The sequence below is a fragment of the Salvelinus alpinus genome, chromosome 11 (genome assembly GCF_045679555.1).
Source record: "Salvelinus alpinus chromosome 11, SLU_Salpinus.1, whole genome shotgun sequence".
In the NCBI taxonomy this organism is placed as follows: Eukaryota; Metazoa; Chordata; class Actinopteri; order Salmoniformes; family Salmonidae; genus Salvelinus; species Salvelinus alpinus.
The window spans coordinates 151504-223592 of NC_092096.1; positions in this window are offsets into that span (position 1 = coordinate 151504).

A 72089-nucleotide genomic window follows, 5' to 3' on the forward strand; every position below is an offset into this window, starting at 1 on the left:
AACTGTGAGAATATTACTCAACTGAGAGATTATTACTAAACTGTGAGAATATTACTCAACTGAGAGAGTATTACTAAACTGAGAGAGTATTACTAAACTGAGAGAGTGTTACTAAACTGAGAGATTATTACTCAACTGAGAGAGTATTACGAAACTGAGAGAGTATTACTAGACTGAGATAGTATTACTCAACTGAAAGAGTGTTACTAAACTGAGAGAATATTACTCAACGGAGAGATTATTACTCAACTGAGAGAGTGTTACTAAACTAAGAGAGTATTACTAAACTGAGAGAGTATTACTAAACTGAGAGAGTATTACTAAACTGAGAGAGTGTTGCTAAACTGAGATAGTATTACTAAACTGAGAGAGTATTACTAAACTGAGAGAGTATTACTAAACTGTGAGAATATTACTCAACTGAGAGAGTATTACTAAACTGAGAGAGTGTTGCTAGACTGAGATAGTATTACTAAACTGAGAGAGTATTACAAAACTGAGAGAGTATTACTAAACTGAGAGAGTATTACTAAACTGAGAGATTATTACTCTATGGAGAGATTATTTCTCAACTGAGAGAGTATTACTAAACTGAGAGATTGTTACTAAACTGAGAGAATATTACTCAACTGAGAGAGTATTACTAAACTGAGAGAGTATTACTAAACTGAGAGAGTGTTACTAGACTGAGATAGTATTACTCAACTGAGAGAGTATTACTAAACTGAGAGAGTATTACTCAACTGAGAGAGTATTACTCAACTGAGAGAGTATTACTAAACTGATAGAATATTACTCAACGGAGAGAGTGTTACTAGACTGAGAGAATATTACTCAACTGAGAGAGGGTTACTAAACTGAGAGAGTATTACTAAACTGAGAGAGCTGAGAGAGTATCACCAAACTGAGAGAATATTACTAAACTGAGAGAATATTACTAAACTGAGAGAATATTACTAAACTGAGAGAGCTGAGAGAATATTACTAAACTGAGAGAGTATTACTAAACTGAGAGAATATTACTAAACTGAGAGAGTATTACTAAACTGAGAGAGTATTACTAAACTGAGAGAATATTACTAAACTGAGAGAGTATTACTAAACTGAGAGAGTATTACTAAACTGAGATAATATTACTAAACTGAGAGAGTATTACTAAACTGAGAGAGCTGAGAGAATATTACTAAACTGAGCGAATATTAATAAACCGAGAGATTATTACTAAACTGAGAAAATATTACTAAACTGAGAGAGTATTACTAAACTGAGAGAGATGAGAGAATATTACTAAACTGAGAGAATATTACTAAACTGAGAGAGTGTTACTAAACTGGGGGAGTATTACCAAACCGAGAGAGTATTACTAACCTGAGAGAGTATTACTAAACTGAGAGAATATTACTAAACTGAGAGAGTGTTACTAGACTGAGATAGTATTACTCAACTGAGAGAGTATTACTAAACTGAGAGAGTGTTACTAGACTGAGAGAGTATTACTAAACTGAGAGAATATTACTAAACTGTGAGAATATTACTAAACTGAGAGAGTATTACTAAACTGAGAGAGTATTACTAAACTGAGAGAGTGTTACTAAACTGAGAGAATATTACTCAACTGAGAGAGTATTACTAAACTGAGAGAGTATTACTAAACTGAGAGAGTATTACTAAACTGAGGGAGTATTACTAAACCGAGAGAGTATTACTAACCTGAGAGAGTATTACTAAACTGAGAGAATATTATTAAACTGATAGAGTAATACTAAACTGAGGGAGTATTACTAAACCGAGAGAGTATTACTAACCTGAGAGAGTATTACACAACTGAGAGAGTATTACCAAACTGAGAGAGTGTTGCTAGACTGAGATAGTATTACTAAACTGAGAGAGTATTACTAAACTGAGAGAGTGTTACTATACTGAGAGAATATTACTCAACTGAGAGAGTATTACTAAACTGAGAGAGTATTACTAGACTGAGATAGTATTACTCAACTGAAAGAGTGTTACTAAACTGAGAGAATATTACTCAACGGAGAGATTATTACTCAACTGAGAGAGTGTTACTAAACTAAGAGAGTATTACTAAACTGAGAGAGTATTACTAAACTGAGAGAGTATTACTAAACTGAGAGAGTGTTGCTAGACTGAGATAGTATTACTAAACTGAGAGAGTATTACTAAACTGAGAGAGTATTACTAAACTGTGAGAATATTACTCAACTGAGAGATTATTACTAAACTGTGAGAATATTACTCAACTGAGAGAGTATTACTAAACTGAGAGAGTATTACTAAACTGAGAGAGTGTTACTAAACTGAGAGAATATTACTCAACTGAGAGAGTATTACTAAACTGAGAGAGTATTACAAGACTGAGATAGTATTACTCAACTGAAAGAGTGTTACTAAACTGAGAGAATATTACTCAACGGAGAGATTATTACTAAACTGAGAGAGTATTACTAAACTGAGAGAGCTGAGAGAGTATCACCAAACTGAGAGAGTATTACTAAACTGAGAGAATATTACTAAACTGAGAGAGTATTACTAAACTGAGAGAGTATTACTAAACTGAGATAATATTACTAAACTGAGAGAGTATTACTAAACTGAGAGAGCTGAGAGAATATTACTAAACTGAGCGAATATTACTAAACTGAGAGAGTATTACAAAACTGAGAGAGCTGAGAGAATATTACTAAACTGAGAGAATATTACTAAACTGAGAGAGTGTTACTAAACTGGGGGAGTATTACCAAACCGAGAGAGTATTACTAACCTGAGAGAGTATTACTAAACTGAGAGAATATTACTAAACTGAGAGAGTGTTACTAGAACGAGATAGTATTACTCAACTGAGAGAGTATTACTAAACTGAGAGAGTGTTACTAGACTGAGAGAGTATTACTAAACTGAGAGAATATTACTAAACTGTGAGAATATTACTAAACTGAGAGAGTATTACTAAACTGAGAGAGTATTACTAAACTGAGAGATTGTTACTAAACTGAGAGAATATTACTCAACTGAGAGAGTATTACTAAACTGAGAGAGTATTACTAAACTGAGAGAGTATTACTAAACTGAGGGAGTATTACTAAACCGAGAGAGTATTACTAACCTGAGAGAGTATTAATAAACTGAGAGAATATTATTAAACTGATAGAGTAATACTAAACTGAGGGAGTATTAAGAAACCGAGAGAGTATTACTAACCTGAGAGAGTATTACACAACTGAGAGAGTATTACTAAACTGAGAGAGTATTACTAAACTGAGATAATATTACTAAACTGAGAGAGTATTACTAAACTGAGAGAGCTGAGAGAATATTACTAAACTGAGCGAATATTACTAAACTGAGAGAGTATTACTAAACTGAGAGAGCTGAGAGAATATTACTAAACTGAGCGAATATTACTAAACCGAGAGATTATTACTAAACTGAGAAAATATTACTAAACTGAGAGAGTATTACTAAACTGAGAGAGCTGAGAGAATATTACTAAACTGAGAGAATATTACTAAACTGAGAGAGTGTTACTAAACTGGGGGAGTATTACCAAACCGAGAGAGTATTACTAACCTGAGAGAGTATTACTAAACTGAGAGAGTATTACTAAACTGAGAGAGTGTTACTAGACTGAGAGAGTATTACTAAACTGAGAGAATATTACTAAACTGTGAGAATATTACTAAACTGAGAGAGTATTACTAAACTGAGAGAGTATTACTAAACTGAGAGAGTGTTACTAAACTGAGAGAATATTACTAAACTGAGAGAGTATTACTAAACTGAGAGAGTATTACTAAACTGAGAGAGTATTACTAAACTGAGGGAGTATTACTAAACCGAGAGAGTATTACTAACCTGAGAGAGTATTACTAAACTGAGAGAATATTATTAAACTGATAGAGTAATACTAAACTGAGGGAGTATTACTAAACCGAGAGAGTATTACTAACCTGAGAGAGTATTACACAACTGAGAGAGTATTACCAAACTGAGAGAGTGTTGCTAGACTGAGATAGTATTACTAAACTGAGAGATTATTACTAAACTGAGAGAGTGTTACTATACTGAGAGAATATTACTCAACTGAGAGAGTATTACTAAACTGAGAGAGTATTACTAGACTGAGATAGTATTACTCAACTGAAAGAGTGTTACTAAACTGAGAGAATATTACTCAACGGAGAGATTATTACTCAACTGAGAGAGTGTTACTAAACTAAGAGAGTATTACTAAACTGAGAGAGTATTACTAAACTGAGAGAGTATTACTAAACTGAGAGAGTGTTGCTAGACTGAGATAGTATTACTAAACTGAGAGAGTATTACTAAACTGAGAGAGTATTACTAAACTGTGAGAATATTACTCAACTGAGAGATTATTACTAAACTGTGAGAATATTACTCAACTGAGAGAGTATTACTAAACTGAGAGACTATTACTAAACTGAGAGAGTGTTACTAAACTGAGAGAATATTACTCAACTGAGAGAGTATTACTAAACTGAGAGAGTATTACAAGACTGAGATAGTATTACTCAACTGAAAGAGTGTTACTAAACTGAGAGAATATTACTCAACGGAGAGATTATTACTAAACTGAGAGAGTATTACTAAACTGAGAGAGCTGAGAGAGTATCACCAAACTGAGAGAGTATTACTAAACTGAGAGAATATTACTAAACTGAGAGAGTATTACTAAACTGAGAGAGTATTACTAAACTGAGATAATATTACTAAACTGAGAGAGTATTACTAAACTGAGAGAGCTGAGAGAATATTACTAAACTGAGAGAATATTACTAAACTGAGAGAGTGTTACTAAACTGGGGGAGTATTACCAAACCGAGAGAGTATTACTAACCTGAGAGAGTATTACTAAACTGAGAGAATATTACTAAACTGAGAGAGTGTTACTAGACTGAGATAGTATTACTCAACTGAGAGAGTATTACTAAACTGAGAGAGTGTTACTAGACTGAGAGAGTATTACTAAACTGAGAGAGCTGAGAGAATATTACTAAACTGAGAGAATATTACTAAACTGAGAGAGTGTTACTAAACTGGGGGAGTATTACCAAACCGAGAGAGTATTACTAACCTGAGAGAGTATTACTAAACTGAGAGAATATTACTAAACTGAGAGAGTGTTACTAAACTGAGATAGTATTACTCAACTGAGAGAGTATTACTAAACTGAGAGAGTGTTACTAGACTGAGAGAGTATTACTAAACTGAGAGAATATTACTAAACTGTGAGAATATTACTAAACTGAGAGAGTATTACTAAACTGAGAGAGTATTACTAAACTGAGAGAGTGTTACTAAACTGAGAGAATATTACTCAATTGAGAGAGTATTACTAAACTGAGAGAGTATTACTAAACTGAGAGAGTATTACTAAACTGAGGGAGTATTACTAAACCGAGAGAGTATTACTAACCTGAGAGAGTATTACTAAACTGAGAGAATATTATTAAACTGATAGAGTAATACTAAACTGAGGGAGTATTACTAAACCGAGAGAGTATTACTAACCTGAGAGAGTATTACACAACTGAGAGAGTATTACCAAACTGAGAGAGTGTTGCTAGACTGAGATAGTATTACTAAACTGAGAGAGTATTACTAAACTGAGAGAGTGTTACTATACTGAGAGAATATTACTCAACTGAGAGAGTATTACTAAACTGAGAGAGTATTACTAGACTGAGATAGTATTACTCAACTGAAAGAGTGTTACTAAACTGAGAGAATATTACTCAACGGAGAGATTATTACTCAACTGAGAGAGTGTTACTAAACTAAGAGAGTATTACTAAACTGAGAGAGTATTACTAAACTGAGAGAGTATTACTAAACTGAGAGAGTGTTGCTAGACTGAGATAGTATTACTAAACTGAGAGAGTATTACTAAACTGAGAGAGTATTACTAAACTGTGAGAATATTACTCAACTGAGAGATTATTACTAAACTGTGAGAAAATTACTCAACTGAGAGAGTATTACTAAACTGAGAGAGTATTACTAAACTGAGAGAGTGTTACTAAACTGAGAGAATATTACTCAACTGAGAGAGTATTACTAAACTGAGAGAGTATTACAAGACTGAGATAGTATTACTCAACTGAAAGAGTGTTACTAAACTGAGAGAATATTACTCAACGGAGAGATTATTACTAAACTGAGAGAGTATTACTAAACTGAGAGAGCTGAGAAAGTATCACCAAACTGAGAGAGTATTACTAAACTGAGAGAATATTACTAAACTGAGAGAGTATTACTAAACTGAGAGAGTATTACTAAACTGAGATAATATTACTAAACTGAGAGAGTATTACTAAACTGAGAGAGCTGAGAGAATATTACTAAACTGAGCGAATATTACTAAACTGAGAGAGTATTACAAAACTGAGAGAGCTGAGAGAATATTACTAAACTGAGAGAATATTACTAAACTGAGAGAGTGTTACTAAACTGGGGGAGTATTACCAAACCGAGAGAGTATTACTAACCTGAGAGAGTATTACTAAACTGAGAGAATATTACTAAACTGAGAGAGTGTTACTAGAATGAGATAGTATTACTCAACTGAGAGAGTATTACTAAACTGAGAGAGTGTTACTAGACTGAGAGAGTATTACTAAACTGAGAGAATATTACTAAACTGTGAGAATATTACTAAACTGAGAGAGTATTACTAAACTGAGAGAGTATTACTAAACTGAGAGATTGTTACTAAACTGAGAGAATATTACTCAACTGAGAGAGTATTACTAAACTGAGAGAGTATTACTAAACTGAGAGAGTATTACTAAACTGAGGGAGTATTACTAAACCGAGAGAGTATTACTAACCTGAGAGAGTATTAATAAACTGAGAGAATATTATTAAACTGATAGAGTAATACTAAACTGAGGGAGTATTAAGAAACCGAGAGAGTATTACTAACCTGAGAGAGTATTACACAACTGAGAGAGTATTACCAAACTGAGAGAGTGTTGCTAGACTGAGAAAGTATTACTAAACTGAGAGAGTATTACTAAACTGAGAGAGTGTTACTAAACTGAGAGAATATTACTCAACTGAGAGAGTATTACTAAACTGAGAGAGTATTACTAGACTGAGATAGTATTACTCAACTGAAAGAGTGTTACTAAACTGAGAGAATATTACTCAACGGAGAGATTATTACTCAACTGAGAGAGTGTTACTAAACTAAGAGAGTATTACTAAACTGAGAGAGTATTACTAAACTGAGAGAGTATTAGTAAACTGAGAGAGTGTTGCTAGACTGAGATAGTATTACTAAACTGAGAGAGTATTACTAAACTGAGAGAGTATTACTAAACTGTGAGAATATTACTCAACTGAGAGATTATTACTAAACTGTGAGAATATTACTCAACTGAGAGAGTATTACTAAACTGAGAGAGTATTACTAAACTGAGAGAGTGTTACTAAACTGAGAGAATATTACTCAACTGAGAGAGTATTACTAAACTGAGAGAGTATTACTAGACTGAGATAGTATTACTCAACTGAAAGAGTGTTACTAAACTGAGAGAATATTACTCAACGGAGAGATTATTACTCAACTGAGAGAGTGTTACTAAACTAAGAGAGTATTACTAAACTGAGAGAGTATTACTAAACTGAGAGAGTATTACTAAACTGAGAGAGTGTTGCTAGACTGAGATAGTATTACTAAACTGAGAGAGTATTACTAAACTGTGAGAATATTACTCAACTGAGAGATTATTACTCTATGGAGAGATTATTTCTCAACTGAGAGAGTATTACTAAACTGAGAGATTGTTACTAAACTGAGAGAATATTACTCAACTGAGAGAGTATTACTGAACTGAGAGAGTATTACTAAACTGAGAGAGTGTTGCTAGACTGAGATAGTATTACTAAACTGAGAGAGTATTACTAAACTGAGAGAGTATTACTAAACTGTGAGAATATTACTCAACTGAGAGATTATTACTAAACTGTGAGAATATTACTCAACTGAGAGAGTATTACTAAACTGAGAGAGTATTACTAAACTGAGAGAGTGTTACTAAACTGAGAGATTATTACTCAACTGAGAGAGTATTACGAAACTGAGAGAGTATTACTAGACTGAGATAGTATTACTCAACTGAAAGAGTGTTACTAAACTGAGAGAATATTACTCAACGGAGAGATTATTACTCAACTGAGAGAGTGTTACTAAACTAAGAGAGTATTACTAAACTGAGAGAGTATTACTAAACTGAGAGAGTATTACTAAACTGAGAGAGTGTTGCTAAACTGAGATAGTATTACTAAACTGAGAGAGTATTACTAAACTGAGAGAGTATTACTAAACTGTGAGAATATTACTCAACTGAGAGAGTATTACTAAACTGAGAGAGTGTTGCTAGACTGAGATAGTATTACTAAACTGAGAGAGTATTACAAAACTGAGAGAGTATTACTAAACTGAGAGAGTATTACTAAACTGAGAGATTATTACTCTATGGAGAGATTATTTCTCAACTGAGAGAGTATTACTAAACTGAGAGATTGTTACTAAACTGAGAGAATATTACTCAACTGAGAGAGTATTACTAAACTGAGAGAGTATTACTAAACTGAGAGAGTGTTACTAGACTGAGATAGTATTACTCAACTGAGAGAGTATTACTAAACTGAGAGAGTATTACTCAACTGAGAGAGTATTACTCAACTGAGAGAGTATTACTAAACTGATAGAATATTACTCAACGGAGAGAGTGTTACTAGACTGAGAGAATATTACTCAACTGAGAGAGGGTTACTAAACTGAGAGAGTATTACTAAACTGAGAGAGCTGAGAGAGTATCACCAAACTGAGAGAATATTACTAAACTGTGAGAATATTACTCAACTGAGAGATTATTACTAAACTGGAGAGATTATTTCTCAACTGAGAGAGTATTACTAAACTGAGAGATTGTTACTAAACTGAGAGAATATTACTCAACTGAGAGAGTATTACTAAACTGAGAGAGTATTACTAAACTGAGAGAGTGTTACTAGACTGAGATAGTATTACTCAACTGAGAGAGTATTACTAAACTGAGAGAGTGTTACTAAACTGAGAGAGTATTACTAAACTGAGAGAATATTACTAAACTGTGAGAATATTACTAAACTGAGAGAGTATTACTAAACTGAGAGAGTATTACTAAACTGAGAGAGTGTTACTAAACTGAGAGAATATTACTCAACTGAGAGAGTATTACTAAACTGAGAGAGTATTACTAAACTGAGAGAGTATTACTAAACTGAGGGAGTATTACTAAACCGAGAGAGTATTACTAACCTGAGAGAGTATTACTAAACTGAGAGAATATTATTAAACTGATAGAGTAATACTAAACTGAGGGAGTATTACTAAACCGAGAGAGTATTACTAACCTGAGAGAGTATTACACAACTGAGCGAGTATTACCAAACTGAGAGAGTGTTGCTAGACTGAGATAGTATTACTAAACTGAGAGAGTATTACTAAACTGAGAGAGTATTACTAAACTGTGAGAATATTACTCAACTGAGAGATTATTACTAAACTGTGAGAATATTACTCAACTGAGAGAGTATTACTAAACTGAGAGAGTATTACTAAACTGAGAGAGTGTTACTAAACTGAGAGAATATTACGCAACTGAGAGAGTATTACTAACCTGAGAGAGTATTACTAGACTGAGATAGTATTACTCAACTGAAAGAGTGTTACTAAACTGAGAGAATATTACTCAACGAAGAGATTATTACTAAACTGAGAGAGTATTACTAAACTGAGAGAGTGTTGCTAGACTGAGATAGTATTACTAAACTGAAAGAGTATTACTAAACTGAGAGAGTATTACTAAACTGAGAGAATATTACTCAACTGAGAGAGTATTACTAAACTGAGAGAGTATTACTCAACTGAGAGAGTATTACTAAACTGAGAGAATATTACTAAACTGAGAGAATATTATTAAACTGAGAGAGTAATACTAAACTGAGGGAGTATTACTAAACCGAGAGAGTATTACTAACCTGAGAGAGTATTACACAACTGAGAGAGTATTACCAAACTGAGAGAGTGTTGCTAGACTGAGATAGTATTACTAAACTGAGAGAGTATTACTAAACTGAGAGAGTATTACTAAACTGAGAGAGTGTTACTAGAATGAGATAGTATTACTCAACTGAGAGAGTATTACTAAACTGAGAGAGTGTTACTAGACTGAGAGAGTATTACTAAACTGAGAGAATATTACTAAACTGTGAGAATATTACTAAACTGAGAGAGTATTACTAAACTGAGAGAGTATTACTAAACTGAGAGATTGTTACTAAACTGAGAGAATATTACTCAACTGAGAGAGTATTACTAAACTGAGAGAGTATTACTAAACTGAGAGAGTATTACTAAACTGAGGGAGTATTACTAAACCGAGAGAGTATTACTAACCTGAGAGAGTATTAATAAACTGAGAGAATATTATTAAACTGATAGAGTAATACTAAACTGAGGGAGTATTAAGAAACCGAGAGAGTATTACTAACCTGAGAGAGTATTACACAACTGAGAGAGTATTACCAAACTGAGAGAGTGTTGCTAGACTGAGAAAGTATTACTAAACTGAGAGAGTATTACTAAACTGAGAGAGTGTTACTAAACTGAGAGAATATTACTCAACTGAGAGAGTATTACTAAACTGAGAGAGTATTACTAGACTGAGATAGTATTACTCAACTGAAAGAGTGTTACTAAACTGAGAGAATATTACTCAACGGAGAGATTATTACTCAACTGAGAGAGTGTTACTAAACTAAGAGAGTATTACTAAACTGAGAGAGTATTACTAAACTGAGAGAGTATTAGTAAACTGAGAGAGTGTTGCTAGACTGAGATAGTATTACTAAACTGAGAGAGTATTACTAAACTGAGAGAGTATTACTAAACTGTGAGAATATTACTCAACTGAGAGATTATTACTAAACTGTGAGAATATTACTCAACTGAGAGAGTATTACTAAACTGAGAGAGTGTTACTAAACTGAGAGAATATTACTCAACTGAGAGAGTATTACTAAACTGAGAGAGTATTACTAGACTGAGATAGTATTACTCAACTGAAAGAGTGTTACTAAACTGAGAGAATAATACTCAACGGAGAGATTATTACTCAACTGAGAGAGTGTTACTAAACTAAGAGAGTATTACTAAACTGAGAGAGTATTACTAAACTGAGAGAGTATTACTAAACTGAGAGAGTGTTGCTAGACTGAGATAGTATTACTAAACTGAGAGAGTATTACTAAACTGTGAGAATATTACTCAACTGAGAGATTATTACTCTATGGAGAGATTATTTCTCAACTGAGAGAGTATTACTAAACTGAGAGATTGTTACTAAACTGAGAGAATATTACTCAACTGAGAGAGTATTACTAAACTGAGAGAGTATTACTAAACTGAGAGAGTGTTGCTAGACTGAGATAGTATTACTAAACTGAGAGAGTATTACTAAACTGAGAGAGTATTACTAAACTGTGAGAATATTACTCAACTGAGAGATTATTACTAAACTGTGAGAATATTACTCAACTGAGAGAGTATTACTAAACTGAGAGAGTATTACTAAACTGAGAGAGTGTTACTAAACTGAGAGATTATTACTCAACTGAGAGAGTATTACGAAACTGAGAGAGTATTACTAGACTGAGATAGTATTACTCAACTGAAAGAGTGTTACTAAACTGAGAGAATATTACTCAACGGAGAGATTATTACTCAACTGAGAGAGTGTTACTAAACTAAGAGAGTATTACTAAACTGAGAGAGTATTACTAAACTGAGAGAGTATTACTAAACTGAGAGAGTGTTGCTAAACTGAGATAGTATTACTAAACTGAGAGAGTATTACTAAACTGAGAGAGTATTACTAAACTGTGAGAATATTACTCAACTGAGAGAGTATTACTAAACTGAGAGAGTGTTGCTAGACTGAGATAGTATTACTAAACTGAGAGAGTATTACAAAACTGAGAGAGTATTACTAAACTGAGAGAGTATTACTAAACTGAGAGATTATTACTCTATGGAGAGATTATTTCTCAACTGAGAGAGTATTACTAAACTGAGAGATTGTTACTAAACTGAGAGAATATTACTCAACTGAGAGAGTATTACTAAACTGAGAGAGTATTACTAAACTGAGAGAGTGTTACTAGACTGAGATAGTATTACTCAACTGAGAGAGTATTACTAAACTGAGAGAGTATTACTCAACTGAGAGAGTATTACTCAACTGAGAGAGTATTACTAAACTGATAGAATATTACTCAACGGAGAGAGTGTTACTAGACTGAGAGAATATTACTCAACTGAGAGAGGGTTACTAAACTGAGAGAGTATTACTAAACTGAGAGAGCTGAGAGAGTATCACCAAACTGAGAGAATATTACTAAACTGTGAGAATATTACTCAACTGAGAGATTATTACTCTATGGAGAGATTATTTCTCAAATGAGAGAGTATTACTAAACTGAGAGATTGTTACTAAACTGAGAGAATATTACTCAACTGAGAGAGTATTACTAAACTGAGAGAGTATTACTAAACTGAGAGAGTGTTACTAGACTGAGATAGTATTACTCAACTGAGAGAGTATTACTAAACTGAGAGAGTGTTACTAAACTGAGAGAGTATTACTAAACTGAGAGAATATTACTAAACTGTGAGAATATTACTAAACTGAGAGAGTATTACTAAACTGAGAGAGTATTACTAAACTGAGAGAGTGTTACTAAACTGAGAGAATATTACTCAACTGAGAGAGTATTACTAAACTGAGAGAGTATTACTAAACTGAGAGAGTATTACTAAACTGAGGGAGTATTACTAAACCGAGAGAGTATTACTAACCTGAGAGAGTATTACTAAACTGAGAGAATATTATTAAACTGATAGAGTAATACTAAACTGAGGGAGTATTACTAAACCGAGAGAGTATTACTAACCTGAGAGAGTATTACACAACTGAGCGAGTATTACCAAACTGAGAGAGTGTTGCTAGACTGAGATAGTATTACTAAACTGAGAGAGTATTACTAAACTGAGAGAGTATTACTAAACTGTGAGAATATTACTCAACTGAGAGATTATTACTAAACTGTGAGAATATTACTCAACTGAGAGAGTATTACTAAACTGAGAGAGTATTACTAAACTGAGAGAGTGTTACTAAACTGAGAGAATATTACGCAACTGAGAGAGTATTACTAAACTGAGAGAGTATTACTAAACTGAGAGAGTATTACTCAACTGAGAGAGTGTTACTAAACTGAGAGAATATTACTCAACGAAGAGATTATTACTAAACTGAGAGAGTATTACTAAACTGAGAGAGTGTTGCTAGACTGAGATAGTATTACTAAACTGAAAGAGTATTACTAAACTGAGAGAGTATTACTAAACTGAGAGAATATTACTCAACTGAGAGAGTATTACTAAACTGAGAGAGTATTACTCAACTGAGAGAGTATTACTAAACTGAGAGAATATTACTAAACTGAGAGAATATTATTAAACTGAGAGAGTAATACTAAACTGAGGGAGTATTACTAAACCGAGAGAGTATTACTAACCTGAGAGAGTATTACACAACTGAGAGAGTATTACCAAACTGAGAGAGTGTTGCTAGACTGAGATAGTATTACTAAACTGAGAGAGTATTACTAAACTGAGAGAGTATTACTAAACTGTGAGAATATTACTCAACTGAGAGATTATTACTAAACTGTGAGAATATTACTCAACTGAGAGAGTATTACTAAACTGAGAGAGTGTTACTAAACTGAGAGAATATTACTCAACTGAGAGAGTATTACGAAACTGAGAGAGTGTTACTAAACTGAGAGAATATTACTCAACGGAGAGATTATTACTCAACTGAGAGAGTGTTACTAAACTAAGAGAGTATTACTAAACTGAGAGAGTATTACTAAACTGAGAGAGTATTACTAAACTGAGAGAGTGTTGCTAGACTGAGATAGTATTACTAAACTGAGAGAATATTACTAAACTGAGAGAGTATTACTAAACTGAGAGAGTATTACTAAACTGAGATAATATTACTAAACTGAGAGAGTATTACTAAACTGAGAGAGCTGAGAGAATATTACTAAACTGAGCGAATATTACTAAACTGAGAGAGTATTACTAAACTGAGAGAGCTGAGAGAATATTACTAAACTGAGCGAATATTACTAAACCGAGAGATTATTACTAAACTGAGAAAATATTACTAAACTGAGAGAGTATTACTAAACTGAGAGAGCTGAGAGAATATTACTAAACTGAGAGAATATATCTAAACTGAGAGAGTGTTACTAAACTGGGGGAGTATTACCAAACCGAGAGAGTTTTACTAACCTGAGAGAGTATTACTAAACTGAGAGAATATTACTAAACTGAGAGAGTGTTACTAGACTGAGATAGTATTACTCAACTGAGAGAGTATTACTAAACTGAGAGAGTGTTACTAAACTGAGAGAGTATTACTAAACTGAGAGAATATTACTAAACTGTGAGAATATTACTAAACTGAGAGAGTATTACTAAACTGAGAGAGTATTACTAAACTGAGAGAGTGTTACTAAACTGAGAGAATATTACTCAACTGAGAGAGTATTACTAAACTGAGAGAGTATTACTAAACTGAGAGAGTATTACTAAACTGAGGGAGTATTACTAAACCGAGAGAGTATTACTAACCTGAGAGAGTATTACTAAACTGAGAGAATATTATTAAACTGATAGAGTAATACTAAACTGAGGGAGTATTACTAAACCGAGAGAGTATTACTAACCTGAGAGAGTATTACACAACTGAGCGAGTATTACCAAACTGAGAGAGTGTTGCTAGACTGAGATAGTATTACTAAACTGAGATAGTATTACTAAACTGAGAGAGTATTACTAAACTGTGAGAATATTACTCAACTGAGAGATTATTACTAAACTGTGAGAATATTACTCAACTGAGAGAGTATTACTAAACTGAGAGAGTATTACTAAACTGAGAGAGTGTTACTAAACTGAGAGAATATTACGCAACTGAGAGAGTATTTCTAACCTGAGAGAGTATTACTAGACTGAGATACTATTACTCAACTGAAAGAGTGTTACTAAACTGAGAGAATATTACTCAACGAAGAGATTATTACTAAACTGAGAGAGTATTACTAAACTGAGAGAGTGTTGCTAGACTGAGATAGTATTACTAAACTGAAAGAATATTACTAAACTGAGAGAATATTATTAAACTGAGAGAGTAATACTAAACTGAGAGAGTATTACTAACCTGAGAGAGTATTACTAAACTGAGAGAATATTACTAAACTGAGAGAATATTATTAAACTGAGAGAGTAATACTAAACTGAGGGAGTATTACTAAACCGAGAGAGTATTACTAACCTGAGAGAGTATTACACAACTGAGAGAGTATTACCAAACTGAGAGAGTGTTGCTAGACTGAGATAGTATTACTAAACTGAGAGAGTATTACTAAACTGAGAGAGTATTACTAAACTGTGAGAATATTACTCAACTGAGAGATTATTACTAAACTGTGAGAATATTACTCAACTGAGAGAGTATTACTAAACTGAGAGAATATTACTAAACTGAGAGAATATTACTCAACTGAGAGAGTATTACGAAACTGAGAGAGTATTACTAGACTGAGATAGTATTACTCAACTGAAAGAGTGTTACTAAACTGAGAGAATATTACTCAACGGAGAGATTATTACTCAACTGAGAGAGTGTTACTAAACTAAGAGAGTATTACTAAACTGAGAGAGTATTACTAAACTGAGAGAGTATTACTAAACTGAGAGAGTGTTGCTAGACTGAGATAGTATTACTAAACTGAGAGAGTATTACTAAACTGAGAGAGTATTACTAAACTGTGAGAATATTACTCAACTGAGAGATTATTACTCTATGGAGAGATTATTTCTCAACTGAGAGAGTATTACTAAACTGAGAGATTGTTACTAAACTGAGAGAATATTACTCAACTGAGAGAGTATTACTAAACTGAGAGAGTATTACTAAACTGAGAGAGTGTTACTAGACTGAGATAGTATTACTCAACTGAGAGAGTATTACTAAACTGAGAGAGTATTACTCAACTGAGAGAGTATTACTAACCTGAGAGAGTATTACTAAACTGAGAGAATATTACTAAACTGAGATAATATTATTAAACTGAGAGAGTAATACTAAACTGAGGGAGTATTACTAAACCGAGAGAGTATTACTAACCTGAGAGAGTATTACACAACTGAGAGAGTATTACCAAACTGAGAGAGTGTTGCTAGACTGAGATAGTATTACTAAACTGAGAGAGTATTACTAAACTGAGAGAGTATTACTAAACTGTGAGAATATTACTCAACTGAGAGATTATTACTAAACTGTGATAATATTACTCAACTGAGAGAGTATTACTAAACTGAGAGAGTATTACTAAACTGAGAGAGTCTTACTAAACTGAGAGAATATTACTCAACTGAGAGAGTATTACGAAACTGAGAGAGTATTACTAGACTGAGATAGTATTACTCAACTGAAAGAGTGTTACTAAACTGAGAGAATAGTACTCAACGGAGAGATTATTACTCAACTGAGAGAGTGTTACTAAACTAAGAGAGTATTACTAAACTGAGAGAGTATTACTAAACTGAGAGAGTATTACTAAACTGAGAGAGTGTTGCTAGACTGAGATAGTATTACTAAACTGAGAGAGAATTACTAAACTGAGAGAGTATTACTAAACTGTGAGAATATTACTCAACTGAGAGATTATTACTCTATGGAGAGATTATTTCTCAACTGAGAGAGTATTACTAAACTGAGAGATTGTTACTAAACTGAGAGAATATTACTCAACTGAGAGAGTATTACTAAACTGAGAGAGTATTACTAAACTGAGAGAGTATTACTAAACTGTGAGAATATTACTCAACTGAGAGATTATTACTCTATGGAGAGATTATTTCTCAACTGAGAGAGTATTACTAAACTGAGAGAGTGTTACTAAACTGAGAGAATATTACTCAACTGAGAGAGTATTACTAAACTGAGAGAGTATTACTAAACTGAGAGAATATTACTAAACTGAGAGAGTATTACTAAACTGAGAGAGTATTACTAAACTGAGATAATATTACTAAACTGAGAGAGTATTACTAAACTGAGAGAGCTCAGAGAATATTACTAAACTGAGCGAATATTACTAAACTGAGAGAGTATTACTAAACTGAGAGAGCTGAGAGAATATTACTAAACTGAGCGAATATTACTAAACCGAGAGATTATTACTAAACTGAGAAAATATTACTAAACTGAGAGAGTATTACTAAACTGAGAGAGCTGAGAGAATATTACTAAACTGAGAGAATATATCTAAACTGAGAGAATGTTACTAAACTGGGGGAGTATTACCAAACCGAGAGAGTTTTACTAACCTGAGAGAGTATTACTAAACTGAGAGAATATTACTAAACTGAGAGAGTGTTACTAGACTGAGATAGTATTACTCAACTGAGAGAGTATTACTAAACTGAGAGAGTGTTACTAAACTGAGAGAGTATTACTAAACTGAGAGAATATTACTAAACTGTGAGAATATTACTAAACTGAGAGAGTATTACTAAACTGAGAGAGTATTACTAAACTGAGAGAGTGTTACTAAACTGAGAGAATATTACTCAACTGAGAGAGTTTTACTAAACTGAGAGAGTATTACTAAACTGAGAGAGTATTACTAAACTGAGGGAGTATTACTAAACCGAGAGAGTATTACTAACCTGAGAGAGTATTACTAAACTGAGAGAATATTATTAAACTGATAGAGTAATACTAAACTGAGGGAGTATTACTAAACCGAGAGAGTATTACTAACCTGAGAGAGTATTACACAACTGAGCGAGTATTACCAAACTGAGAGAGTGTTGCTAGACTGAGATAGTATTACTAAACTGAGATAGTATTACTAAACTGAGAGAGTATTACTAAACTGTGAGAATATTACTCAACTGAGAGATTATTACTAAACTGTGAGAATATTACTCAACTGAGAGAGTATTACTAAACTGAGAGAGTATTACTAAACTGAGAGAGTGTTACTAAACTGAGAGAATATTACGCAACTGAGAGAGTATTACTAACCTGAGAGAGTATTACTAGACTGAGATAGTATTACTCAACTGAAAGAGTGTTACTAAACTGAGAGAATATTACTCAACGAAGAGATTATTACTAAACTGAGAGAGTATTACTAAACTGAGAGAGTGTTGCTAGACTGAGATAGTATTACTAAACTGAAAGAGTATTACTAAACTGAGAGAGTATTACTAAACTGAGAGAATATTACTCAACTGAGAGAGTATTACTAAACTGAGAGAGTATTACTCATCTGAGAGAGTATTACTAACCTGAGAGAGTATTACTAAACTGAGAGAATATTACTAAACTGAGAGAATATTATTAAACTGAGAGAGTAATACTAAACTGAGGGAGTATTACTAAACCGAGAGAGTATTACTAACCTGAGAGAGTATTACACAACTGAGAGAGTATTACCAAACTGAGAGAGTGTTGCTAGACTGAGATAGTATTACTAAACTGAGAGAGTATTACTAAACTGAGAGAGTATTACTAAACTGTGAGAATATTACTCAACTGAGAGATTATTACTAAACTGTGAGAATATTACTCAACTGAGAGAGTATTACTAAACTGAGAGAGTGTTACTAAACTGAGAGAATATTACTCAACTGAGAGAGTATTACGAAACTGAGAGAGTATTACTAGACTGAGATAGTATTACTCAACTGAAAGAGTGTTACTAAACTGAGAGAATATTACTCAACGGAGAGATTATTACTCAACTGAGAGAGTGTTACTAAACTAAGAGAGTATTACTAAACTGAGAGAGTATTACTAAACTGAGAGAGTATTACTAAACTGAGAGAGTGTTGCTAGACTGAGATAGTATTACTAAACTGAGAGAGTATTACTAAACTGAGAGAGTATTACTAAACTGTGAGAATATTACTCAACTGAGAGATTATTACTCTATGGAGAGATTATTTCTCAACTGAGAGAGTATTACTAAACTGAGAGATTGTTACTAAACTGAGAGAATATTACTCAACTGAGAGAGTATTACTAAACTGAGAGAGTATTACTAAACTGAGAGAGTGTTACTAGACTGAGATAGTATTACTCAACTGAGAGAGTATTACTAAACTGAGAGAGTATTACTCAACTGAGAGAGTATTACTAACCTGAGAGAGTATTACTAAACTGAGAGAGTATTACTAAACTGAGAGAATATTATTAAACTGAGAGAGTAATACTAAACTGAGGGAGTATTACTAAACCGAGAGAGTATTACTAACCTGAGAGAGTATTACACAACTGAGAGAGTATTACCAAACTGAGAGAGTGTTGCTAGACTGAGATAGTATTACTAAACTGAGAGAGTATTACTAAACTGAGAGAGTATTACTAAACTGTGAGAATATTACTCAACTGAGAGATTATTACTAAACTGAGAGAGTATTACTCAACTGAGAGAGTATTACTAAACTGAGAGAGTATTACTAAACTGAGAGAGTGTTACTAAACTGAGAGAATATTACTCAACTGAGAGAGTATTACGAAACTGAGAGAGTATTACTAGACTGAGATAGTATTACTCAACTGAAAGAGTGTTACTAAACTGAGAGAATATTACTCAACGGAGAGATTATTACTCAACTGAGAGAGTGTTACTAAACTAAGAGAGTATTACTAAACTGAGAGAGTATTACTAAACTGAGAGAGTATTACTAAACTGAGAGAGTGTTGCTAGACTGAGATAGTATTACTAAACTGAGAGAGTATTACTAAACTGAGAGAGTATTACTAAACTGTGAGAATATTACTCAACTGAGAGAGTATTACTAAACTGAGAGAGTATTACTAAACTGAGAGAGTGTTACTAAACTGAGAGAATATTACGCAACTGAGAGAGTATTACTAACCTGAGAGAGTATTACTAGACTGAGATAGTATTACTCAACTGAAAGAGTGTTACTAAACTGAGAGAATATTACTCAACGAAGAGAGTATTACTAAACTGAGAGAGTATTACTAAACTGAGAGAGTGTTACTAAACTGAGATAGTATTACTCAACTGAGAGAGTATTACTAAACTGAGAGAGTATTACTAAACTGAGAGAGTATTACTCAACTGAGAGAGTATTACTAAACTGAGAGAGTATTACTCAACTGAGAGAGTATTACTAACCTGAGAGAGTATTACTAAACTGAGAGAATATTACTAAACTGAGAGAATATTATTAAACTGAGAGAGTAATACTAAACTGAGGGAGTATTACTAAACCGAGAGAGTATTACTAACCTGAGAGAGTATTACACAACTGAGAGAGTATTACCAAACTGAGAGAGTGTTGCTAGACTGAGATAGTATTACTAAACTGAGAGAGTATTACTAAACTGAGAGAGTATTACTAAACTGTGAGAATATTACTCAACTGAGAGATTATTACTAAACTGTGAGAATATTACTCAACTGAGAGAGTATTACTAAACTGAGAGAGTGTTACTAAACTGAGAGAATATTACTCAACTGAGAGAGTATTACGAAACTGAGAGAGTATTACTAGACTGAGATAGTATTACTCAACTGAAAGAGTGTTACTAAACTGAGAGAATATTACTCAACGGAGAGATTATTACTCAACTGAGAGAGTGTTACTAAACTAAGAGAGTATTACTAAACTGAGAGAGTATTACTAAACTGAGAGAGTATTACTAAACTGAGAGAGTGTTGCTAGACTGAGATAGTATTACTAAACTGAGAGAGTATTACTAAACTGAGAGAGTATTACTAAACTGTGAGAATATTACTCAACTGAGAGATTATTACTCTATGGAGAGATTATTTCTCAACTGAGAGAGTATTACTAAACTGAGAGATTGTTACTAAACTGAGAGAATATTACTCAACTGAGAGAGTATTACTAAACTGAGAGAGTATTACTAAACTGAGAGAGTGTTACTAGACTGAGATAGTATTACTCAACTGAGAGAGTATTACTAAACTGAGAGAGTATTACTCAACTGAGAGAGTATTACTAACCTGAGAGAGTATTACTAAACTGAGAGAATATTACTAAACTGAGATAATATTATTAAACTGAGAGAGTAATACTAAACTGAGGGAGTATTACTAAACCGAGAGAGTATTACTAACCTGAGAGAGTATTACACAACTGAGAGAGTATTACCAAACTGAGAGAGTGTTGCTAGACTGAGATAGTATTACTAAACTGAGAGAGTATTACTAAACTGAGAGAGTATTACTAAACTGTGAGAATATTACTCAACTGAGAGATTATTACTAAACTGTGAGAGTATTACTCAACTGAGAGAGTATTACTAAACTGAGAGAGTATTACTAAACTGAGAGAGTGTTACTAAACTGAGAGAATATTACTCAACTGAGAGAGTATTACGAAACTGAGAGAGTATTACTAGACTGAGATAGTATTACTCAACTGAAAGAGTGTTACTAAACTGAGAGAATATTACTCAACGGAGAGATTATTACTCAACTGAGAGAGTGTTACTAAACTAAGAGAGTATTACTAAACTGAGAGAGTATTACTAAACTGAGAGAGTATTACTAAACTGAGAGAGTGTTGCTAGACTGAGATAGTATTACTAAACTGAGAGAGTATTACTAAACTGAGAGAGTATTACTAAACTGAGAGAATATTACTCAACTGAGAGAGTATTACTAAACTGAGAGAGTGTTACTAAACTGAGAGAATATTACGCAACTGAGAGAGTATTACTAAACTGAGAGAGTATTACTAGACTGAGATAGTATTACTCAACTGAAAGAGTGTTACTAAACTGAGAGAATATTACTCAACGGAGAGATTATTACTCAACTGAGAGAGTGTTACTAAACTAAGAGAGTATTACTAAACTGAGAGAGTATTACTAAACTGAGAGAGTATTACTAAACTGAGAGAGTGTTACTAGACTGAGATAGTATTACTCAACTGAGAGAGTATTACTAAACTGAGAGAGTATTACTCAACTGAGAGAGTATTACTAACCTGAGAGAGTATTACTAAACTGAGAGAATATTACTAAACTGAGAGAATATTATTAAACTGAGAGAGTAATACTAAACTGAGGGAGTATTACTAAACCGAGAGAGTATTACTAACCTGAGAGAGTATTACACAACTGAGAGAGTATTACCAAACTGAGAGAGTGTTGCTAGACTGAGATAGTATTACTAAACTGAGAGAGTATTACTAAACTGAGAGAGTATTACTAAACTGTGAGAATATTACTCAACTGAGAGATTATTACTAAACTGTGAGAATATTACTCAACTGAGAGAGTATTACTAAACTGAGAGAGTGTTACTAAACTGAGAGAATATTACTCAACTGAGAGAGTATTACGAAACTGAGAGAGTATTACTAGACTGAGATAGTATTACTCAACTGAAAGAGTGTTACTAAACTGAGAGAATATTACTCAACGGAGAGATTATTACTCAACTGAGAGAGTGTTACTAAACTAAGAGAGTATTACTAAACTGAGAGAGTATTACTAAACTGAGAGAGTATTACTAAACTGAGAGAGTGTTGCTAGACTGAGATAGTATTACTAAACTGAGAGAGTATTACTAAACTGAGAGAGTATTACTAAACTGTGAGAATATTACTCAACTGAGAGATTATTACTCAACTGAGAGAGTATTACTAAACTGAGAGAGTATTACTAAACTGAGAGAGTGTTACTAAACTGAGAGAATATTACTCAACTGAGAGAGTATTACGAAACTGAGAGAGTATTACTAGACTGAGATAGTATTACTCAACTGAAAGAGTGTTACTAAACTGAGAGAATATTACTCAACGGAGAGATTATTACTCAACTGAGAGAGTGTTACTAAACTAAGAGAGTATTACTAAACTGAGAGAGTATTACTAAACTGAGAGAGTATTACTAAACTGAGAGAGTGTTGCTAGACTGAGATAGTATTACTAAACTGAGAGAGTATTACTAAACTGAGAGAGTATTACTAAACTGTGAGAATATTACTCAACTGAGAGATTATTACTCTATGGAGAGAATTATTTCTCAACTGAGAGAGTATTACTAAACTGAGAGAGTATTACTAAACTGAGAGAGTGTTACTAGACTGAGATAGTATTACTCAACTGAGAGAGTATTACTAAACTGAGAGAGTGTTACATGAGATAGTATTACTCAACTGAGAGAGTATTACTAACCTGAGAGAGTATTACTAAACTGAGAGAATATTACTAAACTGAGATAATATTATTAAACTGAGAGAGTAATACTAAACTGAGGGAGTATTACTAAACCGAGAGAGTATTACTAACCTGAGAGAGTATTACACAACTGAGAGAGTATTACCAAACTGAGAGAGTGTTGCTAGACTGAGAGAGTATTACTAAACTGAGAGAGTATTACTAAACTGAGAGAGTATTACTAAACTGTAAACTGTGAGAATATTACTCAACTGAGAGATTATTACTAAACTGTGAGAATATTACTCAACTGAGAGAGTATTACTAAACTGAGAGAGTATTACTAAACTGAGAGAGTGTTACTAAACTGAGAGAATATTACTCAACTGAGAGAGTATTACGAAACTGAGAGAGTATTACTAGACTGAGATAGTATTACTCAACTGAAAGAGTGTTACTAAACTGAGAGAATATTACTCAACGGAGAGATTATTACTCAACTGAGAGAGTGTTACTAAACTAAGAGAGTATTACTAAACTGAGAGAGTATTACTAAACTGAGAGAGTATTACTAAACTGAGAGAGTGTTGCTAGACTGAGATAGTATTACTAAACTGAGAGAGAATTACTAAACTGAGAGAGTATTACTAAACTGTGAGAATATTACTCAACTGAGAGATTATTACTCTATGGAGAGATTATTTCTCAAATGAGAGAGTATTACTAAACTGAGAGATTGTTACTAAACTGAGAGAATATTACTCAACTGAGAGAGTATTACTAAACTGAGAGAGTATTACTAAACTGAGAGAGTGTTACTAGACTGAGATAGTATTACTCAACTGAGAGAGTATTACTAAACTGAGAGAGTATTACTCAACTGAGAGAGTATTACTAACCTGAGAGAGTATTACTAAACTGAGAGAATATTACTAAACTGAGAGAATATTATTAAACTGAGAGAGTAATACTAAACTGAGGGAGTATTACTAAACCGAGAGAGTATTACTAACCTGAGAGAGTATTACACAACTGAGAGAGTATTACCAAACTGAGAGAGTGTTGCTAGACTGAGATAGTATTACTAAACTGAGAGAATATTACTCAACGGAGAGATTATTACTCAACTGAGAGAGTGTTACTAAACTAAGAGAGTATTACTAAACTGAGAGAGTATTACTAAACTGAGAGAGTATTACTAAACTGAGAGAGTGTTGCTAGACTGAGATAGTATTACTAAACTGAGAGAGTATTACTAAACTGAGAGAGTATTACTAAACTGAGAGAATATTACTAAACTGAGAGAGATTACTAGACTGAGATAGTATTACTCAACTGAGAGAGTATTAAACTGAGAGAGTATTACTAACCCGAGAGAGTATTACTAAACTGAGAGAATATTACTCAACTGAGAGAGTATTACGAAACTGAGAGAGTATTACTAGACTGAGATAGTATTACTCAACTGAAAGAGTGTTACTAAACTGAGAGAATATTACTCAACGGAGAGATTATTACTCAACTGAGAGAGTGTTACTAAACTAAGAGAGTATTACTAAACTGAGAGAGTATTACTAAACTGAGAGAGTATTACTAAACTGAGAGAGTGTTGCTAGACTGAGATAGTATTACTAAACTGAGAGAGTATTACTAAACTGAGAGAGTATTACTAAACTGTGAGAATATTACTCAACTGAGAGATTATTACTCTTTGGAGAGATTATTTCTCAACTGAGAGAGTATTACTAAACTGAGAGATTGTTACTAAACTGAGAGAATATTACTCAACTGAGAGAGTATTACTAAACTGAGAGAGTATTACTAAACTGAGAGAGTGTTACAAGACTGAGATAGTATTACTCAACTGAGAGAGTATTACTAAACTGAGAGAGTATTACTCAACTGAGAGAGTATTACTAACCTGAGAGAGTATTACTAAACTGAGAGAATATTACTAAACTGAGATAATATTATTAAACTGAGAGAGTAATACTAAACTGAGGGAGTATTACACAACTGAGAGAGTATTACCAAACTGAGAGAGTGTTGCTAGACTGAGATAGTATTACTAAACTGAGAGAGTATTACTAAACTGAGAGAGTATTACTAAACTGTGAGAATATTACTCAACTGAGAGATTATTACTAAACTGTGAGAATATTACTCAACTGAGAGAGTATTACTAAACTGAGAGAGTATTACTAAACTGAGAGAGTGTTACTAAACTGAGAGAATATTACTCAACTGAGAGAGTATTACGAAACTGAGAGAGTATTACTAGACTGAGATAGTATTACTCAACTGAAAGAGTGTTACTAAACTGAGAGAATATTACTCAACGGAGAGATTATTACTCAACTGAGAGAGTGTTACTAAACTAAGAGAGTATTACTAAACTGAGAGAGTATTACTAAACTGAGAGAGTATTACTAAACTGAGAGAGTGTTGCTAGACTGAGATAGTATTACTAAACTGAGAGAGAATTACTAAACTGAGAGAGTATTACTAAACTGTGAGAATATTACTCAACTGAGAGATTATTACTCTATGGAGAGATTATTTCTCAAATGAGAGAGTATTACTAAACTGAGAGATTGTTACTAAACTGAGAGAATATTACTCAACTGAGAGAGTATTACTAAACTGAGAGAGTATTACTAGACTGAGATAGTATTACTCAACTGAGAGAGTATTACTAAACTGAGAGAGTATTACTCAACTGAGAGAGTATTACTAACCTGAGAGAGTATTACTAAACTGAGAGAATATTACTAAACTGAGATAATATTATTAAACTGAGAGAGTAATACTAAACTGAGGGAGTATTACTAAACCGAGAGAGTATTACTAACCTGAGAGAGTATTACACAACTGAGAGAGTATTACCAAACTGAGAGAGTGTTGCTAGACTGAGATAGTATTACTAAACTGAGAGAATATTACTCAACGGAGAGATTATTACTCAACTGAGAGAGTGTTACTAAACTAAGAGAGTATTACTAAACTGAGAGAGTATTACTAAACTGAGAGAGTATTACTAAACTGAGAGAGTGTTGCTAGACTGAGATAGTATTACTAAACTGAGAGAGTATTACTAAACTGAGAGAGTATTACTAAACTGAGAGAGTATTACTAAACTGAGAGAGTATTACTCTATGGAGAGATTATTTCTCAACTGAGAGAGTATTACTAAACTGAGAGAGTATTACTAAACTGAGAGAATATTACTAAACTGAGATAATATTATTAAACTGAGAGAGTAATACTAAACTGAGGGAGTATTACTAAACCGAGAGAGTATTACTAACCTGAGAGAGTATTACACAACTGAGAGAGTATTACCAAACTGAGAGAGTGTTGCTAGACTGAGATAGTATTACTAAACTGAGAGAGTATTACTAAACTGAGAGAGTATTACTAAACTGTGAGAATATTACTCAACTGAGAGATTATTACTAAACTGTGAGAATATTACTCAACTGAGAGAGTATTACTAAACTGAGAGAGTATTACTAAACTGAGAGAGTGTTACTAAACTGAGAGAATATTACTCAACTGAGAGAGTATTACGAAACTGAGAGAGTATTACTAGACTGAGATAGTATTACTCAACTGAAAGAGTGTTACTAAACTGAGAGAATATTACTCAACGGAGAGATTATTACTCAACTGAGAGAGTGTTACTAAACTAAGAGAGTATTACTAAACTGAGAGAGTATTACTAAACTGAGAGAGTATTACTAAACTGAGAGAGTGTTGCTAGACTGAGATAGTATTACTAAACTGAGAGAGAATTACTAAACTGAGAGATTGTTACTAAACTGAGAGAATATTACTCAACTGAGAGAGTATTACTAAACTGAGAGAGTATTACTAAACTGAGAGAGTGTTACTAGACTGAGATAGTATTACTCAACTGAGAGAGTATTACTAAACTGAGAGAGTATTACTCAACTGAGAGAGTATTACTAACCTGAGAGAGTATTACTAAACTGAGAGAATATTACTAAACTGAGAGAATATTATTAAACTGAGAGAGTAATACTAAACTGAGGGAGTATTACTAAACCGAGAGAGTATTACTAACCTGAGAGAGTATTACACAACTGAGAGAGTATTACCAAACTGAGAGAGTGTTGCTAGACTGAGATAGTATTACTAAACTGAGAGAATATTACTCAACGGAGAGATTATTACTCAACTGAGAGAGTGTTACTAAACTAAGAGAGTATTACTAAACTGAGAGAGTATTACTAAACTGAGAGAGAGATTATTACTCTATGGAGAGATTATTTCTCAACTGAGAGAGTATTACTAAACTGAGAGATTGTTACTAAACTGAGAGAATATTACTCAACTGAGAGAGTATTACTAAACTGAGAGAGTATTACTAAACTGAGAGAGTGTTACTAGACTGAGATAGTATTACTCAACTGAGAGAGTATTACTAAACTGAGAGAGTATTACTCAACTGAGAGAGTATTACTAACCTGAGAGAGTATTACTAAACTGAGAGAATATTACTAAACTGAGAGAATATTATTAAACTGAGAGAGTAATACTAAACTGAGGGAGTATTACTAAACCGAGAGAGTATTACTAACCTGAGAGAGTATTACACAACTGAAAGAGTATTACCAAACTGAGAGAGTGTTGCTAGACTGAGATAGTATTACTAAACTGAGAGAGTATTACTAAACTGAGAGAGTATTACTAAACTGTGAGAATATTACTCAACTGAGAGATTATTACTAAACTGAGAGATTATTACTCAACTGAGAGAGTATTACGAAACTGAGAGAGTATTACTAGACTGAGATAGTATTACTCAACTGAAAGAGTGTTACTAAACTGAGAGAATATTACTCAACGGAGAGATTATTACTCAACTGAGAGAGTGTTACTAAACTAAGAGAGTATTACTAAACTGAGAGAGTATTACTAAACTGAGAGAGTATTACTAAACTGAGAGAGTGTTGCTAAACTGAGATAGTATTACTAAACTGAGAGAGTATTACTAAACTGAGAGAGTATTACTAAACTGTGAGAATATTACTCAACTGAGAGAGTATTACTAAACTGAGAGAGTGTTGCTAGACTGAGATAATATTACTAAACTGAGAGAGTATTACAAAACTGAGAGAGTATTACTAAACTGAGAGAGTATTACTAAACTGAGAGATTATTACTCTATGGAGAGATTATTTCTCAACTGAGAGAGTATTACTAAACTGAGAGATTGTTACTAAACTGAGAGAATATTACTCAACTGAGAGAGTATTACTAAACTGAGAGAGTATTACTAAACTGAGAGAGTGTTACTAGACTGAGATAGTATTACTCAACTGAGAGAGTATTACTAAACTGAGAGAGTATTACTCAACTGAGAGAGTATTACTCAACTGAGAGAGTATTACTAAACTGAGAGAATATTACTAAACTGAGAGAGTGTTACTAGACTGAGAGAATATTACTAAACTGAGAGAGTGTTACTAAACTGAGAGAGTATTACTAAACTGAGAGAGCTGAGAGAGTATCACCAAACTGAGAGAATATTACTAAACTGAGAGAATATTACTAAACTGAGAGAATATTACTAAACTGAGAGAGCTGAGAGAATATTACTAAACTGAGAGAGTATTACTAAACTGAGAGAATATTACTAAACTGAGAGAGTATTACTAAACTGAGAGAGTATTACTAAACTGAGAGAATATTACTAAACTGAGAGAGTATTACTAAACTGAGAGAGTATTACTAAACTGAGATAATATTACTAAACTGAGAGAGTATTACTAAACTGAGAGAGCTGAGAGAATATTACTAAACTGAGCGAATATTAATAAACCGAGAGATTATTACTAAACTGAGAAAATATTACTAAACTGAGAGAGTATTACTAAACTGAGAGAGATGAGAGAATATTACTAAACTGAGAGAATATTACTAAACTGAGAGAGTGTTACTAAACTGGGGGAGTATTACCAAACCGAGAGAGTATTACTAACCTGAGAGAGTATTACTAAACTGAGAGAATATTACTAAACTGAGAGAGTGTTACTAGACTGAGATAGTATTACTCAACTGAGAGAGTATTACTAAACTGAGAGAGTGTTACTAGACTGAGAGAGTATTACTAAACTGAGAGAATATTAGTAAACTGTGAGAATATTACTAAACTGAGAGAGTATTACTAAACTGAGAGAGTATTACTAAACTGAGAGAGTGTTACTAAACTGAGAGAATATTACTCAACTGAGAGAGTATTACTAAACTGAGAGAGTATTACTAAACTGAGAGAGTATTACTAAACTGAGGGAGTATTACTAAACCGAGAGAGTATTACTAACCTGAGAGAGTATTACTAAACTGAGAGAATATTATTAAACTGATAGAGTAATACTAAACTGAGGGAGTATTACTAAACCGAGAGAGTATTACTAACCTGAGAGAGTATTACACAACTGAGAGAGTATTACCAAACTGAGAGAGTGTTGCTAGACTGAGATAGTATTACTAAACTGAGAGAGTATTACTAAACTGAGAGAGTGTTACTATACTGAGAGAATATTACTCAACTGAGAGAGTATTACTAAACTGAGAGAGTATTACTAGACTGAGATAGTATTACTCAACTGAAAGAGTGTTACTAAACTGAGAGAATATTACTCAACGGAGAGATTATTACTCAACTGAGAGAGTGTTACTAAACTAAGAGAGTATTACTAAACTGAGAGAGTATTACTAAACTGAGAGAGTATTACTAAACTGAGAGAGTGTTGCTAGACTGAGATAGTATTACTAAACTGAGAGAGTATTACTAAACTGAGAGAGTATTACTAAACTGTGAGAATATTACTCAACTGAGAGATTATTACTAAACTGTGAGAATATTACTCAACTGAGAGAGTATTACTAAACTGAGAGAGTATTACTAAACTGAGAGAGTGTTACTAAACTGAGAGAATATTACTCAACTGAGAGAGTATTACTAAACTGAGAGAGTATTACAAGACTGAGATAGTATTACTCAACTGAAAGAGTGTTACTAAACTGAGAGAATATTACTCAACGGAGAGATTATTACTAAACTGAGAGAGTATTACTAAACTGAGAGAGCTGAGAGAGTATCACCAAACTGAGAGAGTATTACTAAACTGAGAGAATATTACTAAACTGAGAGAGTATTACTAAACTGAGAGAGTATTACTAAACTGAGATAATATTACTAAACTGAGAGAGTATTACTAAACTGAGAGAGCTGAGAGAATATTACTAAACTGAGCGAATATTACTAAACTGAGAGAGTATTACAAAACTGAGAGAGCTGAGAGAATATTACTAAACTGAGAGAATATTACTAAACTGAGAGAGTGTTACTAAACTGGGGGAGTATTACCAAACCGAGAGAGTATTACTAACCTGAGAGAGTATTACTAAACTGAGAGAATATTACTAAACTGAGAGAGTGTTACTAGAACGAGATAGTATTACTCAACTGAGAGAGTATTACTAAACTGAGAGAGTGTTACTAGACTGAGAGAGTATTACTAAACTGAGAGAATATTACTAAACTGTGAGAATATTACTAAACTGAGAGAGTATTACTAAACTGAGAGAGTATTACTAAACTGAGAGATTGTTACTAAACTGAGAGAATATTACTCAACTGAGAGAGTATTACTAAACTGAGAGAGTATTACTAAACTGAGAGAGTATTACTAAACTGAGGGAGTATTACTAAACCGAGAGAGTATTACTAACCTGAGAGAGTATTAATAAACTGAGAGAATATTATTAAACTGATAGAGTAATACTAAACTGAGGGAGTATTAAGAAACCGAGAGAGTATTACTAACCTGAGAGAGTATTACACAACTGAGAGAGTATTACTAAACTGAGAGAGTATTACTAAACTGAGATAATATTACTAAACTGAGAGAGTATTACTAAACTGAGAGAGCTGAGAGAATATTACTAAACTGAGCGAATATTACTAAACTGAGAGAGTATTACTAAACTGAGAGAGCTGAGAGAATATTACTAAACTGAGCGAATATTACTAAACCGAGAGATTATTACTAAACTGAGAAAATATTACTAAACTGAGAGAGTATTACTAAACTGAGAGAGCTGAGAGAATATTACTAAACTGAGAGAATATTACTAAACTGAGAGAGTGTTACTAAACTGGGGGAGTATTACCAAACCGAGAGAGTGTTACTAAACTGAGAGAATATTACTCAACTGAGAGAGTATTACTAAACTGAGAGAGTATTACAAGACTGAGATAGTATTACTCAACTGAAAGAGTGTTACTAAACTGAGAGAATATTACTCAACGGAGAGATTATTACTAAACTGAGAGAGTATTACTAAACTGAGAGAGCTGAGAGAGTATCACCAAACTGAGAGAGTATTACTAAACTGAGAGAATATTACTAAACTGAGAGAGTATTACTAAACTGAGAGAGTATTACTAAACTGAGAGAGTGTTACTAAACTGAGAGAATATTACTCAACTGAGAGAGTATTACTAAACTGAGAGAGTATTACTAAACTGAGAGAGTATTACTAAACTGAGAGAGTGTTACTAAACTGAGAGAATATTACTCAACTGAGAGAGTATTACTAAACTGAGAGAGTATTACTAAACTGAGAGAGTATTACTAAACTGAGGGAGTATTACTAAACCGAGAGAGTATTACTAACCTGAGAGAGTATTACTAAACTGAGAGAATATTATTAAACTGATAGAGTAATACTAAACTGAGGGAGTATTACTAAACCGAGAGAGTATTACTAACCTGAGAGAGTATTACACAACTGAGAGAGTATTACCAAACTGAGAGAGTGTTGCTAGACTGAGATAGTATTACTAAACTGAGAGAGTATTACTAAACTGAGAGAGTATTACTCAACTGAGAGAGTATTACTAAACTGAGAGAGTATTACTAGACTGAGATAGTATTACTCAACTGAAAGAGTGTTACTAAACTGAGAGAATATTACTCAACGGAGAGATTATTACTCAACTGAGAGAGTGTTACTAAACTAAGAGAGTATTACTAAACTGAGAGAGTATTACTAAACTGAGAGAGTATTACTAAACTGAGAGAGTGTTGCTAGACTGAGATAGTATTACTAAACTGAGAGAGTATTACTAAACTGAGAGAGTATTACTAAACTGTGAGAATATTACTCAACTGAGAGATTATTACTAAACTGTGAGAATATTACTCAACTGAGAGAGTATTACTAAACTGAGAGAGTATTACTAAACTGAGAGAGTGTTACTAAACTGAGAGAATATTACTCAACTGAGAGAGTATTACTAAACTGAGAGAGTATTACAAGACTGAGATAGTATTACTCAACTGAAAGAGTGTTACTAAACTGAGAGAATATTACTCAACGGAGAGATTATTACTAAACTGAGAGAGTATTACTAAACTGAGAGAGCTGAGAGAGTATCACCAAACTGAGAGAGTATTACTAAACTGAGAGAATATTACTAAACTGAGAGAGTATTACTAAACTGAGAGAGTATTACTAAACTGAGATAATATTACTAAACTGAGAGAGTATTACTAAACTGAGAGAGCTGAGAGAATATTACTAAACTGAGCGAATATTACTAAACTGAGAGAGTATTACAAAACTGAGAGAGCTGAGAGAATATTACTAAACTGAGAGAATATTACTAAACTGAGAGAGTGTTACTAAACTGGGGGAGTATTACCAAACCGAGAGAGTATTACTAACCTGAGAGAGTATTACTAAACTGAGAGAATATTACTAAACTGAGAGAGTGTTACTAGAACGAGATAGTATTACTCAACTGAGAGAGTATTACTAAACTGAGAGAGTGTTACTAGACTGAGAGAGTATTACTAAACTGAGAGAATATTACTAAACTGTGAGAATATTACTAAACTGAGAGAGTATTACTAAACTGAGAGAGTATTACTAAACTGAGAGATTGTTACTAAACTGAGAGAATATTACTCAACTGAGAGAGTATTACTAAACTGAGAGAGTATTACTAAACTGAGAGAGTATTACTAAACTGAGGGAGTATTACTAAACCGAGAGAGTATTACTAACCTGAGAGAGTATTAATAAACTGAGAGAATATTATTAAACTGATAGAGTAATACTAAACTGAGGGAGTATTAAGAAACCGAGAGAGTATTACTAACCTGAGAGAGTATTACACAACTGAGAGAGTATTACTAAACTGAGAGAGTATTACTAAACTGAGATAATATTACTAAACTGAGAGAGTATTACTAAACTGAGAGAGCTGAGAGAATATTACTAAACTGAGCGAATATTACTAAACTGAGAGAGTATTACTAAACTGAGAGAGCTGAGAGAATATTACTAAACTGAGCGAATATTACTAAACCGAGAGATTATTACTAAACTGAGAAAATATTACTAAACTGAGAGAGTATTACTAAACTGAGAGAGCTGAGAGAATATTACTAAACTGAGAGAATATTACTAAACTGAGAGAGTGTTACTAAACTGGGGGAGTATTACCAAACCGAGAGAGTGTTACTAAACTGAGAGAATATTACTCAACTGAGAGAGTATTACTAAACTGAGAGAGTATTACAAGACTGAGATAGTATTACTCAACTGAAAGAGTGTTACTAAACTGAGAGAATATTACTCAACGGAGAGATTATTACTAAACTGAGAGAGTATTACTAAACTGAGAGAGCTGAGAGAGTATCACCAAACTGAGAGAGTATTACTAAACTGAGAGAATATTACTAAACTGAGAGAGTATTACTAAACTGAGAGAGTATTACTAAACTGAGATAATATTACTAAACTGAGAGAGTATTACTAAACTGAGAGAGCTGAGAGAATATTACTAAACTGAGAGAATATTACTAAACTGAGAGAGTGTTACTAAACTGGGGGAGTATTACCAAACCGAGAGAGTATTACTAACCAGAGAGAGTATTACTAAACTGAGAGAATATTACTAAACTGAGAGAGTGTTACTAGAATGAGATAGTATTACTCAACTGAGAGAGTATTACTAAACTGAGAGAGTGTTACTAGACTGAGAGAGTATTACTAAACTGAGAGAGTATTACTAAACTGAGAGAATATTACTAAACTGAGAGAGTGTTACTAAACTGGGGGAGTATTACCAAACCGAGAGAGTATTACTAACCTGAGAGAGTATTACTAAACTGAGAGAATATTACTAAACTGAGAGAGTGTTACTAGACTGAGATAGTATTACTCAACTGAGAGAGTATTACTAAACTGAGAGAGTGTTACTAGACTGAGAGAGTATTACTAAACTGAGAGAATATTACTAAACTGTGAGAATATTACTAAACTGAGAGAGTATTACTAAACTGAGAGAGTATTACTAAACTGAGAGAGTGTTACTAAACTGAGAGAATATTACTCAATTGAGAGAGTATTACTAAACTGAGAGAGTATTACTAAACTGAGAGAGTATTACTAAACTGAGGGAGTATTACTAAACCGAGAGAGTATTACTAACCTGAGAGAGTATTACTAAACTGAGAGAATATTATTAAACTGATAGAGTAATACTAAACTGAGGGAGTATTAAGAAACCGAGAGAGTATTACTAACCTGAGAGAGTATTACACAACTGAGAGAGTATTACCAAACTGAGAGAGTGTTGCTAGACTGAGAAAGTATTACTAAACTGAGAGAGTATTACTAAACTGAGAGAGTGTTACTAAACTGAGAGAATATTACTCAACTGAGAGAGTATTACTAAACTGAGAGAGTATTACTAGACTGAGATAGTATTACTCAACTGAAAGAGTGTTACTAAACTGAGAGAATATTACTCAACGGAGAGATTATTACTCAACTGAGAGAGTGTTACTAAACTAAGAGAGTATTACTAAACTGAGAGAGTATTACTAAACTGAGAGAGTATTAGTAAACTGAGAGAGTGTTGCTAGACTGAGATAGTATTACTAAACTGAGAGAGTATTACTAAACTGAGAGAGTATTACTAAACTGTGAGAATATTACTCAACTGAGAGATTATTACTAAACTGTGAGAATATTACTCAACTGAGAGAGTATTACTAAACTGAGAGAGTATTACTAAACTGAGAGAGTGTTACTAAACTGAGAGAATATTACTCAACTGGAGAGATTATTACTCAACTGAGAGAGTGTTACTAAACTAAGAGAGTATTACTAAACTGAGAGAGTATTACTAAACTGAGAGAGTATTACTAAACTGAGAGAGTGTTGCTAGACTGAGATAGTATTACTAAACTGAGAGAGTATTACTAAACTGTGAGAATATTACTCAACTGAGAGAGTATTACTCTATGGAGAGATTATTTCTCAACTGAGAGAGTATTACTAAACTGAGAGATTGTTACTAAACTGAGAGAATATTACTCAACTGAGAGAGTATTACTGAACTGAGAGAGTATTACTAAACTGAGAGAGTGTTGCTAGACTGAGATAGTATTACTAAACTGAGAGAGTATTACTAAACTGAGAGAGTATTACTAAACTGTGAGAATATTACTCAACTGAGAGATTATTACTAAACTGTGAGAATATTACTCAACTGAGAGAGTATTACTAAACTGAGAGAGTATTACTAAACTGAGAGAGTGTTACTAAACTGAGAGAATATTACTAAACTGAGAGAGTATTACGAAACTGAGAGAGCTGAGATAGTATTACTCAACTGAAAGAGTGTTACTAAACTGAGAGAATATTACTCAACGGAGAGATTATTACTAAACTGAGAGAGTATTACTAAACTGAGAGAGTATTACTAAACTGAGAGAGTATTACTAAACTGAGAGAGTATTACTAAACTGAGAGAGTGTTGCTAAACTGAGATAGTATTACTAAACTGAGAGAGTATTACTAAACTGAGAGAGTATTACTAAACTGTGAGAATATTACTCAACTGAGAGAGTATTACTAAACTGAGAGAGTGTTGCTAGACTGAGATAGTATTACTAAACTGAGAGAGTATTACAAAACTGAGAGAGTATTACTAAACTGAGAGAGTATTACTAAACTGAGAGATTATTACTCTATGGAGAGATTATTTCTCAACTGAGAGAGTATTACTAAACTGAGAGATTGTTACTAAACTGAGAGAATATTACTCAACTGAGAGAGTATTACTAAACTGAGAGAGTATTACTAAACTGAGAGAGTGTTACTAGACTGAGATAGTATTACTCAACTGAGAGAGTATTACTAAACTGAGAGAGTATTACTCAACTGAGAGAGTATTACTCAACTGAGAGAGTATTACTAAACTGATAGAATATTACTCAACGGAGAGAGTGTTACTAGACTGAGAGAATATTACTCAACTGAGAGAGGGTTACTAAACTGAGAGAGTATTACTAAACTGAGAGAGCTGAGAGAGTATCACCAAACTGAGAGAATATTACTAAACTGTGAGAATATTACTCAACTGAGAGATTATTACTCTATGGAGAGATTATTTCTCAAATGAGAGAGTATTACTAAACTGAGAGATTGTTACTAAACTGAGAGAATATTACTCAACTGAGAGAGTATTACTAAACTGAGAGAGTATTACTAAACTGAGAGAGTGTTACTAGACTGAGATAGTATTACTCAACTGAGAGAGTATTACTAAACTGAGAGAGTATTACTCAACTGAGAGAGTATTACTAACCTGAGAGAGTATTACTAAACTGAGAGAATATTACTAAACTGAGAGAATATTATTAAACTGAGAGAGTAATACTAAACTGAGGGAGTATTACTAAACCGAGAGAGTATTACTAACCTGAGAGAGTATTACACAACTGAGAGAGTATTACCAAACTGAGAGAGTGTTGCTAGACTGAGATAGTATTACTAAACTGAGAGAATATTACTCAACGGAGAGATTATTACTCAACTGAGAGAGTGTTACTAAACTAAGAGAGTATTACTAAACTGAGAGAGTATTACTAAACTGAGAGATTATTACTCTATGGAGAGATTATTTCTCAACTGAGAGAGTATTACTAAACTGAGAGATTGTTACTAAACTGAGAGAATATTACTCAACTGAGAGAGTATTACTAAACTGAGAGAGTATTACTAAACTGAGAGAATATTACTAAACTGAGAGAGTATTACTCAACTGAGAGAGTATTACTAAACTGAGAGAGTATTACTCAACTGAGAGAGTATTACTAACCTGAGAGAGTATTACTAAACTGAGAGAATATTACTAAACTGAGAGAATATTATTAAACTGAGAGAGTAATACTAAACTGAGGGAGTATTACTAAACCGAGAGAGTATTACTAACCTGAGAGAGTATTACACAACTGAGAGAGTATTACCAAACTGAGAGAGTGTTGCTAGACTGAGATAGTATTACTAAACTGAGAGAGTATTACTAAACTGAGAGAGTATTACTAAACTGTGAGAATATTACTCAACTGAGAGATTATTACTAAACTGTGAGAATATTACTCAACTGAGAGAGTATTACTAAACTGAGAGAGTATTACTAAACTGAGAGAGTGTTACTAAACTGAGAGATTATTACTCAACTGAGAGAGTATTACGAAACTGAGAGAGTATTACTAGACTGAGATAGTATTACTCAACTGAGAGAGTGTTACTAAACTGAGAGAATATTACTAAACTGAGAGAGTGTTACTAGACTGAGAGAGTATTACTAAACTAAGAGAGTATTACTAAACTGAGAGAGTATTACTAAACTGAGAGAGTATTACTAAACTGAGAGAGTGTTGCTAAACTGAGATAGTATTACTAAACTGAGAGAGTATTACTAAACTGAGAGAGTATTACTAAACTGAGAGAATATTACTAAACTGAGAGAGTATTACTAAACTGAGAGAGTATTACTAAACCGAGAGAGTATTACTAACCTGAGAGAGTATTAATAAACTGAGAGAATATTATTAAACTGATAGAGTAATACTAAACTGAGGGAGTATTAAGAAACCGAGAGAGTATTACTAACCTGAGAGAGTATTACACAACTGAGAGAGTATTACTAAACTGAGAGAGTATTACTAAACTGAGATAATATTACTAAACTGAGAGAGTATTACTAAACTGAGAGAGCTGAGAGAATATTACTAAACTGAGCGAATATTACTAAACTGAGAGAGTATTACTAAACTGAGAGAGCTGAGAGAATATTACTAAACTGAGCGAATATTACTAAACCGAGAGATTATTACTAAACTGAGAAAATATTACTAAACTGAGAGAGTATTACTAAACTGAGAGAGCTGAGAGAATATTACTAAACTGAGAGAATATTACTAAACTGAGAGAGTGTTACTAAACTGGGGGAGTATTACCAAACCGAGAGAGTGTTACTAAACTGAGAGAATATTACTCAACTGAGAGAGTATTACTAAACTGAGAGAGTATTACAAGACTGAGATAGTATTACTCAACTGAAAGAGTGTTACTAAACTGAGAGAATATTACTCAACGGAGAGATTATTACTAAACTGAGAGAGTATTACTAAACTGAGAGAGCTGAGAGAGTATCACCAAACTGAGAGAGTATTACTAAACTGAGAGAATATTACTAAACTGAGAGAGTATTACTAAACTGAGAGAGTATTACTAAACTGAGATAATATTACTAAACTGAGAGAGTATTACTAAACTGAGAGAGCTGAGAGAATATTACTAAACTGAGAGAATATTACTAAACTGAGAGAGTGTTACTAAACTGGGGGAGTATTACCAAACCGAGAGAGTATTACTAACCAGAGAGAGTATTACTAAACTGAGAGAATATTACTAAACTGAGAGAGTGTTACTAGAATGAGATAGTATTACTCAACTGAGAGAGTATTACTAAACTGAGAGAGTGTTACTAGACTGAGAGAGTATTACTAAACTGAGAGAGCTGAGAGAATATTACTAAACTGAGAGAATATTACTAAACTGAGAGAGTGTTACTAAACTGGGGGAGTATTACCAAACCGAGAGAGTATTACTAACCTGAGAGAGTATTACTAAACTGAGAGAATATTACTAAACTGAGAGAGTGTTACTAGACTGAGATAGTATTACTCAACTGAGAGAGTATTACTAAACTGAGAGAGTGTTACTAGACTGAGAGAGTATTACTAAACTGAGAGAATATTACTAAACTGTGAGAATATTACTAAACTGAGAGAGTATTACTAAACTGAGAGAGTATTACTAAACTGAGAGAGTGTTACTAAACTGAGAGAATATTACTCAATTGAGAGAGTATTACTAAACTGAGAGAGTATTACTAAACTGAGAGAGTATTACTAAACTGAGGGAGTATTACTAAACCGAGAGAGTATTACTAACCTGAGAGAGTATTAATAAACTGAGAGAATATTATTAAACTGATAGAGTAATACTAAACTGAGGGAGTATTAAGAAACCGAGAGAGTATTACTAACCTGAGAGAGTATTACACAACTGAGAGAGTATTACCAAACTGAGAGAGTGTTGCTAGACTGAGAAAGTATTACTAAACTGAGAGAGTATTACTAAACTGAGAGAGTGTTACTAAACTGAGAGAATATTACTCAACTGAGAGAGTATTACTAAACTGAGAGAGTATTACTAGACTGAGATAGTATTACTCAACTGAAAGAGTGTTACTAAACTGAGAGAATATTACTCAACGGAGAGATTATTACTCAACTGAGAGAGTGTTACTAAACTAAGAGAGTATTACTAAACTGAGAGAGTATTACTAAACTGAGAGAGTATTAGTAAACTGAGAGAGTGTTGCTAGACTGAGATAGTATTACTAAACTGAGAGAGTATTACTAAACTGAGAGAGTATTACTAAACTGTGAGAATATTACTCAACTGAGAGATTATTACTAAACTGTGAGAATATTACTCAACTGAGAGAGTATTACTAAACTGAGAGAGTATTACTAAACTGAGAGAGTGTTACTAAACTGAGAGAATATTACTCAACGGAGAGATTATTACTCAACTGAGAGAGTGTTACTAAACTAAGAGAGTATTACTAAACTGAGAGAGTATTACTAAACTGAGAGAGTATTACTAAACTGAGAGAGTGTTGCTAGACTGAGATAGTATTACTAAACTGAGAGAGTATTACTAAACTGTGAGAATATTACTCAACTGAGAGAGTATTACTCTATGGAGAGATTATTTCTCAACTGAGAGAGTATTACTAAACTGAGAGATTGTTACTAAACTGAGAGAATATTACTCAACTGAGAGAGTATTACTAAACTGAGAGAGTATTACTAAACTGAGAGAGTGTTACTAGACTGAGATAGTATTACTAAACTGAGAGAGTATTACTAAACTGAGAGAGTATTACTAAACTGTGAGAATATTACTCAACTGAGAGATTATTACTAAACTGTGAGAATATTACTCAACTGAGAGAGTATTACTAAACTGAGAGAGTATTACTAAACTGAGAGAGTGTTACTAAACTGAGAGATTATTACTCAACTGAGAGAGTATTACGAAACTGAGAGAGTATTACTAGACTGAGATAGTATTACTCAACTGAAAGAGTGTTACTAAACTGAGAGAATATTACTCAACGGAGAGATTATTACTCAACTGAGAGAGTGTTACTAAACTAAGAGAGTATTACTAAACTGAGAGAGTATTACTAAACTGAGAGAGTATTACTAAACTGAGAGAGTGTTGCTAAACTGAGATAGTATTACTAAACTGAGAGAGTATTACTAAACTGTGAGAATATTACTCAACTGAGAGATTATTACTCTATGGAGAGATTATTTCTCAAATGAGAGAGTATTACTAAACTGAGAGATTGTTACTAAACTGAGAGAATATTACTCAACTGAGAGAGTATTACTAAACTGAGAGAGTATTACTAAACTGAGAGAGTGTTACTAGACTGAGATAGTATTACTCAACTGAGAGAGTATTACTAAACTGAGAGAGTATTACTCAACTGAGAGAGTATTACTAACCTGAGAGAGTATTACTAAACTGAGAGAATATTACTAAACTGAGAGAATATTATTAAACTGAGAGAGTAATACTAAACTGAGGGAGTATTACTAAACCGAGAGAGTATTACTAACCTGAGAGAGTATTACACAACTGAGAGAGTATTACCAAACTGAGAGAGTGTTGCTAGACTGAGATAGTATTACTAAACTGAGAGAATATTACTCAACGGAGAGATTATTACTCAACTGAGAGAGTGTTACTAAACTAAGAGAGTATTACTAAACTGAGAGAGTATTACTAAACTGAGAGATTATTACTCTATGGAGAGATTATTTCTCAACTGAGAGAGTATTACTAAACTGAGAGATTGTTACTAAACTGAGAGAATATTACTCAACTGAGAGAGTATTACTAAACTGAGAGAGTATTACTAAACTGAGAGAGTGTTACTAGACTGAGATAGTATTACTCAACTGAGAGAGTATTACTAAACTGAGAGAGTATTACTCAACTGAGAGAGTATTACTAACCTGAGAGAGTATTACTAAACTGAGAGAATATTACTAAACTGAGAGAATATTATTAAACTGAGAGAGTAATACTAAACTGAGGGAGTATTACTAAACCGAGAGAGTATTACTAACCTGAGAGAGTATTACACAACTGAAAGAGTATTACCAAACTGAGAGAGTGTTGCTAGACTGAGATAGTATTACTAAACTGAGAGAGTATTACTAAACTGAGAGAGTATTACTAAACTGTGAGAATATTACTCAACTGAGAGATTATTACTAAACTGTGAGAATATTACTCAACTGAGAGAGTATTACTAAACTGAGAGAGTATTACTAAACTGAGAGAGTGTTACTAAACTGAGAGATTATTACTCAACTGAGAGAGTATTACGAAACTGAGAGAGTATTACTAGACTGAGATAGTATTACTCAACTGAAAGAGTGTTACTAAACTGAGAGAATATTACTCAACGGAGAGATTATTACTCAACTGAGAGAGTGTTACTAAACTAAGAGAGTATTACTAAACTGAGAGAGTATTACTAAACTGAGAGAGTATTACTAAACTGAGAGAGTGTTGCTAAACTGAGATAGTATTACTAAACTGAGAGAGTATTACTAAACTGAGAGAGTATTACTAAACTGTGAGAATATTACTCAACTGAGAGAGTATTACTAAACTGAGAGAGTGTTGCTAGACTGAGATAGTATTACTAAACTGAGAGAGTATTACAAAACTGAGAGAGTATTACTAAACTGAGAGAGTATTACTAAACTGAGAGATTATTACTCTATGGAGAGATTATTTCTCAACTGAGAGAGTATTACTAAACTGAGAGATTGTTACTAAACTGAGAGAATATTACTCAACTGAGAGAGTATTACTAAACTGAGAGAGTATTACTAAACTGAGAGAGTGTTACTAGACTGAGATAGTATTACTCAACTGAGAGAGTATTACTAAACTGAGAGAGTATTACTCAACTGAGAGAGTATTACTCAACTGAGAGAGTATTACTAAACTGATAGAATATTACTCAACGGAGAGAGTGTTACTAGACTGAGAGAATATTACTCAACTGAGAGAGGGTTACTAAACTGAGAGAGTATTACTAAACTGAGAGAGCTGAGAGAGTATCACCAAACTGAGAGAATATTACTAAACTGAGAGAATATTACTAAACTGAGAGAATATTACTAAACTGAGAGAGCTGAGAGAATATTACTAAACTGAGAGAGTATTACTAAACTGAGAGAATATTACTAAACTGAGAGAGTATTACTAAACTGAGAGAGTATTACTAAACTGAGAGAATATTACTAAACTGAGAGAGTATTACTAAACTGAGAGAGCTGAGAGAATATTACTAAACTGAGCGAATATTACTAAACTGAGAGAGTATTACTAAACTGAGAGAGCTGAGAGAATATTACTAAACTGAGCGAATATTACTAAACCGAGAGATTATTACTAAACTGAGAAAATATTACTAAACTGAGAGAGTATTACTAAACTGAGAGAGATGAGAGAATATTACTAAACTGAGAGAATATTACTAAACTGAGAGAGTGTTACTAAACTGGGGGAGTATTACCAAACCGAGAGAGTATTACTAACCTGAGAGAGTATTACTAAACTGAGAGAATATTACTAAACTGAGAGAGTGTTACTAGACTGAGATAGTATTACTCAACTGAGAGAGTATTACTAAACTGAGAGAGTGTTACTAGACTGAGAGAGTATTACTAAACTGAGAGAATATTACTAAACTGTGAGAATATTACTAAACTGAGAGAGTATTACTAAACTGAGAGAGTATTACTAAACTGAGAGAGTGTTACTAAACTGAGAGAATATTACTCAACTGAGAGAGTATTACTAAACTGAGAGAGTATTACTAAACTGAGAGAGTATTACTAAACTGAGGGAGTATTACTAAACCGAGAGAGTATTACTAACCTGAGAGAGTATTACTAAACTGAGAGAATATTATTAAACTGATAGAGTAATACTAAACTGAGGGAGTATTACTAAACCGAGAGAGTATTACTAACCTGAGAGAGTATTACACAACTGAGAGAGTATTACCAAACTGAGAGAGTGTTGCTAGACTGAGATAGTATTACTAAACTGAGAGAGTATTACTAAACTGAGAGAGTGTTACTATACTGAGAGAATATTACTCAACTGAGAGAGTATTACTAAACTGAGAGAGTATTACTAGACTGAGATAGTATTACTCAACTGAAAGAGTGTTACTAAACTGAGAGAATATTACTCAACGGAGAGATTATTACTCAACTGAGAGAGTGTTACTAAACTAAGAGAGTATTACTAAACTGAGAGAGTATTACTAAACTGAGAGAGTATTACTAAACTGAGAGAGTGTTGCTAGACTGAGATAGTATTACTAAACTGAGAGAGTATTACTAAACTGAGAGAGTATTACTAAACTGTGAGAATATTACTCAACTGAGAGATTATTACTAAACTGTGAGAATATTACTCAACTGAGAGAGTATTACTAAACTGAGAGAGTATTACTAAACTGAGAGAGTGTTACTAAACTGAGAGAATATTACTCAACTGAGAGAGTATTACTAAACTGAGAGAGTATTACAAGACTGAGATAGTATTACTCAACTGAAAGAGTGTTACTAAACTGAGAGAATATTACTCAACGGAGAGATTATTACTAAACTGAGAGAGTATTACTAAACTGAGAGAGCTGAGAGAGTATTAAAAGACTGAGAGAGTATTACTAAACTGAGAGAATATTACTAAACTGAGAGAGTATTACTAAACTGAGAGAGTATTACTAAACTGAGATAATATTACTAAACTGAGAGAGTATTACTAAACTGAGAGAGCTGAGAGAATATTACTAAACTGAGCGAATATTACTAAACTGAGAGAGTATTACAAAACTGAGAGAGCTGAGAGAATATTACTAAACTGAGAGAATATTACTAAACTGAGAGAGTGTTACTAAACTGGGGGAGTATTACCAAACCGAGAGAGTATTACTAACCTGAGAGAGTATTACTAAACTGAGAGAATATTACTAAACTGAGAGAGTGTTACTAGAACGAGATAGTATTACTCAACTGAGAGAGTATTACTAAACTGTGAGAATATTACTAAACTGAGAGAGTATTACTAAACTGAGAGAGTATTACTAAACTGAGAGATTGTTACTAAACTGAGAGAATATTACTCAACTGAGAGAGTATTACTAAACTGAGAGAGTATTACTAAACTGAGAGAGTATTACTAAACTGAGGGAGTATTACTAAACCGAGAGAGTATTACTAACCTGAGAGAGTATTAATAAACTGAGAGAATATTATTAAACTGATAGAGTAATACTAAACTGAGGGAGTATTAAGAAACCGAGAGAGTATTACTAACCTGAGAGAGTATTACACAACTGAGAGAGTATTACTAAACTGAGAGAGTATTACTAAACTGAGATAATATTACTAAACTGAGAGAGTATTACTAAACTGAGAGAGCTGAGAGAATATTACTAAACTGAGCGAATATTACTAAACTGAGAGAGTATTACTAAACTGAGAGAGCTGAGAGAATATTACTAAACTGAGCGAATATTACTAAACCGAGAGATTATTACTAAACTGAGAAAATATTACTAAACTGAGAGAGTATTACTAAACTGAGAGAGCTGAGAGAATATTACTAAACTGAGAGAATATTACTAAACTGAGAGAGTGTTACTAAACTGGGGGAGTATTACCAAACCGAGAGAGTATTACTAACCTGAGAGAGTATTACTAAACTGAGAGAATATTACTAAACTGAGAGAGTGTTACTAGACTGAGATAGTATTACTCAACTGAGAGAGTATTACTAAACTGAGAGAGTGTTACTAGACTGAGAGAGTATTACTAAACTGAGAGAATATTACTAAACTGTGAGAATATTACTAAACTGAGAGAGTATTACTAAACTGAGAGAGTATTACTAAACTGAGAGAGTGTTACTAAACTGAGAGAATATTACTCAACTGAGAGAGTATTACTAAACTGAGAGAGTATTACTAAACTGAGAGAGTATTACTAAACTGAGGGAGTATTACTAAACCGAGAGAGTATTACTAACCTGAGAGAGTATTACTAAACTGAGAGAATATTATTAAACTGATAGAGTAATACTAAACTGAGGGAGTATTACTAAACCGAGAGAGTATTACTAACCTGAGAGAGTATTACACAACTGAGAGAGTATTACCAAACTGAGAGAGTGTTGCTAGACTGAGATAGTATTACTAAACTGAGAGAGTATTACTAAACTGAGAGAGTGTTACTATACTGAGAGAATATTACTCAACTGAGAGAGTATTACTAAACTGAGAGAGTATTACTAGACTGAGATAGTATTACTCAACTGAAAGAGTGTTACTAAACTGAGAGAATATTACTCAACGGAGAGATTATTACTCAATTGAGAGAGTGTTACTAAACTAAGAGAGTATTACTAAACTGAGAGAGTATTACTAAACTGAGAGAGTATTACTAAACTGAGAGAGTGTTGCTAGACTGAGATAGTATTACTAAACTGAGAGAGTATTACTAAACTGAGAGAGTATTACTAAACTGTGAGAATATTACTCAACTGAGAGATTATTACTAAACTGTGAGAATATTACTCAACTGAGAGAGTATTACTAAACTGAGAGAGTATTACTAAACTGAGAGAGTGTTACTAAACTGAGAGAATATTACTCAACTGAGAGAGTATTACTAATCTGAGAGAGTATTACAAGACTGAGATAGTATTACTCAACTGAAAGAGTGTTACTAAACTGAGAGAATATTACTCAACAGAGAGATTATTACTAAACTGAGAGAGTATTACTAAACTGAGAGAGCTGAGAGAGTATCACCAAACTGAGAGAGTATTACTAAACTGAGAGAATATTACTAAACTGAGAGAGTATTACTAAACTGAGAGAGTATTACTAAACTGAGATAATATTACTAAACTGAGAGAGTATTACTAAACTGAGAGAGCTGAGAGAATATTACTAAACTGAGCGAATATTACTAAACTGAGAGAGTATTACAAAACTGAGAGAGCTGAGAGAATATTACTAAACTGAGAGAATATTACTAAACTGAGAGAGTGTTACTAAACTGGGGGAGTATTACCAAACCGAGAGAGTATTACTAACCTGAGAGAGTATTACTAAACTGAGAGAATATTACTAAACTGAGAGAGTGTTACTAGACTGAGATAGTATTACTCAACTGAGAGAGTATTACTAAACTGAGAGAGTGTTACTAGACTGAGAGAGTATTACTAAACTGAGAGAATATTACTAAACTGTGAGAATATTACTAAACTGAGAGAGTATTACTAAACTGAGAGAGTATTACTAAACTGAGAGAGTGTTACTAAACTGAGAGAATATTACTCAACTGAGAGAGTATTACTAAACTGAGAGAGTATTACTAAACTGAGAGAGTATTACTAAACTGAGGGAGTATTACTAAACCGAGAGAGTATTACTAACCTGAGAGAGTATTACTAAACTGAGAGAATATTATTAAACTGATAGAGTAATACTAAACTGAGGGAGTATTACTAAACCGAGAGAGTATTACTAACCTGAGAGAGTATTACACAACTGAGAGAGTATTACCAAACTGAGAGAGTGTTGCTAGACTGAGATAGTATTACTAAACTGAGAGAGTATTACCAAACTGAGAGAATATTACTAAACTGAGAGAGTATTACTAAACTGAGAGAGTGTTACTATACTGAGAGAATATTACTCAACTGAGAGAGTATTACTAAACTGAGAGAGTATTACTAGACTGAGATAGTATTACTCAACTGAAAGAGTGTTACTAAACTGAGAGAATATTACTCAACGGAGAGATTATTACTCAACTGAGAGAGTGTTACTAAACTAAGAGAGTATTACTAAACTGAGAGAGTATTACTAAACTGAGAGAGTATTACTAAACTGAGAGAGTGTTGCTAGACTGAGATAGTATTACTAAACTGAGAGAGTATTACTAAACTGAGAGAGTATTACTAAACTGTGAGAATATTACTCAACTGAGAGATTATTACTAAACTGTGAGAATATTACTCAACTGAGAGAGTATTACTAAACTGAGAGAGTATTACTAAACTGAGAGAGTATTACTAAACTGAGAGAATATTACTCAACTGAGAGAGTATTACTAAACTGAGAGAGTATTACAAGACTGAGATAGTATTACTCAACTGAAAGAGTGTTACTAAACTGAGAGAATATTACTCAACAGAGAGATTATTACTAAACTGAGAGAGTATTACTAAACTGAGAGAGCTGAGAGAGTATCACCAAACTGAGAGAGTATTACTAAACTGAGAGAATATTACTAAACTGAGAGAGTATTACTAAACTGAGAGAGTATTACTAAACTGAGATAATATTACTAAACTGAGAGAGTATTACTAAACTGAGAGAGCTGAGAGAATATTACTAAACTGAGAGAATATTACTAAACTGAGAGAGTATTACAAAACTGAGAGAGCTGAGAGAATATTACTAAACTGAGAGAATATTACTAAACTGAGAGAGTGTTACTAAACTGAGGGAGTATTAAGAAACCGAGAGAGTATTACTAACCTGAGAGAGTATTACACAACTGAGAGAGTATTACTAAACTGAGAGAGTATTACTAAACTGAGATAATATTACTAAACTGAGAGAGTATTACTAAACTGAGAGAGCTGAGAGAATATTACTAAACTGAGCGAATATTACTAAACTGAGAGAGTATTACTAAACTGAGAGAGCTGAGAGAATATTACTAAACTGAGCGAATATTACTAAACCGAGAGATTATTACTAAACTGAGAAAATATTACTAAACTGAGAGAGTATTACTAAACTGAGAGAGCTGAGAGAATATTACTAAACTGAGAGAATATTACTAAACTGAGAGAGTGTTACTAAACTGGGGGAGTATTACCAAACCGAGAGAGTATTACTAACCTGAGAGAGTATTACTAAACTGAGAGAATATTACTAAACTGAGAGAGTGTTACTAGACTGAGATAGTATTACTCAACTGAGAGAGTATTACTAAACTGAGAGAGTGTTACTAGACTGAGAGAGTATTACTAAACTGAGAGAATATTACTAAACTGTGAGAATATTACTAAACTGAGAGAGTATTACTAAACTGAGAGAGTATTACTAAACTGAGAGAGTGTTACTAAACTGAGAGAATATTACTCAACTGAGAGAGTATTACTAAACTGAGAGAGTATTACTAAACTGAGAGAGTATTACTAAACTGAGGGAGTATTACTAAACCGAGAGAGTATTACTAACCTGAGAGAGTATTACTAAACTGAGAGAATATTATTAAACTGATAGAGTAATACTAAACTGAGGGAGTATTACTAAACCGAGAGAGTATTACTAACCTGAGAGAGTATTACACAACTGAGAGAGTATTACCAAACTGAGAGAGTGTTGCTAGACTGAGATAGTATTACTAAACTGAGAGAGTATTACTAAACTGAGAGAGTGTTACTATACTGAGAGAATATTACTCAACTGAGAGAGTATTACTAAACTGAGAGAGTATTACTAGACTGAGATAGTATTACTCAACTGAAAGAGTGTTACTAAACTGAGAGAATATTACTCAACGGAGAGATTATTACTCAACTGAGAGAGTGTTACTAAACTAAGAGAGTATTACTAAACTGAGAGAGAATTACTAAACTGAGAGAGTATTACTAAACTGAGAGAGTGTTGCTAGACTGAGATAGTATTACTAAACTGAGAGAGTATTACTAAACTGAGAGAGTATTACTAAACTGTGAGAATATTACTCAACTGAGAGATTATTACTAAACTGTGAGAATATTACTCAACTGAGAGAGTATTACTAAACTGAGAGAGTATTACTAAACTGAGAGAGTGTTACTAAACTGAGAGAATATTACTCAACTGAGAGAGTATTACTAAACTGAGAGAGTATTACAAGACTGAGATAGTATTACTAAACTGAGAGAGTGTTACTAAACTGAGAGAGTATTACTCAACAGAGAGATTATTACTAAACTGAGAGAGTATTACTAAACTGAGAGAGCTGAGAGAGTATCACCAAACTGAGAGAGTATTACTAAACTGAGAGAATATTACTAAACTGAGAGAGTATTACTAAACTGAGAGAGTATTACTAAACTGAGATAATATTACTAAACTGAGAGAGTATTACTAAACTGAGAGAGCTGAGAGAATATTACTAAACTGAGCGAATATTACTAAACTGAGAGAGTATTACAAAACTGAGAGAGCTGAGAGAATATTACTAAACTGAGAGAATATTACTAAACTGAGAGAGTGTTACTAAACTGGGGGAGTATTACCAAACCGAGAGAGTATTACTAACCTGAGAGAGTATTACTAAACTGAGAGAATATTACTAAACTGAGAGAGTGTTACTAGACTGAGATAGTATTACTCAACTGAGAGAGTATTACTAAACTGAGAGAGTGTTACTAGACTGAGAGAGTATTACTAAACTGAGAGAATATTACTAAACTGTGAGAATATTACTAAACTGAGAGAGTATTACTAAACTGAGAGAGTATTACTAAACTGAGAGAGTGTTACTAAACTGAGAGAATATTACTCAACTGAGAGAGTATTACTAAACTGAGAGAGTATTACTAAACTGAGAGAGTATTACTAAACTGAGGGAGTATTACTAAACCGAGAGAGTATTACTAACCTGAGAGAGTATTACTAAACTGAGAGAATATTATTAAACTGATAGAGTAATACTAAACTGAGGGAGTATTACTAAACCGAGAGAGTATTACTAACCTGAGAGAGTATTACACAACTGAGAGAGTATTACCAAACTGAGAGAGTGTTGCTAGACTGAGATAGTATTACTAAACTGAGAGAGTATTACTAAACTGAGAGAGTATTACTAAACTGAGAGAGTATTACTAGACTGAGATAGTATTACTCAACTGAAAGAGTGTTACTAAACTGAGAGAATATTACTCAACGGAGAGATTATTACTCAACTGAGAGAGTGTTACTAAACTAAGAGAGTATTACTAAACTGAGAGAGTATTACTAAACTGAGAGAGTATTACTAAACTGAGAGAGTGTTGCTAGACTTAGATAGTATTACTAAACTGAGAGAGTATTACTAAACTGAGAGAATATTACTAAACTGTGAGAATATTACTAAACTGAGAGAGTATTACTAAACTGAGAGAGTATTACTAAACTGAGAGAGTGTTACTAAACTGAGAGAATATTACTCAACTGAGAGAGTATTACTAAACTGAGAGAGTATTACTAAACTGAGAGAGTATTACTAAACTGAGGGAGTATTACTAAACCGAGAGAGTATTACTAACCTGAGAGAGTATTACTAAACTGAGAGAATATTATTAAACTGATAGAGTAATACTAAACTGAGGGAGTATTACTAAACCGAGAGAGTATTACTAACCTGAGAGAGTATTACACAACTGAGAGAGTATTACCAAACTGAGAGAGTGTTGCTAGACTGAGATAGTATTACTAAACTGAGAGAGTATTACTAAACTGAGAGAGTGTTACTATACTGAGAGAATATTACTCAACTGAGAGAGTATTACTAAACTGAGAGAGTATTACTAGACTGAGATAGTATTACTCAACTGAGAGAGTATTACTAAACTGAGAGAATATTACTCAACGGAGAGATTATTACTCAACTGAGAGAGTGTTACTAAACTAAGAGAGTATTACTAAACTGAGAGAGTATTACTAAACTGAGAGAGTATTACTAAACTGAGAGAGTGTTGCTAGACTGAGATAGTATTACTAAACTGAGAGAGTATTACTAAACTGAGAGAGTATTACTAAACTGTGAGAATATTACTCAACTGAGAGATTATTACTAAACTGTGAGAATATTACTCAACTGAGAGAGTATTACTAAACTGAGAGAGTATTACTAAACTGAGAGAGTGTTACTAAACTGAGAGAATATTACTCAACTGAGAGAGTATTACTAAACTGAGAGAGTATTACAAGACTGAGATAGTATTACTCAACTGAAAGAGTGTTACTAAACTGAGAGAATATTACTCAACAGAGAGATTATTACTAAACTGAGAGAGTATTACTAAACTGAGAGAGCTGAGAGAGTATCACCAAACTGAGAGAGTATTACTAAACTGAGAGAATATTACTAAACTGAGAGAGTATTACTAAACTGAGAGAGTATTACTAAACTGAGATAATATTACTAAACTGAGAGAGTATTACTAAACTGAGAGAGCTGAGAGAATATTACTAAACTGAGCGAATATTACTAAACTGAGAGAGTATTACAAAACTGAGAGAGCTGAGAGAATATTACTAAACTGAGAGAATATTACTAAACTGAGAGAGTGTTACTAAACTGGGGGAGTATTACCAAACCGAGAGAGTATTACTAACCTGAGAGAGTATTACTAAACTGAGAGAATATTACTAAACTGAGAGAGTGTTACTAGACTGAGATAGTATTACTCAACTGAGAGAGTATTACTAAACTGAGAGAGTGTTACTAGACTGAGAGAGTATTACTAAACTGAGAGAATATTACTAAACTGTGAGAATATTACTAAACTGAGAGAGTATTACTAAACTGAGAGAGTATTACTAAACTGAGAGAGTGTTACTAAACTGAGAGAATATTACTCAACTGAGAGAGTATTACTAAACTGAGAGAGTATTACTAAACTGAGAGAGTATTACTAAACTGAGGGAGTATTACTAAACCGAGAGAGTATTACTAACCTGAGAGAGTATTACTAAACTGAGAGAATATTATTAAACTGATAGAGTAATACTAAACTGAGGGAGTATTACTAAACCGAGAGAGTATTACTAACCTGAGAGAGTATTACACAACTGAGAGAGTATTACCAAACTGAGAGAGTGTTGCTAGACTGAGATAGTATTACTAAACTGAGAGAGTATTACTAAACTGAGAGAGTGTTACTATACTGAGAGAATATTACTCAACTGAGAGAGTATTACTAAACTGAGAGAGTATTACTAGACTGAGATAGTATTACTCAACTGAAAGAGTGTTACTAAACTGAGAGAATATTACTCAACGGAGAGATTATTACTCAACTGAGAGAGTGTTACTAAACTAAGAGAGTATTACTAAACTGAGAGAGTATTACTAAACTGAGAGAGTATTACTAAACTGAGAGAGTGTTGCTAGACTTAGATAGTATTACTAAACTGAGAGAGTATTACTAAACTGAGAGAGTATTACTAAACTGTGAGAATATTACTCAACTGAGAGATTATTACTAAACTGTGAGAATATTACTCAACTGAGAGAGTATTACTAAACTGAGAGAATATTACTAAACTGAGAGAGTGTTACTAGACTGAGATAGTATTACTCAACTGAGAGATTATTACTAAACTGAGAGAGTGTTGCTAGACTGAGATATTATTACTCAACTGAGAGAGTATTACTAAACTGTGAGACTATTACTAAACTGAGAGAGTATTACTAAACTGAGAGAGTATTACTAAACTGAGAGAGTGTTACTAAACTGAGAGAATATTACTCAACTGAGAGAGTATTACTAAACTGAGAGAGTATTACTAAACTGAGAGAGTATTACTAAACTGAGGGAGTATTACTAAACCGAGAGAGTATTACTAACCTGAGAGAGTATTACTAAACTGAGAGAATATTATTAAACTGATAGAGTAATACTAAACTGAGGGAGTATTACTAAACCGAGAGAGTATTACTAACCTGAGAGAGTATTACACAACTGAGAGAGTATTACCAAACTGAGAGAGTGTTGCTAGACTGAGATAGTATTACTAAACTGAGAGAGTATTACTAAACTGAGAGAGTATTACTCAACTAAGAGAGTATTACTAAACTGAGAGAGTATTACTAAACTGAGAGAGTATTACTAGACTGAGATAGTATTACTCAACTGAGAGAGTGTTACTAAACTGAGAGAATATTACTCAACGGAGAGATTATTACTCAACTGAGAGAGTGTTACTAAACTAAGAGAGTATTACTAAACTGAGAGAGTATTACTAAACTGAGAGAGTATTACTAAACTGAGAGAGTGTTGCTAGACTGAGATAGTATTACTAAACTGAGAGAGTATTACTAAACTGAGAGAGTATTACTAAACTGTGAGAATATTACTCAACTGAGAGATTATTACTAAACTGTGAGAATATTACTCAACTGAGAGAGTATTACTAAACTGAGAGAGTATTACTAAACTGAGAGAGTGTTACTAAACTGAGAGAATATTACTCAACTGAGAGAGTATTACTAAACTGAGAGAGTATTACAAGACTGAGATAGTATTACTCAACTGAAAGAGTGTTACTAAACTGAGAGAATATTACTCAACAGAGAGATTATTACTAAACTGAGAGAGTATTACTAAACTGAGAGAGCTGAGAGAGTATCACCAAACTGAGAGAGTATTACTAAACTGAGAGAATATTACTAAACTGAGAGAGTATTACTAAACTGAGAGAGTATTACTAAACTGAGAGAATATTACTAAACTGAGAGAGTATTACTAGAGAGCTGAGAGAATATTACTAAACTGAGCGAATATTACTAAACTGAGAGAGTATTACAAAACTGAGAGAGCTGAGAGAATATTACTAAACTGAGAGAATATTACTAAACTGAGAGAGTGTTACTAAACTGAGGGAGTATTAAGAAACCGAGAGAGTATTACTAACCTGAGAGAGTATTACACAACTGAGAGAGTATTACTAAACTGAGAGAGTATTACTAAACTGAGATAATATTACTAAACTGAGAGAGTATTACTAAACTGAGAGAGCTGAGAGAATATTACTAAACTGAGCGAATATTACTAAACTGAGAGAGTATTACTAAACTGAGAGAGCTGAGAGAATATTACTAAACTGAGCGAATATTACTAAACCGAGAGATTATTACTAAACTGAGAAAATATTACTAAACTGAGAGAGTATTACTAAACTGAGAGAGCTGAGAGAATATTACTAAACTGAGAGAATATTACTAAACTGAGAGAGTGTTACTAAACTGGGGGAGTATTACCAAACCGAGAGAGTATTACTAACCTGAGAGAGTATTACTAAACTGAGAGAATATTACTAAACTGAGAGAGTGTTACTAGACTGAGATAGTATTACTCAACTGAGAGAGTATTACTAAACTGAGAGAGTGTTACTAGACTGAGAGAGTATTACTAAACTGAGAGAATATTACTAAACTGTGAGAATATTACTAAACTGAGAGAGTATTACTAAACTGAGAGAGTATTACTAAACTGAGAGAGTGTTACTAAACTGAGAGAATATTACTCAACTGAGAGAGTATTACTAAACTGAGAGAGTATTACTAAACTGAGAGAGTATTACTAAACTGAGGGAGTATTACTAAACCGAGAGAGTATTACTAACCTGAGAGAGTATTACTAAACTGAGAGAATATTATTAAACTGATAGAGTAATACTAAACTGAGGGAGTATTACTAAACCGAGAGAGTATTACTAACCTGAGAGAGTATTACACAACTGAGAGAGTATTACCAAACTGAGAGAGTGTTGCTAGACTGAGATAGTATTACTAAACTGAGAGAGTATTACTAAACTGAGAGAGTGTTACTAAACTGAGAGAATATTACTCAACTGAGAGAGTATTACTAAACTGAGAGAGTATTACTAGACTGAGATAGTATTACTAAACTGAAAGAGTGTTACTAAACTGAGAGAATATTACTCAACGGAGAGATTATTACTCAACTGAGAGAGTGTTACTAAACTAAGAGAGTATTACTAAACTGAGAGAGTATTACTAAACTGAGAGAGTATTACTAAACTGAGAGAGTGTTGCTAGACTGAGATAGTATTACTAAACTGAGAGAGTATTACTAAACTGAGAGAGTATTACTAAACTGTGAGAATATTACTCAACTGAGAGATTATTACTAAACTGTGAGAATATTACTCAACTGAGAGAGTATTACTAAACTGAGAGAGTATTACTAAACTGAGAGAGTGTTACTAAACTGAGAGAATATTACTCAACTGAGAGAGTATTACTAAACTGAGAGAGTATTACAAGACTGAGATAGTATTACTCAACTGAAAGAGTGTTACTAAACTGAGAGAATATTACTCAACAGAGAGATTATTACTAAACTGAGAGAGTATTACTAAACTGAGAGAGCTGAGAGAGTATCACCAAACTGAGAGAGTATTACTAAACTGAGAGAATATTAGTAAACTGAGAGAGTATTACTAAACTGAGAGAGTATTACTAAACTGAGATAATATTACTAAACTGAGAGAGTATTACTAAACTGAGAGAGCTGAGAGAATATTACTAAACTGAGCGAATATTACTAAACTGAGAGAGTAATACAAAACTGAGAGAGCTGAGAGAATATTACTAAACTGAGAGAATATTACTAAACTGAGAGAGTGTTACTAAACTGGGGGAGTATTACCAAACCGAGAGAGTATTACTAACCTGAGAGAGTATTACTAAACTGAGAGAATATTACTAAACTGAGAGAGTGTTACTAGACTGAGATAGTATTACTCAACTGAGAGAGTATTACTAAACTGAGAGAGTGTTACTAGACTGAGAGAGTATTCCTAAACTGAGAGAATATTACTAAACTGTGAGAATATTACTAAACTGAGAGAGTATTACTAAACTGAGAGAGTATTACTAAACTGAGAGAGTGTTACTAAACTGAGAGAATATTACTCAACTGAGAGAGTATTACTAAACTGAGAGAGTATTACTAAACTGAGAGAGTATTACTAAACTGAGGGAGTATTACTAAACCGAGAGAGTATTACTAACCTGAGAGAGTATTACTAAACTGAGAGAATATTATTAAACTGATAGAGTAATACTAAACTGAGGGAGTATTACTAAACCGAGAGAGTATTACTAACCTGAGAGAGTATTACACAACTGAGAGAGTATTACCAAACTGAGAGAGTGTTGCTAGACTGAGATAGTATTACTAAACTGAGAGAGTATTACTAAACTGAGAGAGTATTACTAAACTGTGAGAATATTACTCAACTGAGAGAGTATTACTAAACTGAGAGAGTATTACTAGACTGAGATAGTATTACTCAACTGAAAGAGTGTTACTAAACTGAGAGAATATTACTCAACGGAGAGATTATTACTCAACTGAGAGAGTGTTACTAAACTAAGAGAGTATTACTAAACTGAGAGAGTATTACTAAACTGAGAGAGTATTACTAAACTGAGAGAGTGTTGCTAGACTGAGATAGTATTACTAAACTGAGAGAGTATTACTAAACTGAGAGAGTATTACTAAACTGTGAGAATATTACTCAACTGAGAGATTATTACTAAACTGTGAGAATATTACTCAACTGAGAGAGTATTACTAAACTGAGAGAGTATTACTAAACTGAGAGAGTGTTACTAAACTGAGAGAATATTACTCAACTGAGAGAGTATTACTAAACTAAGAGAGTATTACAAGACTGAGATAGTATTACTCAACTGAAAGAGTGTTACTAAACTGAGAGAATATTACTCAACAGAGAGATTATTACTAAACTGAGAGAGTATTACTAAACTGAGAGAGCTGAGAGAGTATCACCAAACTGAGAGAGTATTACTAAACTGAGAGAATATTACTAAACTGAGAGAGTATTACTAAACTGAGAGAGTATTACTAAACTGAGATAATATTACTAAACTGAGAGAGTATTACTAAACTGAGAGAGCTGAGAGAATATTACTAAACTGAGCGAATATTACTAAACTGAGAGAGTATTACAAAACTGAGAGAGCTGAGAGAATATTACTAAACTGAGAGAATATTACTAAACTGAGAGAGTGTTACTAAACTGGGGGAGTATTACCAAACCGAGAGAGTATTACTAACCTGAGAGAGTATTACTAAACTGAGAGAATATTACTAAACTGAGAGAGTGTTACTAGAATGAGATAGTATTACTCAACTGAGAGAGTATTACTAAACTGAGAGAGTGTTACTAGACTGAGAGAGTATTACTAAACTGAGAGAATATTACTAAACTGTGAGAATATTACTAAACTGAGAGAGTATTACTAAACTGAGAGAGTATTACTAAACTGAGAGATTGTTACTAAACTGAGAGAATATTACTCAACTGAGAGAGTATTACTAAACTGAGAGAGTATTACTAAACTGAGAGAGTATTACTAAACTGAGGGAGTATTACTAAACCGAGAGAGTATTACTAACCTGAGAGAGTATTAATAAACTGAGAGAATATTATTAAACTGATAGAGTAATACTAAACTGAGGGAGTATTACTAAACCGAGAGAGTATTACTAACCTGAGAGAGTATTACACAACTGAGAGAGTATTACCAAACTGAGAGAGTGTTGCTAGACTGAGATAGTATTACTAAACTGAGAGAGTATTACTAAACTGAGAGAGTGTTACTAAACTGAGAGAATATTACTCAACTGAGAGAGTATTACTAAACTGAGAGAGTATTACTAGACTGAGATAGTATTACTCAACTGAAAGAGTGTTACTAAACTGAGAGAATATTACTCAACGGAGAGATTATTACTCAACTGAGAGAGTGTTACTAAACTAAGAGAGTATTACTAAACTGAGAGAGTATTACTAAACTGAGAGAGTATTACTAAACTGAGAGAGTGTTGCTAGACTGAGATAGTATTACTAAACTGAGAGAGTATTACTAAACTGAGAGAGTATTACTAAACTGTGAGAATATTACTCAACTGAGAGATTATTACTAAACTGTTAGAATATTACTCAACTGAGAGAGTATTACTAAACTGAGAGAGTATTACTAAACTGAGAGAGTGTTACTAAACTGAGAGAATATTACTCAACTGAGAGAGTATTACTAAACTGAGAGAGTATTACTAGACTGAGATAGTATTACTCAACTGAAAGAGTGTTACTAAACTGAGAGAATATTACTCAACGGAGAGATTATTACTCAACTGAGAGAGTGTTACTAAACTAAGAGAGTATTACTAAACTGAGAGAGTATTACTAAACTGAGAGAGTATTACTAAACTGAGAGAGTGTTGCTAGACTGAGATAGTATTACTAAACTGAGAGAGTATTACTAAACTGTGAGAATATTACTCAACTGAGAGATTATTACTCTATGGAGAGATTATTTCTCAACTGAGAGAGTATTACTAAACTGAGAGATTGTTACTAAACTGAGAGAATATTACTCAACTGAGAGAGTATTACTAAACTGAGAGAGTGTTGCTAGACTGAGATAGTATTACTAAACTGAGAGAGTATTACTAAACTGAGAGAGTATTACTAAACTGTGAGAATATTACTCAACTGAGAGATTATTACTAAACTGTGAGAATATTACTCAACTGAGAGAGTATTACTCAACTGAAAGAGTGTTACTAAACTGAGAGAATATTACTCAACGGAGAGATTATTACTCAACTGAGAGAGTGTTACTAAACTAAGAGAGTATTACTAAACTGAGAGAGTATTACTAAACTGAGAGAGTATTACTAAACTGAGAGAGTGTTGCTAAACTGAGATAGTATTACTAAACTGAGAGAGTATTACTAAACTGAGAGAGTATTACTAAAATGTGAGAATATTACTCAACTGAGAGAGTATTACTAAACTGAGAGAGTGTTGCTAGACTGAGATAGTATTACTAAACTGAGAGAGTATTACAAAACTGAGAGAGTATTACTAAACTGAGAGAGTATTACTAAACTGAGAGATTATTACTCTATGGAGAGATTATTTCTCAACTGAGAGAGTATTACTAAACTGAGAGATTGTTACTAAACTGAGAGAATATTACTCAACTGAGAGAGTATTACTAAACTGAGAGAGTATTACTAAACTGAGAGAGTGTTACTAGACTGAGATAGTATTACTCAACTGAGAGAGTATTACTAAACTGAGAGAGTATTACTCAACTGAGAGAGTATTACTCAACTGAGAGAGTATTACTAAACTGATAGAATATTACTCAACGGAGAGAGTTTTACTAGACTGAGAGAATATTACTCAACTGAGAGAGGGTTACTAAACTGAGAGAGTATTACTAAACTGAGAGAGCTGAGAGAGTATCACCAAACTGAGAGAATATTACTAAACTGAGAGAATATTACTAAACTGAGAGAATATTACTAAACTGAGAGAGCTGAGAGAATATTACTAAACTGAGAGAGTATTACTAAACTGAGAGAATATTACTAAACTGAGAGAGTATTACTAAACTGAGAGAGTATTACTAAACTGAGATAATATTACTAAACTGAGAGAGTATTACTAAACTGAGAGAGCTGAGAGAATATTACTAAACTGAGCGAATATTACTAAACCGAGAGAGTATTACTAAACTGAGAGAGTATTACTAAACTGAGAGAGTATTACTAAACTGAGAGAGTGTTACTGAGAGAATTTACTAAACTGAGAGAATATTACTAAACTGAGAGAGTGTTACTAAACTGGGGGAGTATTACCAAACCGAGAGAGTATTACTAACCTGAGAGAGTATTACTAAACTGAGAGAATATTACTAAACTGAGAGAGTGTTACTAGACTGAGATAGTATTACTCAACTGAGAGAGTATTACTAAACTGAGAGAGTGTTACTAGACTGAGAGAGTATTACTAAACTGAGAGAATATTACTAAACTGTGAGAATATTACTAAACTGAGAGAGTATTACTAAACTGAGAGAGTATTACTAAACTGAGAGAGTGTTACTAAACTGAGAGAATATTACTCAACTGAGAGAGTATTACTAAACTGAGAGAGTATTACTAAACTGAGAGAGTATTACTAAACTGAGGGAGTATTACTAAACCGAGAGAGTATTACTAACCTGAGAGAGTATTACTAAACTGAGAGAATATTATTAAACTGAGAGAGTAATACTAAACTGAGGGAGTATTACTAAACCGAGAGAGTATTACTAACCTGAGAGAGTATTACACAACTGAGAGAGTATTACCAAACTGAGAGAGTGTTGCTAGACTGAGATAGTATTACTAAACTGAGAGAGTATTACTAAACTGAGAGAGTGTTACTATACTGAGAGAATATTACTCAACTGAGAGAGTATTACTAAACTGAGAGAGTATTACTAGACTGAGATAGTATTACTCAACTGAAAGAGTGTTACTAAACTGAGAGAATATTACTCAACGGAGAGATTATTACTCAACTGAGAGAGTGTTACTAAACTAAGAGAGTATTACTAAACTGAGAGAGTATTCCTAAACTGAGAGAGTATTACTAAACTGAGAGAGTATTACTAGACTGAGAGAGTATTACTAAACTGAGAGAGTATTACTAAACTGAGAGAGTATTACTAAACTGTGAGAATATTACTCAACTGAGAGATTATTACTAAACTGTGAGAATATTACTCAACTGAGTATTACTAAACTGAGAGAGTATTACTAAACTGAGAGAGTGTTACTAAACTGAGAGAATATTACTCAACTGAGAGAGTATTACTAAACTGAGAGAGTATTACAAGACTGAGATAGTATTACTCAACTGAAAGAGTGTTACTAAACTGAGAGAATATTACTCAACGGAGAGATTATTACTAAACTGAGAGAGTATTACTAAACTGAGAGAGCTGAGAGAGTATCACCAAACTGAGAGAGTATTACTAAACTGAGAGAATATTACTAAACTGAGAGAGTATTACTAAACTGAGAGAGTATTACTAAACTGAGATAATATTACTAAACTGAGAGAGTATTACTAAACTGAGAGAGCTGAGAGAATATTACTAAACTGAGCGAATATTACTAAACTGAGAGAGTATTACAAAACTGAGAGAGCTGAGAGAATATTACTAAACTGAGAGAATATTACTAAACTGAGAGAGTGTTACTAAACTGGGGGAGTATTACCAAACCGAGAGAGTATTACTAACCTGAGAGAGTATTACTAAACTGAGAGAATATTACTAAACTGAGAGAGTGTTACTAGAATGAGATAGTATTACTCAACTGAGAGAGTATTACTGAACTGAGAGAGTGTTACTAGACTGAGAGAGTATTACTAAACTGAGAGAATATTACTAAACTGTGAGAATATTACTAAACTGAGAGAGTATTACTAAACTGAGAGAGTATTACTAAACTGAGAGATTGTTACTAAACTGAGAGAATATTACTCAACTGAGAGAGTATTACTAAACTGAGAGAGTATTACTAAACTGAGAGAGTATTACTAAACTGAGGGAGTATTACTAAACCGAGAGAGTATTACTAACCTGAGAGAGTATTAATAAACTGAGAGAATATTATTAAACTGATAGAGTAATACTAAACTGAGGGAGTATTAAGAAACCGAGAGAGTATTACTAACCTGAGAGAGTATTACACAACTGAGAGAGTATTACCAAACTGAGAGAGTGTTGCTAGACTGAGATAGTATTACTAAACTGAGAGAGTATTACTAAACTGAGAGAGTGTTACTAAACTGAGAGAATATTACTCAACTGAGAGAGTATTACTAAACTGAGAGAGTATTACTAGACTGAGATAGTATTACTCAACTGAAAGAGTGTTACTAAACTGAGAGAATATTACTCAACGGAGAGATTATTACTCAACTGAGAGAGTGTTACTAAACTAAGAGAGTATTACTAAACTGAGAGAGTATTACTAAACTGAGAGAGTATTAGTAAACTGAGAGAGTGTTGCTAGACTGAGATAGTATTACTAAACTGAGAGAGTATTACTAAACTGAGAGAGTATTACTAAACTGAGAGAGTATTACATAACTGAGAGATTATTACTCAACTGTGAGAATATTACTCAACTGAGAGAGTATTACTAAACTGAGAGAGTATTACTAAACTGAGAGAGTGTTACTAAACTGAGAGAATATTACTCAACTGAGAGAGTATTACTAAACTGAGAGAGTATTACTAGACTGAGATAGTATTACTCAACTGAAAGAGTGTTACTAAACTGAGAGAATATTACTCAACGGAGAGATTATTACTCAACTGAGAGAGTGTTACTAAACTAAGAGAGTATTACTAAACTGAGAGAGTATTACTAAACTGAGAGAGTGTTGCTAGACTGAGATAGTATTACTAAACTGAGAGAGTATTACTAAACTGTGAGAATATTACTCAACTGAGAGATTATTACTATATGGAGAGATTATTTCTCAACTGAGAGAGTATTACTAAACTGAGAGATTGTTACTAAACTGAGAGAATATTACTCAACTGAGAGAGTATTACTAAACTGAGAGAGTATTACTAAACTGAGAGAGTGTTACTAGACTGAGATAGTATTACTCAACTGAGAGAGTATTACTCAACTGAGAGAGTATTACTCAACTGAGAGAGTATTACTAACCTGAGAGAGTATTACTAAACTGAGAGAATATTACTAAACTGAGAGAATATTATTAAACTGAGAGAGTAATACTAAACTGAGGGAGTATTACTAAACCGAGAGAGTATTACTAAACTGAGAGAGCTGAGAGAGTATCACCAAACTGTGAGAATATTACTCAACTGAGAGAGTATTACTAAACTGAGAGAGTATTACTAAACTGAGAGAGTGTTACTAAACTGAGAGAATATTACTCAACTGAGAGAGTATTACTAAACTGAGAGAGTATTACTAGACTGAGATAGTATTACTCAACTGAGAGAGTGTTACTAAACTGAGAGAATATTACTCAACGGAGAGATTATTACTCAACTGAGAGAGTGTTACTAAACTAAGAGAGTATTACTAAACTGAGAGAGTATTACTAAACTGAGAGAGTATTACTAAACTGAGAGAGTATTACTAAACTGTGAGAATATTACTAAACTGAGAGATTATTACTCTATGAAGAGAATATTTCTCAACTGAGAGAGTATTACTAAACTGAGAGATTGTTACTAAACTGAGAGAATATTACTCAACTGAGAGAGTATTACTAAACTGAGAGAGTGTTGCTAGACTGAGATAGTATTACTAAACTGAGAGAGTATTACTAAACTGAGAGAGTATTACTAAACTGTGAGAATATTACTCAACTGAGAGATTATTACTAAACTGTGAGAATATTACTCAACTGAGAGAGTATTACTCAACTGAAAGAGTGTTACTAAACTGAGAGAATATTACTCAACGGAGAGATTATTACTCAACTGAGAGAGTGTTACTAAACTAAGAGAGTATTACTAAACTGAGAGAGTATTACTAAACTGAGAGAGTATTACTAAACTGAGAGAGTATTACTAAACTGAGAGAGTATTACTAAACTGAGAGATTGTTACTAAACTGAGAGAATATTACTCAACTGAGAGAGTATTACTAAACTGAGAGAGTATTACTAAACTGAGAGAGTATTACTAAACTGAGGGAGTATTACTAAACCGAGAGAGTATTACTAACCTGAGAGAGTATTAATAAACTGAGAGAATATTATTAAACTGATAGAGTAATACTAAACTGAGGGAGTATTAAGAAACCGAGAGAGTATTACTAACCTGAGAGAGTATTACACAACTGAGAGAGTATTACCAAACTGAGAGAGTGTTGCTAGACTGAGAAAGTATTACTAAACTGAGAGAGTATTACTAAACTGAGAGAGTGTTACTAAACTGAGAGAATATTACTCAACTGAGAGAGTATTACTAAACTGAGAGAGTATTACTAGACTGAGATAGTATTACTCAACTGAAAGAGTGTTACTAAACTGAGAGAATATTACTCAACGGAGAGATTATTACTCAACTGAGAGAGTGTTACTAAACTAAGAGAGTATTACTAAACTGAGAGAGTATTACTAAACTGAGAGAGTATTAGTAAACTGAGAGAGTGTTGCTAGACTGAGATAGTATTACTAAACTGAGAGAGTATTACTAAACTGAGAGAGTATTACTAAACTGTGAGAATATTGCTCAACTGAGAGATTATTACTAAACTGTGAGAATATTACTCAACTGAGAGAGTATTACTAAACTGAGAGAGTATTACTAAACTGAGAGAGTGTTACTAAACTGAGAGAATATTACTCAACTGAGAGAGTATTACTAAACTGAGAGAGTATTACTAGACTGAGATAGTATTACTCAACTGAAAGAGTGTTACTAAACTGAGATAATATTACTCAACGGAGAGATTATTACTCAACTGAGAGAGTGTTACTAAACTAAGAGAGTATTACTAAACTGAGAGAGTATTACTAAACTGAGAGAGTGTTGCTAGACTGAGATAGTATTACTAAACTGAGAGAGTATTACTAAACTGTGAGAATATTACTCAACTGAGAGATTATTACTATATGGAGAGATTATTTCTCAACTGAGAGAGTATTACTAAACTGAGAGATTGTTACTAAACTGAGAGAATATTACTCAACTGAGAGAGTATTACTAAACTGAGAGAGTATTACTAAACTGAGAGAGTGTTACTAGACTGAGATAGTATTACTCAACTGAGAGAGTATTACTCAACTGAGAGAGTATTACTCAACTGAGAGAGTATTACTAACCTGAGAGAGTATTACTAAACTGAGAGAATATTACTAAACTGAGAGAATATTATTAAACTGAGAGAGTAATACTAAACTGAGGGAGTATTACTAAACCGAGAGAGTATTACTAAACTGAGAGAGCTGAGAGAGTATCACCAAACTGTGAGAATATTACTCAACTGAGAGAGTATTACTAAACTGAGAGAGTATTACTAAACTGAGAGAGTGTTACTAAACTGAGAGAATATTACTCAACTGAGAGAGTATTACTAAACTGAGAGAGTATTACTAGACTGAGATAGTATTACTCAACTGAAAGAGTGTTACTAAACTGAGAGAATATTACTCAACGGAGAGATTATTACTCAACTGAGAGAGTGTTACTAAACTAAGAGAGTATTACTAAACTGAGAGAGTATTACTAAACTGAGATAGTATTACTAAACTGAGAGAGTATTACTAAACTGTGAGAATATTACTCAACTGAGAGATTATTACTCTATGGAGAGATTATTTCTCAACTGAGAGAGTATTACTAAACTGAGAGAGTGTTACTAAACTGAGAGAATATTACTCAACTGAGAGAGTATTACTAAACTGAGAGAGTGTTGCTAGACTGAGATAGTATTACTAAACTGAGAGAGTATTACTAAACTGAGAGAGTATTACTAAACTGTGAGAATATTACTCAACTGAGAGATTATTACTAAACTGTGAGAATATTACTCAACTGAGAGAGTATTACTCAACTGAAAGAGTGTTACTAAACTGAGAGAATATTACTCAACGGAGAGATTATTACTCAACTGAGAGAGTGTTACTAAACTAAGAGAGTATTACTAAACTGAGAGAGTATTACTAAACTGAGAGAGTATTACTAAACTGAGAGAGTGTTGCTAAACTGAGATAGTATTACTAAACTGAGAGAGTATTACTAAACTGAGAGAGTATTACTAAAATGTGAGAATATTACTCAACTGAGAGAGTATTACTAAACTGAGAGAGTGTTGCTAGACTGAGATAGTATTACTAAACTGAGAGAGTATTACAAAACTGAGAGAGTATTACTAAACTGAGAGAGTATTACTAAACTGAGAGATTAGTACTCTATGGAGAGATTATTTCTCAACTGAGAGAGTATTACTAAACTGAGAGATTGTTACTAAACTGAGAGAATATTACTCAACTGAGAGAGTATTACTAAACTGAGAGAGTATTACTAAACTGAGAGAGTGTTACTAGACTGAGATAGTATTACTCAACTGAGAGAGTATTACTAAACTGAGAGAGTATTACTCAACTGAGAGAGTATTACTCAACTGAGAGAGTATTACTAAACTGATAGAATATTACTCAACGGAGAGAGTGTTACTAGACTGAGAGAATATTACTCAACTGAGAGAGGGTTACTAAACTGAGAGAGTATTACTAAACTGAGAGAGCTGAGAGAGTATCACCAAACTGAGAGAATATTACTAAACTGAGAGAATATTACTAAACTGAGAGAATATTACTAAACTGAGAGAGCTGAGAGAATATTACTAAACTGAGAGAGTATTACTAAACTGAGAGAATATTACTAAACTGAGAGAGTATTACTAAACTGAGAGAGTATTACTAAACTGAGATAATATTACTAAACTGAGAGAGTATTACTAAACTGAGAGAGCTGAGAGAATATTACTAAACTGAGCGAATATTACTAAACTGAGAGAGTATTACTAAACTGAGAGAGCTGAGAGAATATTACTAAACTGAGCGAATATTACTAAACCGAGAGATTATTACTAAACTGAGAAAATATTACTAAACTGAGAGAGTATTACTAAACTGAGAGAGCTGAGAGAATATTACTAAACTGAGAGAATATTACTAAACTGAGAGAGTGTTACTAAACTGGGGGAGTATTACCAAACCGAGAGAGTATTACTAACCTGAGAGAGTATTACTAAACTGAGAGAATATTACTAAACTGAGAGAGTGTTACTAGACTGAGATAGTATTACTCAACTGAGAGAGTATTACTAAACTGAGAGAGTGTTACTAGACTGAGAGAGTATTACTAAACTGAGAGAATATTACTAAACTGTGAGAATATTACTAAACTGAGAGAGTATTACTAAACTGAGAGAGTATTACTAAACTGAGAGAGTGTTACTAAACTGAGAGAATATTACTCAACTGAGAGAGTATTACTAAACTGAGAGAGTATTACTAAACTGAGAGAGTATTACTAAACTGAGGGAGTATTACTAAACCGAGAGAGTATTACTAACCTGAGAGAGTATTACTAAACTGAGAGAATATTATTAAACTGATAGAGTAATACTAAACTGAGGGAGTATTACTAAACCGAGAGAGTATTACTAACCTGAGAGAGTATTACACAACTGAGAGAGTATTACCAAACTGAGAGAGTGTTGCTAGACTGAGATAGTATTACTAAACTGAGAGAGTATTACTAAACTGAGAGAGTGTTACTATACTGAGAGAATATTACTCAACTGAGAGAGTATTACTAAACTGAGAGAGTATTACTAGACTGAGATAGTATTACTCAACTGAAAGAGTGTTACTACACTGAGAGAATATTACTCAACGGAGAGATTATTACTCAACTGAGAGAGTGTTACTAAACTAAGAGAGTATTACTAAACTGAGAGAGTATTACTAAACTGAGAGAGTGTTGCTAGACTGAGATAGTATTACTAAACTGAGAGAGTATTACTAAACTGTGAGAATATTACTCAACTGAGAGATTATTACTATATGGAGAGATTATTTCTCAACTGAGAGAGTATTACTAAACTGAGAGATTGTTACTAAACTGAGAGAATATTACTCAACTGAGAGAGTATTACTAAACTGAGAGAGTATTACTAAACTGAGAGAGTGTTACTAGACTGAGATAGTATTACTCAACTGAGAGAGTATTACTCAACTGAGAGAGTATTACTCAACTGAGAGAGTATTACTAACCTGAGAGAGTATTACTAAACTGAGAGAATATTACTAAACTGAGAGAATATTATTAAACTGAGAGAGTAATACTAAACTGAGGGAGTATTACTAAACCGAGAGAGTATTACTAAACTGAGAGAGCTGAGAGAGTATCACCAAACTGAGAGAATATTACTAAACTGAGAGAGTATTACTAAACTGAGAGAATATTACTAAACTGAGAGAGCTGAGAGAATATTACTAAACTGAGAGAGTATTACTAAACTGAGAGAATATTACTAAACTGAGAGAGTATTACTAAACTGAGAGAGTATTGCTAAACTGAGATAATATTGCTAAACTGAGAGAGTATTACTAAACTGAGAGAGGTGAGAGAATATTACTAAACTGAGCGAATATTACTAAACTGAGAGAGTATTACTAAACTGAGGGAGTATTACTAAACCGAGAGAGTATTACTAAACTGAGAGAATATTACTAAACTGAGAGAGTATTTTTAAACTGAGAGAGCTGAGAGAATATTACTAAACTGAGAGAGTATTACTAAACTGAGAGAGTGTTACTAAACTGAGAGAATATTACTCAACTGAGAGAGTATTACTAAACTGAGAGAGTATTACTAGACTGAGAGAGTATTACTCAACTGAGAGAGTGTTACTAAACTGAGAGAATATTACTCAACGGAGAGAATTACTCAACTGAGAGAGTGTTACTAAACTGAGGGAGTATTACTAAACCGAGAGAGTATTACTAAACTGAGAGAGCTGAGAGAGTATCACCAAACTGAGAGAATATTACTAAACTGAGAGAGTATTACTAAACTGAGAGAATATTACTAAACTGAGAGAGCTGAGAGAATATTACTAAACTGAGAGAGTATTACTAAACTGAGAGAATATTACTAAACTGAGAGAGTATTACTAAACTGAGAGAGTATTGCTAAACTGAGATAATATTGCTAAACTGAGAGAGTATTACTAAACTGAGAGAGGTGAGAGAATATTACTAAACTGAGCGAATATTACTAAACTGAGAGAGTATTACTAAACTGAGGGAGTATTACTAAACCGAGAGAGTATTACTAAACTGAGAGAATATTACTAAACTGAGAGAGTATTTTTAAACTGAGAGAGCTGAGAGAATATTACTAAACTGAGAGAATATTACTAAACTGAGAGAGTGTTACTAAACTGAGAGAATATTACTCAACTGAGAGAGTATTACTAAACTGAGAGAGTATTACTAGACTGAGATAGTATTACTCAACTGAAAGAGTGTTACTAAACTGAGAGAATATTACTCAACGGAGAGATTATTACTCAACTGAGAGAGTGTTACTAAACTAAGATAGTATTACTAAACTGAGAGAGTATTACTAAACTGAGAGAGTATTACTAAACTGAGAGAGTGTTGCTAGACTGAGATAGTATTACTAAACTGAGAGAGTATTACTAAACTGAGAGAGTATTACTAAACTGTGAGAATATTACTCAACTGAGAGATTATTACTAAACTGTGAGAATATTACTCAACTGAGAGAGTATTACTAAACTGAGAGAGTATTACTAAACTGAGAGAGTGTTACTAAACTGAGAGAATATTACTCAACTGAGAGAGTATTACTGAACTGAGAGAGTATTACAAGACTGAGATAGTATTACTCAACTGAAAGAGTGTTACTAAACTGAGAGAATATTACTCAACGGAGAGATTATTACTAAACTGAGAGAGTATTACTAAACTGAGAGAGCTGAGAGAGTATCACCAAACTGAGAGAATATTACTAAACTGAGAGAATATTACTAAACTGAGAGAATATTACTAAACTGAGAGAGCTGAGAGAATATTACTAAACTGAGAGAGTATTACTAAACTGAGAGAGTATTACTAAACTGAGAGAGTATTACTAAACTGAGATAATATTACTAAACTGAAAGAGTATTACTAAACTGAGAGAGCTGAGAGAATATTACTAAACTGAGATAATATTACTAAACTGAGAGAGTATTACTAAACTGAGAGAGCTGAGAGAATATTACTAAACTGAGCGAATATTACTAAATCGAGAGATTATTACTAAACTGAGAGAGCTGAGAGAATATTACTAAACTGAGAGAATATTACTAAACTGAGAGAGTGTTACTAGACTGAGATAGTATTACTCAACTGAGAGAGTATTACTAAACTGAGAGAGTGTTACTAGACTGAGAGAGTATTACTAAACTGAGAGAATATTACTAAACTGTGAGAATATTACTAAACTGAGAGAGTATTACTAAACTGAGAGAGTATTACTAAACTGAGAGAGTGTTACTAAACTGAGAGAATATTACTCAACTGAGAGAGTATTACTAAACTGAGAGAGTATTACTAAACTGAGAGAGTATTACTAAACTGAGGGAGTATTACTAAACCGAGAGAGTATTACTAACCTGAGAGAGTATTACTAAACTGAGAGAATATTATTAAACTGATAGAGTAATACTAAACTGAGGGAGTATTAAGAAACCGAGAGAGTATTACTAACCTGAGAGAGTATTACACAACTGAGAGAGTATTACCAAACTGAGAGAGTGTTGCTAGACTGAGATAGGATTACTAAACTGAGAGAGTATTACTAAACTGAGAGAGTGTTACTAAACTGAGAGAATATTACTCAACTGAGAGAGTATTACTAAACTGAGAGAGTATTACTAGACTGAGATAGTATTACTCAACTGAAAGAGTGTTACTAAACTGAGAGAATATTACTCAATGGAGAGATTATTACTAAACTGAGAGAGTGTTACTAAACTAAGATAGTATTACTAAACTGAGAGAGTATTACTAAACTGAGAGAGTATTACTAAACTGAGAGAGTGTTGCTAGACTGAGATAGTATTACTAAACTGAGAGAGTATTACTAAACTGAGAGAGTATTACTAAACTGTGAGAATATTACTCAACTGAGAGATTATTACTAAACTGTGAGAATATTACTCAACTGAGAGAGTATTACTAAACTGAGAGAGTATTACTAAACTGAGAGAGTGTTACTAAACTGAGAGAATATTACTCAACTGAGAGAGTATTACTAAACTGAGAGAGTATTACAAGACTGAGATAGTATTACTCAACTGAAAGAGTGTTACTAAACTGAGAGAATATTACTCAACGGAGAGATTATTACTAAACTGAGAGAGTATTACTAAACTGAGAGAGCTGAGAGAGTATCACCAAACTGAGAGAATATTACTAAACTGAGAGAATATTACTAAACTGAGAGAGCTGAGAGAATATTACTAAACTGAGAGAGTATTACTAAACTGAGAGAGTATTACTAAACTGAGAGAGTATTACTAAACTGAGATAATATTACTAAACTGAAAGAGTATTACTAAACTGAGAATTACTAAACTGAGATAATATTACTAAACTGAGAGAGTATTACTAAACTGAGAGAGCTGAGAGAATATTACTAAACTGAGCGAATATTACTAAATCGAGAGATTATTACTAAACTGAGAGAGCTGAGAGAATATTACTAAACTGAGAGAATATTACTAAACTGAGAGAGTGTTACTCAACGGAGAGATTATTACTCAACTGAGAGAGTGTTACTAAACTAAGAGAGTATTACTAAACTGAGAGAGT